The following is a 72,089-nucleotide window of genomic DNA, read 5'->3' as shown; positions in this document are numbered from 1 at the left end:
TGATGCAGTAAAAGAGAGCAGGAGCAAGAGAGTGGGTTTATATCAATATGCTCAAGGGGGTTTGCTTGCCTGACACGTGTGAAGATAGCAATGAGTCTTCATCAATGTCAACGATCACATCGTCGGAAACATCGTTTACCGAGAGGGAACAACACCGGCAAACAAGAAAGAACAACAATTACTTCACAGAAATGCAACACTATGATGCATGCTCAAGACATGAAATGAAAAGTGGCAGCGCTAATGTGGCTATCATTTCTTAAGGTGAAGCTGGGTTTGAATTAGGATTCAAACATCACTTCAAGCCGGGTATTTTCCGGATACCCTTTTAATTGATTTGACCTGATGCTCATAACAAATTGTTCCAACATGTATGGAGTTAGTAATTTGAGGTACTAATTTGCATTGACCAATGTTTGAGCATAGTAATTGAAGTGGAATTCAAATAGGAATCAAATTCCATCTCCAAACTATTTATTAAATTTACCCTATTCATCATTTTGCCTATTTGGTGTTGTTAACTTTCTCAAACCAGCATGAAAATGCCAAAATCAGATTCTTTGGATTTTTCTGATCCTTTTTCATATATAAATTATTTCCATCCGAGTTATATTTTAATTTCTATGATTTTTACAAGTTTTGCTATTATTCTGGAATTTCTTTCATATTAGAAAATCTTTTATTGCGTCACAGTGACGTCTCTGGTCAACACGGGCTGGGCCAGGTCAAACCTGACCAGTGGGGTCCACTGGTGAGTGACTAGGGGCTAATCCCCTAGTTGACCAGCCCCTAACTGGGGTTTGACCCACCCTAGGGCCCACGGTCAGCGGCTATGGGGGGTGTTAGTGGGTTAATTAGCTGACCACGTCGGCCCCCACCGGAATGTGGCCGGCGGCGACCACGGGCGCGGCGGAGGACTCGCCGGAGTTGAGCTAAACGACGCTACAGGGCACCAAATCGGACGCGGTTTGCGGCTACGCGAAGCTGGCGAAGCAGCCGATCTGGCAGGGGCATCAGGAGAGGCTAGGGTTGCCGGAGAGAGTGCCGGCGACGAGCCGAAGCGGCGGCCGAAGCTCGGCCTTGTGCAGGTGATGGTTGCAGGGCACGGGAAGGGCAGCGGACGGGCTCAACACGTTCCTGGCGGCTCCAGGAGCTCGATCCCCAGCTCGAGCGTGTGGGAGAGGCACCATAGCGACGGCAACGACATGGCCGGCGGCGAGGAGCTCTCGGCCTTGGTGGGGAATGGGGCTACGGTGAGGGAGAACGAGGGGAAAGAGAGGCGAAAGAAGCAGTGGCTCACGGGGGTTCCATTTTTGGCATCGGGGAGGTCGGAGAAGCCCGGTGGCAGCAGATCGACGGCGACGGATCTCGGTGACCGGAGATGAAGACGACGACGATGATAGCGCCAGTGGGGCTCCGGCTTGATTCTCTCGACGGGGAGGTGCAGCACGTGTTGGCGGAGGGAATGAGCTGCTCGGATAGGACTAGCAGGGGCCGGAGGCACGGTGGTGACCTCGAGCCCGAGCTCACCAATGGCGGCAGAAGAAAGAGAGAGCAGGGCAGAGGAGAGGGAGAGAAATGGAGAGGAGGGGGAGGAGATCGGGACGGCTCTCCCGAGCCTATCCTAGCCACCAGGTTGGCGGGGAGGCCAGGCAGGCAGGAGGCATGGCGCCCCTGGCCATGCACCGTGGCAAGCTTCTCCTCTGCCTTCTGGCAGGAGGAAGAAGACGCCTGAGCCCCTGGTGGGCTGGGCCACGCGACAGGTAAGCCTTTCTATTTTCTTCTCTTTATTCTTTTCTGTTTTCTATTTGCTAACATTTGTGTTGATTTGAAAATAAATCCAAATCATTTTGCAAAATCCTTATAATATATTTATGTGGCATAAATATAATTGTCCAATACCACATAATAGTTTCAGTATTTATAAAGCTATATTTTATATATAGAAAATATAATTCCATTTAAAATAGTTGTTTGATTAAATCAAAAATCCAATATAAAAAGTTTCTGTGATCGAAAATATTGGTTGACATTTTTATTTCATCCCAATATTTTATTGGAAAATCAGGGACATTTCCTTGAATCAATTTGAAGCAATATTTATGTTGCTTGTTTGACAAAAATTTAAATGATGAGGCTTGATCACTCCTCATTTCATTTTCAAAAGAAAAAAATAGGAATGCATGCATGAGATGCAATGACAAACAATTCTAGGTCTGGGGTTGTGACAACTCACCCCCACTAAACAAGAATCTCGTCCCGAGATTCAAGCGTAGTCGGGAGGAGGAAGAGGGGACACTAAACTATCACAATCTTCACGATCCATTTGCTCCTCCCGAGGACGTTGATTCATCGCACCATGTTGATCTTGACATCTTTGTCCTTGAGGTCTTCATCTAGCTTGACGACAAAAGAACAGGGAGACGACATAAGATTCGATCCCCTCGAAGATCGAGCAACTCAAGATCATCTCATAGAATGAGATGTAGGAACGTCCCTTGAGCTGAGACACAACACACATAACACGGACGAGGAAATGAGACATATGACAAAGGTTCAATTGGTAGGCAACAAATCCAGGCTTAAAACAGATGCTGGCAAGGTTTCAAAGTAGCGAGGATTAAGTTGCCCTTCATACCACAACGGGGCACCTTAGGAAGGTGACTCAAAGAGTTATTCCCTTAAGTGGCAAAAAGAATTACTTTTGATCCTAAGATCATTGAAACTCTCCATACCAGAGTAAGGCAATTCACAATTAATTGTTGGAGGGATTTGAAAGAATGGCATACTCAGTTGGAAAGAAACTAGAGTTATAGAACAACTCGGTGAACGGAAGGCACATTCCAAGTATTACCGAGGATATAACCTAGTGTCTGAGCGTCCTCTCAAGAACTTGAGCATTTCCATATTCATTAAGGTTTACCAACATCCGTGCCAAGAATCCTGGTGACACAACATACTACCATGATGAACAGTGATGGAGGATGCACATGCAAAGGAAGACAACACTTCCTCAGATTTCACCTTAGCTGTGCCAAGGGAACGAAATCTGGTTGATCGACCGAGAGACATTTAGCACTCCGCTTCTAATGTTCTCCTTGATGTACTAGCACAACCCAATTATAGATCATGCTTGATATTTAGCATATCAAGTATAGGTCGGACTTCGGGACTCAAAAGGTCCATGAGGAACAACTTCTGAAATAAGTCATACATAGTCCTCATGGGGAGATGTAAGGATGGCAATTTTATCCATGGACATGTATATCCGCGGATATCCGACCCGAATGGACAGGGTTTGGATACAATTTTGTATCCATGGATAGCGTCCGAACCCGGCCTGGCTAATCATGGATAGGGCAAGGGTGTCATTTTATATCCGTGGATATACCCGAACCCGATCCATAGGTATATATATCCTATCCCCTTTTATTTATAATAATGATAAAAAAATTCAAAGGAAATCCCCTAGTAATCCCCACCGAGTAACTACTCCACCCCCACTTCCCATACTCATCTCCTCGGTAAACAACTCGTCAATCGTGATTAAGGACTCATCTCCTCGACTCTTACTCCTGCCGCAGACTTAGATATAGCACTAACAGCAACCCTACAGATGAGGTGCCACACGGTAGCAGCTAGCTACACAGGCAGGTGACTGGCCAACTCCATAGATCTCCTCGACACCTCCATCTCAGCTTCGCCAAGCACGAATCCTACCACCAGTTCACACATGCGACCCAAGACTCTAACTTGTGAGGGGTAGCACGACGATGCAGCGTGCGGCAGGGCGCGCGACCAGGAGCAAGGCGGCACAGAGGTGCAGCGAGATGGGTGTAGACGATGACAAGTAGTAGGATCACGTCATGTAGGCGACGGCCCTGCCAAACAATCTACCTAGGTAATATTTAAGTTCTTATCCGGGTACGTCGACGTGTGTTCTTGTGCATGGATGTACATCACGTGCTTGCTCATGACTTTGTATATTATTAATTAGAGTACAGAACAAGAGATTTGTAGTTGTCAATTTTTGTTGTTAGTTGGTGGCAGTAAAAAATTGTCTTTTCTTCCGATTCACCAAATGAGTCAGATTTCACTTTTCTGAATATGACTTTTAATTAGTAATTCTGTTTTACCAAATTAGACACTTCATTTTGGAATTTCAGTGAAGTGGACTCTGAATGATTAGTTTAAAGTTAGAATCTGACTGATTAGTATCCATTTTAACTAAGTTCTCCTAATTAAAGCATGTGCACTTATTCCATGTCATGTTCATTCATGCTGAAGAATAGATCTCACTGTCCGCTACTTTAGTTATTATTCACTTCGGTTGTAAAATTTCAATTTAGGTATCAAATTTGCTCATACATTATGTGTCTTGTTTCACTTTAGTTGAAACTAAAGATGTTTAGACTTTGCTCAAGCTACTACTGATTATTCCTTCATCACATAATCTTGCATCACGGGATAGCTACTCCACTCTCTTTCCGGCATTTCAACGTGTTCTTGATGATGAAGAATCTATGGTAATATATTCCACTCGTTATAGTTAATTTTTACATGACGCGATATTTGGTTGTTTATTTCCATGATTTTAAGTATTCTTTTTTATCTACTCGCATGAAGGATGGGTCCAAGTCTATAGTAACTCAAGCCTAGTATTCCATGCGGTGATGAAAGAAGATGGCGCCTAGAAGAATACCTCCTTCATTTATAATGTGAACTTTGACGTACTTATATCTCGGCAATACTTGTGGTTATTTACTATTGTGTTATGCCATTTTGTGAGGAATTGATGCTGAGAAATTATGTTGGTATATTGCTATGTCATTTTGTGAGTAATTGGGTTGAGAATTTCGTACTTTTGCTTGTTTGATATTTTGTTATGTCATTCTCTGAGAATCTGCGATCTTATTTGGTGCACTTCCCTATGTCATTTGAGCATTTAAGAATTTATTTCATGTTGTGTAGCTATGCAAATGTCTTTTTTTGCAAGAATCACAATCTTTATGTGCATGTTGTGCTACTTCATGTGATTATTCAAGGTATTATGTATACGTGATGTGATCGGACCCGATGGATGTCCATTGGTTATCGATATCCATCGGGTTTGGACATGGACACATTTTTTTTGCCCGTGGGTTTTTTCATGGATGGGCAAATAATATCCTTGTGGATTTGGATATGGATATGATATCGTTCAACCCGGGCCGAACCCGATCCATTGCCATCCTTAGGGAGATGGCTAAGGTTGCTGATACAAGATATTATCATATTATGTCTTCCGGCTAGGTGTGTTAGCCATTACATCACTTTACCGGGTTACATAGAGACCAATATAATAATTCTTGGGGAAAGTTCCAACCATTATAACTGCCTGAGATTCAGCTCCGGTTGGTGACACGATGCTTCAGACTCAGCATGTCCGAAAAGAAAGTTTGCAACACAAATCGACGAGATAACGTTGCGTGATTCTCAGGAAATGAACTACGAAAGCCAACTCCAAAACATGAGCTGGATTGCAAGACACATGTGAACACGCTACCCAAGACAATGATGACCACATGAAAAGTCTTACAACAAAACACTACCGCGTTCTAGTTTGGGAACCATCATTGCGGATGACGAAGCCATGTGCAAGTCCGTCTGGTACCTTCAGGAATGGCACTTACCTTCTTTTCCTTGAACAAATCAATCAGTGGCTTGGTGTGCTAGGAGATACATGTGGAGTGAAGATGATCAGTCTATCAAACCATAGAATACTTCGCACGTGCATGATTTACTTGGGATGATTCCGAAGAAACAAATTAACTTTTCTCGAATTCACGGCGGCAACTTGCATCAGATGCACATGAATTAGAGGAATTCACTTCTTACACCTAACATATACCTCGTGCACGAGACATGAAGACAATGTCTACAAAGTTTCTAGCACTAGCTTAATGTCCAACATAGATCATGGAACAAATTAGAAAGTTGCCGATGGGCTCAACAACAATTCATCAAGATACCCATATAAATGGATATCCATAAATATGTGAGCAAGATAATAGCATTGGTCAGATCAAAGAATATAATGGTGTATGCTCAGAGAAATCCATGAGTAAAACACCGCTACGAAAATCTTTGGTTATGAGTTTGATTTGATGATAGCCCATGCTCAAATCAAAATTGAACAAGATAATATATGCAACAATTGATGACACGAATCAACCGATGAAAATATCATCTTTCTTCAGACTCACACAACAGAAAGATATCCCTTTTAAATGAGCTGAGTTTAGGCGAAGCTTTTATCTTCCAACTCTCCAAGTTGTTGTTTAGCTTAACCAACTAGCTCGGGGTATCCAATACGGATTCTTGGAGAAGGGGTTGGTTTATAGAAAAACCAACTTGATCACGAGCTCTATCATAACAGTCAGGAAACAACCTGGTAATACTTCCGAGAAGATATTCGGAAAATCACGAACCACCGATACATTATTAAGCTCGGGAACAATCTCGCTTTTCAGGGCAAGATGATGTGATCAATAGAACGAGGTATTGACACAATCCTAACCCATCGATCGAAAAGTGCACCATGCAACATGGACTAGGTAGCACGCTCAATCTTAGGATGACGATTCAATCATCATCACCATAAGAGTGAATTTATTGTCCATTAACTACCAAGCAATAACATTGTTAGGAGTATTCATTTCACACATCATGGTTCACTTGTCGATATTCCGGTTACAACCAACACGAAAACCGAGGAATGAACAATGATAGAAAAAAGTATCACTACATCAAGAGCTCATAAGAGATGGTGCAATTCTCACGACATTCTTGACAACAAGAGGGTAATACTCCAAGATAGAACAGAACAAAAGCTGGGTTAGCATTTCGATCTGCGGAATACAACTACTTTGTCCCAATCCAAGAAATGGATGTGGTACTGGAGTTTGCTTCTCCCAGTCATTCGAGAATAGAACAACTTGACAGACCACAGGAATAAAAGACATTGATAACAAGAATGCACAATTACTCTTGACTACACTTTCAATGATGAAGGTCAAAATACAACTAGATAGGGACAACTCAAGAGCACATGATTTCTTGAGTTATGGATGCATGGATTAGAATGTCGAACGGGTTCAACATAATTCTTCCAGATAACCCATGTAGAAGGGGGAAGTAGGCAGAATCACAATATGGAGTAGAGAACTCATCACGACCACTCTTGTTATGATCTTTAGTTCACGGACAACTTCTGCCAAGGATGATTCATGGTGTTGGAAGAATGATATACCATGAACCTTGGGAGGTACAACAAGGTTACTAATCATTCTAAAGGAACTAGCAACACTATCAACACAGATTAGCAGAATGATCCTTGGATTCAGGAACCCAGAAATAGAATACCTACTAGCTAAATAACATCACGGGATGTTTTCGAAACTGATGGCGAGAGTTATCACACTAAAAAACAAAACACATCTAGACTATTGGGTAGCTTTCGAGGTGACATGTTTTCCTAGCACTTCAACAAAATGTCGAGGTAATAGAATACCTCAACACAATGCTTAGTGTGTTTTGTCTGGCCAAAAGACATTAACTCAAGAGGAGGGAATTTGCAATTGCATCAGATTAATTAAGAACTTTGGAAAACTCGGACAGCATAACGGCTGTATGGCATGAAATATGAGGCAACCTGCAAGAAACTGACAACATAACAATTGAATTTCTTATGGAGATCCTTGAAGATATCAACTTTCCTATAAGTCTCCAACATAGTAACTCGACATCCTAATGAATAGATGAGAAAGCCTAATTCTTAAACTCCGTAGAATAAAGAAGAGGGTGACTCAGAATAAGAATGACACAAGGAAAGGAGTAAAAGAGCCTTACGTTCCCTTCCACAAACAATTCCCTTATATAACTGAAGAGTTGCTAGACTCAACATCAACCAGTTTGGCTTGGTTATCCTACAGGCAGTCAGGCTCAAATACCAAAGCTATCGGGACCCCGATCCTAGGTCATAAGAACCCAGCCTGTAACACATCACATCACTTTGCGGCCTCACGCACGGTAAACTCCACGGCCGCCACCTTACCTTGGCCGGGACCGTTTGCGTCTTTTGGCTCACGTATATGAATGTGTCGCTAGCGTTCAAACGACAAGAACCCGAGTCGACATGACTAGTTATAAACCCAAGCGATACATCCGTACAGGGACAGGCATACATAACCCAGCAAAGCAGGTGTCGGTCATCAGCGTGAGTAGACGAGTCGTAGCAAGCTAAAAGGACTCCATTACACCGCGTGACATTTCCCCGAGGGGGCAGACACAACAACAAAGAAGGATACATGCCGGTCAATCAATGTGTTCCGAGCAGTAGCAAGCTACCAAGGCCCGATGGAAACACAGAGAGGCATTTCCCTGTAAAGAGTACTACTAAAGGCAAACAACTAGGTGTCGAATCCCACACATATAATGCATTTCAAATATACACACATTATGCATGATATGTGTAGATACAACATGGCATGACAACATAACTCTATGACTCAAGCATTTATTAAAGACTCATAAGAGTCAACATAGTATGATATTACAAACAGGGGTCTCGTGACCTGAGACTCAAGTCATACAAACAACAAGCGGAAGCAAATCATGTCTGGGTACAGACATCTACTAAAAGTGGCTGGAAGAGCCTGAAAAGCTACTACGACCCTACCAAAGGAGCCAGACCTCTGTCTGGGATTCCCAAGCTATTTCGGTCAACATCGAACACATCGCATAGAAACCTTTAATCAAACTAAATCTTCTCTGCAAAACATAAATAAAGCAACCGTGAGTACAAGGGTACTCAGCAAGTCTTACATCAGAACTATCTACATATGCATCATGTTTCAATGAAAGGATTGTGGGGTTTGATTGCAGCAAGCCAGCTTTGACTCTTGGCTAACCTGTACTACGACTACAGTTCCTTTCTTTGAGGTGGGATAGCGCACACGAGTCCACATATTCACCAATTCAATACACCACTATGGATCCACTCTCGTCTCCCTACGAGAAGGCCTTCCATAGCACTCACACTTATCTTGCATGTTTTAGAGTATCCATTTAAATTGTCTATGTACCACGTAATGTTTCCAAGTAGTCCATATCCGAGGACGCGGCTATTCAAACAGATTGAATCACCCTGCAGGGGTATAGTTCTTCACACAAGCTCCCACCACTTAGCACCATATGCACGTCATGCATCTCGGCAACCTTCAAGCGGAAGCACTGGCGTGGGTGTCGGCCACGACCGTTAACCACACAAGACCCTAGTCCAGGTTTATCGCCTATTTGAGACTGAACCCGCAAGGAAGTCCGGCCGAGGTTTCCTCTACAGCCCCAAACGATGTGTGCAGGGTTCCCAAGCCCACCATCCGGGTGCCACTTGTTACACCGTGCCACTGTGTATCTACCACAGAGAAGCCTACCCCGTCGGGCAGAGCTAAACACGGCCGCCAACACTTTTCCTACGAACACCAGAAACTAATTGCAACTCCTGGACAAGGATCTAGGCAATTAATAAGCCAAGCGGGGTCATATTTCAGGGCCCAATACATGGTAGTATCTTGTCTTCGATAACATACACAGAACTCAGTTCTTAAGGACGGTCCCAATGAGACAACCCGCCATGTACTCCTACATGGACTCTCATCGCTACCTTTACCAAATAAGATTCACACCTTTACTCTCACACTACAGGACATGAACACAACCATTCCGATACATCATTCAGATGGATCAGACCCGACACAACTCTAAGCATAGCAGGCATTGTAAACAAGCATGGATGAGTAAGCACAACAAGGCTCAAGCAGTTGCTACTCATGCTAAGTGGTTTCAACTATTTACTGTGACAAAATCAGGTCATGCAGAGGAATGGGTTCAACTACCAATAACATGTACAGTTGAATTGTGTTTGTCCTGATGCAGTAAAAGAGAGCAGGAGCGAGAGAGTGGGTTTATATCAATATGCTCAAGGGGGTTTGCTTGCCTGACACGTCTGAAGATAGCAATGAGTCTTCATCAATGTCAACGATCACATCGTCGGAAACATCGTTTACCGAGAGGGAACAACGCCGGCAAACAAGAAAGAACAACAATTACTTCACGGAAATGCAACACTATGATGCATGGTCAAGACATGAAATGAAAAGTGGCAGGGCTAATGTGGCTATCATTTCTTAAGGTGAAGCTGGGTTTGAATTAGGGATTCAAACATCACTTCAAGCCGGGTATTTTCCGGATACCCTTTTAATTGATTTGACCTGATGCTCATAACAAATTGTTCCAACATGTATGGAGTTTGTAATTTGAGGTACTAATTTGCATTGACCAATGTTTGAGCATAGTAATTGAAGTGGAATTCAAATAGGAATCAAATTCCATCTCCAAACTATTTATTAAATTTACCCTATTCATCATTTTGCCTATTTGGTGTTGTTAACTTTCTCAAACGAGCATGAAAATGCCATAATCAGATTCTTTGGATTTTTCTGATCCTTTTTCATATATAAATTATTTCCATCCGAGTTATATTTTAATTTCTATGATTTTTACAAGTTTTGCTATTATTCTAGAATTTCTTTTGTATTAGAAAATCTTTTATTGCGTCACAGTGACGTCTCTGGTCAACAGGGGTTGGGCCAGGTCAAACCTGACCAGTGGGGTCCACTGGTCAGTGACCAGGGGCTAATCCCCGAGTTGACCAGCCCCTAACTGGGGTTTGACCCACCCTGAGGCCCAGTGTCAGCGGCTAGGGGGGTGTTAGTGGGTTAATTATCTGACCACGTCGGCCTCCACCGGAATGTGGCTGGCGGCGACCACGGGCGCGGCGGAGGACTCGCCGGAGTTGAGGTAAACGACGCTACAGGGCACCAAATCGGACGCGGTTTGCGGCTACGCGAAGCTGGCGAAGCAGCCGATCTGGCAGGGGCATTAGGAGAGGCTAGGGTCGCCGGAGAGAATGCCGGCGACGAGCCGAAGCGGCGGCCGAAGCTCGGCCTTGTGCGGGTGATGGCTGCAGGGCACGAGAAGGGCAGCTGACGGGCTCAACACGTTCCTGGCGGCTCCAGGAGCTCAATCCCCAGCTCGAGCGCGTGGGAGAGGCACCATAGCGACGGCGACGACATGGCCGGCGGCAAGGAGCTCTCGGCCTTGGTGGGGAATGGGGCTACGGTGCGGGAGAACGAGGGGAAAGAGAGGGGAAAGAAGAAGTGGCTCACGGGGGTTCCATTTTTGGCATCGGGGAGGTCGGAGAAGCCCGGTGGCAGCAGATCGACGGCAGCGGATCTCGGTGACCGGAGATGAAGACGACGACGATGGCAGCGCCAGGGGGGCTCCGGCTTGATTATCTCGACGGGGATGTGCAGCATGTCTTGGTGGAGGGAATGAGCTGCTCGGATAGGACTAGCAGGGGCCGGAGGCACGGTGGTGAGCTCGAGCCCGAGCTCACCAATGGCGGCAGAAGAAAGAGAGAGCAGGGCAGAGGAGAGGGAGAGAAATGGAGAGGAGGGGGAGGAGATCGGGACGGCTCTCCCGAGCCTATCCTAGCCACTAGGTCGGCGGGGAGGCCAGGCAGGCAGGAGGCGTGGCGCCCCTGGCCATGCGCCGTGGCAAGCTTCTCCTCTGCCTTCTGGCAGGAGGAAGAAGACGCCTGAGCCCCTGGTGGGCTGGGCCACGCGACATGTAAGCCTTTCTATTTTCTTCTCTTTATTCTTTTCTGTTTTCTATTTGCTAACATTTGTGTTGATTTGAAAATAAATCCAAATCATTTTGCAAAATCCTTATAATATTTTTATGTGGCATAAATACAATTGTCCAATACCACATAATAGTTTCAGTATTTATAAAGCTATATTTTATATATAGAAAATATAATTCCATTTAAAATAGTTCTTTGATTAAATCAAAAATCCAATATAAAAAGTTTCTGTGATCCAAAATATTGGTTGACATTTTTATTTCAGCCCAATATTTTATTGGAAAATCAGGGACATTTCCTTGAATCAATTTGAAGCAATATTTATGTTGCTTGTTTGCCAAAATTTTAAATGATGAGGCTTGATCACTCCTCATTTCATTTTCAAAAGAAAAAAAAATAGGAATGCATGCATGAGATGCAATGACAAACAATTCTAGGTCTGGGGCTGTGACATGAGAAAGGGTTGAAAATTTATGAGGTGGCTTTGAATGATGCGTATTAAGGGCACAAAAAGTGTGGAGTTGAAATAAGATTCAAAAATGAAATGTCTTTGTAAGAGATGAGTATTCGTCTGGAACCCTCATACTTCGAAAGAGATAGTCCAGTTTGTACACGAAGTGCGTCCTGTTTTTGCCGTAACCCTTCCAACTTTTTAGCACATGCCACGTGGGTGAAATGATGATACCATGCCAAGTTTCAGCCTTTTCAGAGTTCATTTGTAGTGCTTTTCAATTTCAGGATCATTTAGCTCAAGAAAAATCATTAAATGCATGGGAAATAGCAAATGAGGTGAGGAAGGGCAGAAAATTTATGAGGTGGCTTGGAATGATGCATATTGAGGGCAGAAAAAGTCTGGAGCTGAAATAAGATTAAAAATGAAATGGCTTTGTAAGAGATGAGTATGCGTCTCGAACCGTGATACTTCGAAAGAGATAGTCCAGTTTGTACACCAAGTGCACCCTGTTTTCACCTTAACCCTTCCAACTTTATAACACGTGCCATGTGAGTGAAATGATGGTACCATGCCAAGTTTCAGCCTTTTCAGAGCTCATTTTTAGCGCTTTTCAATTTCAGGGTCATTTAGCTCAAGAGAAATCATTAAATGCATGGAAAATAGCAAATGAGGTGAGAAAGGGTTGTAAATTTATGAGGTGGATTTGAATGATGCATATTGAGGGCACAAAAAGTCTGGAGTTGAAATAAGATTAAAAAAATGAAATGGCTTTGTAAGAGATGAGTATTCGTCAGGAACCGTGATACTTCGAAAGAGATAGTCCAGTTTGTACACGAAGTGAAGCCGGTTACATCCGAGATTGGGATGGTGGTGTATAAAACTTTTTCTCTGCGTGTCTCTCTTTGCGTCGTAACCATGGACAATCTTCATTATTTAACAGGATGTTTGGGCCAGTCTTCACTCTGAAGGGAGGAATTTCGTGAAACTTTTGATAATCTTGTGACATGTCTGTCTTGTCCTCCACACCCACGAAGTTTCGTTTCCCTGACAGAACTATGTGGCACTTTGTCTCATCATATGATGTATTCGCTTCCTTACCTTTTTTTTCTCGGCTTGGTAGACATGTCCTTCACATAGAAAACCTGCGCCACGTCATTGGCTAGGACGAATGATTCATCTGTGTACCCAAGATTGTTGAGATCTACTGTTGTCATTCCGTACCGCGGGTCTTCCTTTACCCTGCCTTCTTTTAGATTGACCCATTTGCACTGAAACAAAGGGACCTTCAAATTGTTTCCATAGTCAAGATCACATATCTCCTCTATGTAACCATAGTATGTGTCCTTTGGTCTATTGTTGGTGTTTGCTGCATCAAAGCGGACACCACTGTTTTAGTTGGTGCTCTTTTTATATTGGGCGATCGTGTAAAATGTATTCGCATTTATCTCGTACCCTTTGAAAGTCGATATAGCCTAAGATGGTGACTTGGCCAGCAAGTACAACTCATCTCCAACTTCAGGGTCATGCATGAGACGTGTTTGCAACCAACCGCCGAATGACGCCATGTGTGTATGTTTGATCCAGGGATTAGACTGCTCCGGGTTCTTAGAGCATACAATATCCATATGTTCCTCGATATATGGAGCCACCAGGGTGGAATTTTGTAGAATTGTGTAGTGTGCTTGCGCCCAAGAATGCTCGTCCGTACATATTACTGATCCTTTCCTAGTGTGCCTTTTCCACCCAGTCCGCTCTCATGCCACGATTCAAGAAGACCAATAGACTTAATATCAGGAATAAAGTCAACACAAAACTCAATAACCTCATGTGTTTCATGGCCCTTGTAGATACTTCCTTCTGGCCTAGCGCGGTTGTGAACATATTTCTTTAAGCTTCACAATGGATGATCGAACATTTTCCGGTAGAAGCCCCCTCAATGCAACCGGAAGCAATAGTATCATAATCACGTGGCAGTCATGAGACTTGAGGTTCTGAAATTTTTTATCTGCCATATTTGTTATTCCCTTTATATTCGATGAGTAGCCAGACGGGATCTTCATACTGAGCAGGCATTCAAAGAAGATTTCCTTCTCTTTTTTGGTAAGAGTGTAGCTTGCAGGACCTTCGTACTGCCTTTGATGCATGTCGTCTTTTTCGTGCATACGTTGTTGGTCCTCCCGTGCCTCCGGTTTATCTTTTGTTTTCCTATACAAGCCCGAGAAGCCTAGCAGGTTCACACAAAGATTCTTCGTCATGTGCGTCACGTCTATTGCAGAGTGGACCTCTAGGAATTTCCAATAAGGTAGGTCGCAAAATATAGATTTCTTCTTCCACATGGGTGCGTGTCCGTCAATATCATTCGGAAGCGTTTGTCCGCCAGGACCTTTTTGAAAAATTACTTTTAAATCCTTGACCATATGAAGTATACGATCACCAGTATGGTGGTCAGGCTTCTTCCGGTGATCTGCCTCACCTTTGAAATGCTTGCCTTCTTTTATTAAGAGATGCTTGATTGTAAGAAATCGACGATGTCCTAGATACAAATTCTTCTTACGTTTATCCAAGTATATACTTACGGCATCATCTAAACAGTGTGTGCATGCGTGGTATCCCTTGTTTGTCTGTCCTGAAAGGTTACTAAGAGCAGGCCAATCATTGATGGCTACAAACAACAACGCTCGTAGGTCAAATTCCTCATCCCACACACGTACACCTTTGATATCCCACAGCTGTAAAAGTTCTTCAACTAATGGCCTCGGGTACACATCAATGTGGTTGCCGGGTTGCTTGGGGCCTTGGATCAGCACTGGCATTATAATGAACTTCCGCTTCATGCACAACCAAGGAGGAAGGTTATAGATACATAGAGTCACGTGTCAGGTGCTATGATTGCTGCTCTGCTCCCCAAAAGGATTAATGTCATCTGCACTTAAACAAAACCAACAGTTCCTTGGGTCATCTGCAAAGTCCGGCCACTCTCTCTCGATTTTCCTCCACTACGACCCATCTACGGGTACTCTCAACTTCCCGTCTTTCTTATGCTCATCTTTGTGGCATCGCATCAACTTGGCACGCTCTTTGTTTTGGAACAAACGTTTCAACCGTGGTATTATAGGAGCATACCACATCACCTTGGCAGGAATTCTCTTCCTGGGGCGATGGACCTCAACATCGTCACTAGGGTCATCGCGCCCGATCTTATAGCGCTCGGCACTGCATACCGTACATGCATTCAAATTCTCGTACTCCTCACCGCGGTACAAGATGCAGTCATTAGGGCATGCATGTATCTTATGCACCTCTAATCCTAGCGGGCAGATAGTCTTCTTTGCTTCGTACGTACTGTCAGGCAATTCATTGTCCTTTGGAAGCATCTTCTTTAACAATTTCAACAACTTTTGAAAACCCTTGTCATATACGCCATTCTCTGCCTTCCATTACAGCAATTTCAGCGTGGTACCTGATAACCCACAAGTCTAGGGGATCGCAACAGTTTTCGAGGGTAGAGTATTCAACCCAAATTTGTTGATTCGACACAAGGGGAAGCCAAAGAATATTCTCGAGTATTAGCAGTTGAGTTGTCAATTCAACCACACCTGAAAGACTTAGTATCTGCAGCAAAGTATCAGTAGCAAGGTGGTGTGTTAGCAACAGTAGCAACAGTAACAGTAGCAGCAGTGACAGCAGTAGTGACAGAGTAGCAGTAGCAGTAGTGACAACAGTAGCAGCAAAGTAACGTAGCAAGGACCAGAAGGAAAAACTCGTAGGCATTGGATTGGTGATGGATAATTATTCTGGATGATATTCATCATGCAACAGTTATAACACGGAGAGATAAGTAACTAGCTCGAGTTCGTCAATGTAATGTAGGCATGTATTCTGTATGTAGTCATACGTGCATAGGGAAAAGAACTTGCATGACATCTATTGTCCATCCCTCTCGTGGCAGCGGGGTCCTAATGGAAACTGCGGGATATTAAGTTTCTCCTTTTAATAGAGAACCGGAACAAAGCATTAGCACTTAGTTAATACATGAACTCCTCATACTATGGTCATCTCCGGGAGTGGTTCCGGCTATTGTCACTCCGAGGTTGCCGGGTCATAACACATAGTAGGTGACTACAACTTGCAAGATAGGATCAAGAACACACATATATTGGCGAGAACATAATAGGTTCAGATCTGAAATCATGACACTCGGGCCCTAGTGACAAGCATTAAGCATGGCAAAGTAGTAGCAACATCAATCTCAGAACATAGTGGATACTAGGGATCAATTCCCGTCAAAACTAACTCGATTATATGATAGATCTCATCCAACCCATCACCGTCCAGCAAGCCTACGATGAGATTACTCATGAACGATGAAGAGCATCATGGAATTGGCGATGAAGGAAGGTTGGTGATGACGATGGCGACGATCTCCCCTCTCCGGAGCCTAGAACGGACTCCAGATCTGCCCTCCAGAGAAAGAACAGGTGGTGGCGGCACCTCCGTATCATAAAACACGATGAACTCTCCTCCTTGGTTTTTTTCCGGGTGAAAGGGACTAAATAGAGATGGAGTTGGAGGCGGTGGAGCTCCGGGGGGGGCACGCCTGGTGGGCTTGTGGGCTCCTCGCTCCACTCCTCCGGTTGATTCTTGTGCCGGTATTTTTTATATATTCCACAAAAAATCCTCGTAAATTTCTAGGTCATTCCGAGAACTTTTATTTATGCGCAAAAACAACACCATGGCAATTCTGCTGAAAACAGCGTTAATCCGGGTTAGTTCCATTCAAATCATGCAAATTAGAGTCCAAAACAAGGGCAAAAGAGTTTGGAAAAGTAGATACGATGGAGACATATCAGTACCCAGCTTCTTCTTGTCATCTTCGCAATTTGGGTACAACAATTTCTTGTGATCCTCTAACATGCGCTGCAACTTCAGCTTCTCATTTTCACTTGCGCGGTTTCTCTTTGCATCAGCAATGACCCAACCAAGATCATCAGTGGACTCATCTGGTGCCTCTACTTTAGTTTCTTCCCCCATTGTAGTACTATCGTATTTAGGGAACGAAGGATAGCCATCATCATTCTCTTCTTCTTCATTCTCTTCCATTAGAACCCCTCTTTATCCGTGCTTGGTCCAATAGTTATAGCCGGACATGAAACCGGACGTAAACAGGTGACGTGAATGACTTTTGACTTAGAGTAAGTTCTATCATTCTTACAGGCAGCACATGGACAACACATAAAACCATTCTGCTGGTTTGCTTCAGTCGTACGCAGAAAACTCTACAAGCCATTAATGAACTAGGGAGAGCGTCGATCTTCGTACGTCCATTGTTGGTTCATCTTCATTATGTTGGGTAACGTAGCAAAAATTCATAATTTTCCTACGCCATACATGGTTCTTCCCATGGAGAAACCAGCAAAGAGAGAGGGGTTAGAGAATCTTCCTACCTTTGAAGATCGCTAAGCGGAAGCGTGGCTAGAACGCGGTTGATGGAGTCGTACTCGCTGCGATTCAGATCGCGGTGTGATTCCGATCTAGTGCCGAACCATGGCACCTCCGCGTTCAACACACGTGCAGCCCGGTGACGTCTCCCGCACCTCGAACTAGCAAAGAGGAGGGAGTGGTTGGGGAAGAGCTCCGGCAGCACGACAGCATGGTGGCGGTGGAGCTACGAGGTCTCCCGGCAGGGCTTCGCCAAACACCATGGGAGAGGAGGGAGAGGAGAAGCGGGGCTGCGCCGAGAGAGAAAGAATTGCGTGTCTCCAAAGGCCAAAACCTCCACTATATATAAGGGGAAGGGGAGGGAAGCGCAGCCCTTAGGTTTCCCACCGCAAAGGGGTGCGGCAGCCCCCAGATGGAGGCTAGGGCGGCGGCTAGGGCAAGGGAGGGGGTGCCGCACCCCTAGGTGGGCCTTAGGCCTACCAGCGCCTAGGGTTTCCCCTCCTTCCCCTCTTGTGCGCCTCGGGCTAGGTGTGGGGGGCGCACCAGCCACCTAAGGGTTGGTTCGCTCTCACACTTGGCCCATGTAGCCTCCCGGGGCTGGTGGCCTCTCCCGGTGGGCCCCCAGAACCCTTCCGGTGGTCCCGGCACGTTGTCGGTGGTGCTCGAAACATTTTCGGCGTCCAAACCCATCCATCATATATATCAATCTTTACCTCTGGACCATTCTGGAGCTCCTAGTGATGTCCGGGATCTCATCCGGGACTCCAAACAACCTTAGGTAACCTCGTACAACAATTCCCTATAACCCTATCATCATCGAACCTTAAGTGTGTAGACCCTACGGGTTCGAGAGGCATGCAGACATGAACAAGACACCTCTCCGGCCAATAACCATCAGCGGGGTCTGGATACCCATGGTGGTTCCCACATGTTCCACAATGATCTCATCGGATGAACCACGATGTCAAGGATTCAATCAATCCCGTATACAATTCCCTTTGTCTATCGGTATAGAACTTGCCCGAGATTCGATCGTCGCTATCCCTATACCTTGTTCAATCTCGTTACCGGCAAGTCTCTTTACTCGTTCCGTAGCACATCATCCCGTGACTGACTCCTTAGTCACATTGAGCTCATTATGATGATGTTCTACCGAGTGGGCCCAGAGATACCTCTCCCTCACATGGAGTGACAAATCCCAATCTCGATTCGTACTAACCCAACAGATACTTTGAGAGATACCCTTAGTGCACCTTTATAGTCACCCAGTTACATTATGATGTTTGATACACCCAAAGCACTCTTACAGTATCTGGGAGTTGCACAATCTCACGGTCGAAGGAAAAGATACTTGACATTAGAAAAGCTTTAGCATACGAACAACACGATCTAGTGTTATGCTTAGGATTGGGTCTTGTCCATCACATCATTCTCCCAATGATGTGATCCCGTTATCAATGACATCCAATGTCCATGATCAGGAAACCATGATCATCAATTGATCAACGAGCTAGCCAACTAGAGGCTTGTTAGGGACACATTGTGATCTATTTATTCACACATGTATTACGGTTTCCTGTTAATACAATTATAGCATGAACAATAGACGATTATCGTGAACAAGGAAATATGATAATAACCATTTTATTATTGCCTCTAGGGCATATTTCCAACAGTCTCCCACTTGCACTAGAGTCAATAATCTAGTTACATTTTGATGAATCGAACACCCATAGCATTGTGGTGTTGAACATGTTTTGCTCGTGGAAGAGGTTTAGTCAACGGGTCTACAATATTCAGATCCGTGTGTACTTTACAAATATCTATGACTCCTCTCTGGACCTGGTCCTGGATGGAGTTGTAGCGGCGTTAGATGTGCTTGGTCTTCCTGTGAAATTTGGGCTCCTTGGCTATGGCAATGGCTCCAGTGTTATCATAGAAGAGTGTCATCGGACCTGACGCGCTTGGAACCACTCCAAGGTCGGTGATGAACTCCTTCATCCAGATCCCTTCATGAGCTGCTTCCGAAGTAGCTATGTACTCCTCTTCACATGTAGATGTTGCCACGACGTCTTGCTTGCTGCTGCACCAGCTAACTGTCCCACCATTCAAAACATACACGTATCCGATCTGCGTCTTAGAGTCATCCGGATCTGTGTCGAAGCTAGCATCGGTGTAACGCTTTATGACGAGCTCTTCGTCACCTCCATAAATGAGAAACATCTCCTTAGTCCTTTTCAGGTACTTAAGGATATTCTTGACCGCTGTCCAGTGTTCCATACCGAGATCACTTTGGTACCTTCCTACCAAACTTATGGCAAGGTTTATATCAGGTCTGGTACACAACATGGCATACATTAGAGAGCCCGCGGCTGAAGCGTAGGGGACAGTACTCATCTTCTCTCTATCTGCTGTCGTGGTCGGTGACTGAGTCTTACTCAATCTCATACCTTGCAAAACTGGCAAGAACCCTTCTTCGAGTTTTCCATATTGAACTTCTTCAGTATCTTGTCAAGGTATGTACTTTGTGAAAGACCTATGAGGCGTCTCGATCTATCTCTATAGATCTTGGTGCCTAATATGTATGCAGCTTCTCCAAGGTCCTTCATTGAAAAACTCTTATTCAAGTAGGCCTTTATGCTCTCCAATAACTCTATATCATTCCCCATCAATAATATGTCATCCACATATAGTATGAGAAAAGCTACAGAGCTCCCACTCACTTTCTTGTACAGACAGGCTTCTCCATAAACTTGTATGAACCCAAACGCTTTAATCACCTCATTAAAGCGAATGTTTCCAACTCCGAGATGCTTGCACCAGCCCATAGATGGAGCGCTGGAGCTTGCATACCTTGTTAGCACTCTTAGGATCGACAAAACCTTCTGGTTGCATCATATACAACTGTTCCTTAAGATACCCGTTAAGGAACGATGTTTTGACGTCCATTTGCCAAATTTCATAATTATGAAAAGTGGCAATTGCTAACATGATTCTGACTGACTTCAGCTTTGCTACGGGAGAGAAAGTCTCATCGTAGTCAACTCCTTAAATTTGTCGAAAACCCTTTGCGACAAGTCGAGCTTTATAAACGGCCACATTACCGTTTGTGTCAGTCTTCTTCTTGATGATCCATTTATTTTCTATGGCTCACCGATCATCGGGCAAGTCCACCAAAGTCCATACTTTGTTCTCATACATGGATCCTATCTCGGATTTCATGGCCTCAAACCATTTGTTGGAATCCGGGCCCGCCATTGCTTCTTCATAGTTCGAAGGTTCACCTTTGTCTAATAACATGATCTCCATCACAGGGTTGTCGTACCACTCTGGTGCGGAACGTACCCTTGTGGACCTTCGTGGTTCAGTAGCAACTTGATCCGAAGCTTCGTGATCTTCATCATTAACTTCCTCTTCAGTTGGCGTAGGGGCCACATGAACATTTTCCCGTGCTGCGCTACTCTCTAGTTCTAGAGGAGGTACAATTACCTCATCAAGTTCTACATTCCTCCCACTTACTTCTTTCGAGAGAAACTCTTTCTCTAGAAAGGATCCGTTCTTGGCAACAAAGATTTTACCTTCGGATCTAAGATAGAAGGTATACCCAATAGTTTCCTTAGGGTATCCTATGAATACGCATTTCTCCGCTTTGGGTTCGAGCTTTTCTGGTTGAAGTTTCTTCATATAAGCATTGCAGCCCCAGACTTTTAGAAACGACAGCTTAGGTTTCTTGCCAAACCATAATTCAAATGGTGTCGTCTCAACGGATTTAGACGGTGCCCTATTTAAAGTGAATGCTGCAGTTTCCAATGCGTATCCCCAGAATGATAGCGGTAAGTTGGTAAGAGACATCATAGATCGCACCATATCTAATAAAGTGCGATTACGACGTTAAGACACTCCGTTACGTTGCGGTGTGCTAGGCGGAGTCAGTTGTGAAACAATTCCACATTTCCTTAGGTGTGTGCCAAACTCATGACTCAAATATTCTCCTCCACGATCAGATCGTAGACACTTTATTTTCTTGTCACGTTGATTCTCAACCTCACTCTGAAATTCCTTGAACTTTTCAAACGTTTCAGACTCTTGCTTCATCAAGTAGATATATCCATACCTACTCAAATCGTCAGTGAGAGTGAGAACATAACGATAGCCACCACGAGCTTCAACGTTCATTGGACCGCATACATTAGTATGCATTATTTCCAATAAGTCGGTTGCTCGCTCCATTACTCCTGAGAACGGAGTCTTAGTCATCTTGCCCATGAGGCACGGTTCGCATGTGTCAAATGATTCAAAATCAAGAGACTCTAATAGTCCATCAGCATGGAGTTTCTTCATGCGCTTGACACTGATATGACCAAGGCGGCAGTGCCACAAGTATGTGGGACTATCATTATCAACCTTACATCTTTTGGTATTCACACTATGAATATGTGTAACATCACGATCGAGATTCATCAAGAATAAACCATTCACCAGCGGAGCATGACCATAGAACATATCACTTATATAAATAGAACAACCATTATTCTCTGACTTAAATGAGTAGCCGTCTCGCATTAAGCAAGACCCTGATACAATGTTCATGCTCAAAGTTGGCACTAAATAACAATTATTAATGTTTAAAGCTAATCCCGAAGGTAGATGTAGAGGTAGCGTGCCGACAGCGATCACATCGACCTTGGAACCATTCCCGACGCGCATCGTCACCTCGTCCTTAGCCAGCCTCCGTTTATTCCGCAGTTCCTGCTTTGAGTTGCAAATGTGAGCAACAGCACCGATATCAAATACACAGGAGCTACTACGAGCGCTGGTAAGGTACACATCAATAACATGTACATCATATATACCTTTGACATTGCCGGCCTTCTTATCCGCTAAGTACTTGGGGCAGTTCCGCTTCCAGTGACTGGTTCCCTTGCAATAGTAGCACTCAGTCTCACGCTTGGGTCCATTCTTTTTGTTCTTCCCGGCAACTGGCTTACCGGGTGCGGCAACAACTTTGTTGTCTTTGTTGAAGTTCTTCTTACCCTTGCCCTTTTTGAAACTGGTGGTCTTATTGACCATCAACACTTGATGCTCTTTCTTGATTTCTACTTATGCAGATTTCAGCATCGAGTACAACTCGGGAATGGTCTTCTCCATCCCTTGCATGTTGTAGTTCAGCACAAACACCTTGTAGCTTCGTGGGAGAGACTGGAGGATTCTGTCAATTACAACATCATCTGGAAGTTCAACTCCAAGCTGAGTCAGATGATCGTGCAACCCAGACATTCTGAGTATATGCTCAGAACTGTTCTCCTCCATCTTACAGCTAAAGAACTTGTCGGCGACTTCATATCTCTCGACCCGAGCATGAGCTTGAAAAACTATTTTCAGCTCCTGGAACATCTCATATGCTCCGTGTTGCTCAAAACGCCTTTGGAGCCCCAGTTCTAAACTGTATAGCATGCCACACCTAACCAGAGAGTAGTCATCACTCCGTGTTTGCCACACGTTCTGAACGTCTTGGGCTGCCATGGGAACAGGAGGGTCACCTAGCGGCGCATCAAGTACATAGGCCTTCTTGGATGCAATGAGGATGAGCTTCAAGTTACGGACCCAGTCCGCATAGTTGCTACCATCATCTTTCAGCTTATTTTTCTCTAGGAACGCGTTGAAATTGAGGTTGACAGGTGCGTTGGCCATTGGATCTATAATATTTGTAAAGACAACTTTAAACTAAGTTCATGATAATTAAGTTCATCTAATCAAATTATGTATGAACTCCCACTTAAATCGACATCCCTCTAGTCATCTAAGTGTTACATGATCCATGTCGACTAACCCGTGTCCGATCATCACGTGAGACGGACTAGTCGTCGATGGTGAGAATCTCCATGTTGATCGCATCAACCATACGACTCATGTTCGACCTTTCAGTCTCTCGTATTCGAGGCCATGTTTGTACATGCTAGGCTCGTCGAGTCAACCTAAGTGTTTTGCGTGTGTAAATCTGGCTTAGACCCGTTGTATGCGAACGTTAAAATCTATCACACCCGATCATCACGTGGTGCTTTGAGACAACGATCCTTCGCAACGGTGCACACTTAGGGGAATTCATTCTCGAAATTTTATGAGGGATCATCTTATTATGCTATCGTCGTTCTAAGCAATAAGATGAAAAACATGATAAACATCACATGCAATCATATAGTGACATGATATGGCCATCATCATCTTTGCTCCGATTTCCATCTTCGGGCATCGCATGATCATCATCGTCACCGGCGTCACACCATGATCTCCATCATTGTGTCTCCGTGAAGTTGTCACGCCAACTATTACTACTACTACTACAGCTAACCGTTAGCAATGAAGTAAAGGTAGTAAACACATGGCGTTGCATCTCATACAATAAATTAAGACAACTCCTATGGCTCTTGCCGGTTGTCATACTCATCGACATGCAAGTCATGAATCCTATTACAAGAACATGATCATCTCATACATCACACATGTAACATCACATCCTTTGGCCATATCACATCACATGTCATACACTGCAAAAACAAGTTAGACGTCCTCTAATTGTTGTTGCAAGTTTTACATGGCTGATTTGGGTTTCTAGCAAGAACGACTTCTTACCTACATGACATCCACAACGTTGATATGCCAAAGCTATTTACCCTCCATAAGGACACTTTTCATCAAATCCAATCCGATTAGAGTAGAAGAGACAGACACCCGCTAGCCACCTTATGCACCATGTGCATGTCACGCGGTGGAACCTGTCTCACGTAAGCATCCGTGTAATGTTGGTCCGGGCCACTTCATCCCACAATACCGCCGGAAAGGAATAAGACTAGTAGTGGTAAGCAATTGACAAAAATCAGCGCCCACAACCTTTGTGTTCTACTCGTGCAAAGAATCCACGCATAGAAAACCTGGCTTGGATGCCACTGTCGGGTAATGTTGGGGATATTATCCGTTGGGTGACCCGCCCTAGTTGGGCCGGGTCACCAAAGCTAGCGACTCATCTCCAAGTGGTTCTGGCCTTGGCCCACTAAGGCCGGAAGTCGTATGGCGGTTCAGGACCTTCGGGAGGAGTCCCTAGTAGAGAAGGTCTCCAAGTCTTGGAAAGATGGCAACTTAGAGATCTGAAGAGTCACGATTTGTAAAAAGGAAAGGACCCTTGTAAACCCTAAGGACTAGACCTGTATATAAAGGCGAGTCCCAGGGAAGGAGAGGGCAGGTTAAAAATCATCGAGTGCAAGGTCAGGCGAGTTATGCCCTCCTTGTAATCGAAACACCATCAATACAACACAAAAGCAGGACGTAGGCCTTTACCTCCTCACGAGGGGTCGAGCCTGGGTAAATCTCTGTCTCGCTCCCACATAACCCCTTTGAGTCGCCACCAAGGTGCGATGGCTCCAACACTAAGTCCTTTCACGAGGACATCTGCCGTGACAAAACCATGACAGTTGGCGCCCACCGTGGGGCCTGCGCACGGTGGAGTTGAGTTCTCAAAGGGAGCCCTACCAGGGTTTGGGAGCTACGCGGCGGGGCTCATGACTCGGAGCCGCCGTGGGAAGTAGTACATCAACAACTTGCTATGGGGGCCCGAGGCGGATTCGATCGAATCTGGTTACAGGGTCCCCTTCGGCAAGATTAGCGTCTTCGTCGGCATGATTGGGTCGCCCATGCGTGAGCCGGACACCTCCTCCGACATCGTCGAGCCGGCCAGGTACGTCCGCCCTGTTGTGATGCCAAACCTAACTTGTCCGGTCTTTGTTGGGTTCACGCGGGGATCTGAGGAACCAGAACACTCAGCGACCCAGGAAACCAAGCCGGTCAACACTGATGACGAATCATCCATGGGCGATTCAGATTCAATCCAGTCTCTACACGGGGGCTGCCTTGGGGGCTTGTCACTGGCCATGGACCCCGAAGTTCTTGACCGGACTCGCCGTCAGATCGCCGTTTACATGGCAGGGGCGACTCAACCCTCGCCAAACCCGGCAGGCGGAGATGGAACTAGCGAGACGTCTAGAAGCCCGGCCGCGATCTTGGTGGAGTTAGCAGCGGAAATAACAAGGCTCATGGCGACCCCCGTCACACCGGAAAACCAGGAGGCGGTAAACACGGAACTGATGAAGCTAAGAGAAGGGGTGGCAAAGGCTCAGCGGGACGCCGAGGTGGAGGCCGCCAGGATCAAGACCCAGCAGGCTCAAATTACCGCTGAGATAGCTCGCTTGAATACCGACAATTGGCGGCTCGAAAGGCACCAGCACGCATCTGACGCCGTCCATCAGCGGAGGCACCAGGTCGCTTGCCCCCTGATATCAACCCGACCCGCCTGTTCGACACTCCACGAACTCCCGGGGCAGGAGTCGCCCCGGGGGGAGGGTCAGGCCAGCCACTGAACCCGCCGTTTCAGCCAGCTGTGGATCGCGTTCCCCGATTCCAAACACCTCAAGGTCACTTCTCCAACCCGGTGTACAACGTCCTTGCCGCAACTCGCCATTTAGAATCCCTTCTGATTCACGGCAACACCCCAGCCGAGATAGAGGCGAGGAACGCCATTGAGATGTTGAAGACGGCGGTGGTTCAAAACGCCCAGTTCTCACACAGTCTAGATCGGTTGCACTCCACTCCCCAGGCAAGCCGCACCAGGAGTCGGCCAGAGGACCAGCCCGCTATAACCAGTGGACCGCGGCCCCTTCCCCGGGTCAACTCGCCTGACCATCGAGACCTGCCAGGTCGGGATCACCCGGACACCCAAGTCGCCCCAGCGCCTCTTGTTGGAAGCGGCAGACAATTGGGGGTGTCGTGCTTGGCCCCCGCCCTTCGCAACGAGCGAATGCCCAAGGATTTTAAAGGGCCAAGAAAGGTGCCTAACTACACTTCGGACCTTGAGCCGGCGTCGTGGGTCGAGAGTTATGAAATCGCCATGGACATGCTCGATGTAAGCGAAGCAGTTTGCACCAGATACTTCATAATGATGCTCGAAGGGACGGCACGTACTTGGTTAAAGAACTTGCCCCCCAACTCCATCCAGACTTGGGCTGAATTAAAAGAGTGTTTCGTAAAAAACTTCTGAGGAACCTGCAAACGCCCGATGACAATAGTCGATTTACAGCACTGCGTTCAACACCCGGATGAGTCGGCCCACCACTGGTCGCGGCGGGTCGCGGAAATTATTTACTCGTCGGACAGTATTACGGCGGCTCAGGCTGTGCTGATCCTAGAGCAGAATTGCCACTACGAGCCCTTGGTGCAGAAGTTGGGACGACTCAAGCGAGAGCTAATGGACACCCTCACTAGGTACGCTGAGGCGGACGACACCAAAAGATCCCGGAGAGGATGGTGGTAAAGCCAATTCGCCAAGGAAAGGCAAGTCATCCAAAAATCACACCCGGTTCCAGGGACGCGCCCGCCATAATCATGGAGCGAATGGCAAGAGAAGGCAGCAGGAAGAGTCTTCGGACTTAGTCGCCAACACCAACACCAATAATGGCAACCAGCGTCAGAAAAAGAATAGGGGTTACAGTGGCAAAAAACCATGCAACTATAATGAGTTACTCAAGGGCCCTTGCCCGCACCACGCCATGGCAGACGGACCGGCGACTCATTCCTGGGAGGACTGTTACGTGATGCGGGAGTTTCGGGCGGAGGCGATCAAAAAAGGGCAAAGCGGTAACCCGGACCAACGGCAGGAATAGTTCGGCGCACCTAATCAACGCCAGAACCCCTTCGGCGGTTTCCCCGAACCCGGGGCTCAGGGTGGCTCGCAGCCAAGCAGTGGCCACTATCCGGTGCATCACCAGCGACGGTATAACCCGCCTGGAGTTTTTCAGCAACCACCCCCACATGGGGCTTCACAGAGGCAGGACGACAATGGCGGCTTCCGCAATAATCCCAAGCAGTTAAGCAATGGACAGTACCACGTTTTCACCACCAATGCCTGCAGGCGTGATAATGTCATAGCCCCAGACCTAGAATTGTTTATCATTGCATCTCATGCATGCATTCCTATTTTTTTTTCTTTTGAAAATGAAATGAGGAGTGATCAAGCCTCATCATTTAATTTTTTGTCAAACAAGCAACATAAATATTGCTTCAAATTGATTCAAGGAAATGTCCCTTATTTTCCAATAAAATATTGGGCTGAAATAAAAATGTCAACCAATATTTTGGATCACAGAAACTTTTTATATTGGATTTTTGATTTAATCAAACAACTATTTTAAATGGAATTATATTTTCTATATATAAAATATAGCTTTATAAATACTGAAACTATTATGTGGTATTGGACAATTATATTTATGCCACATAAAAATATTATAAGGATTTTGCAAAATGATTTGGATATATTTTCAAATCAACACAAATGTTAGCAAATAGAAAACAGAAAAGAATAAAGAGAAGAAAATAGAAAGGCTTACCTGTCGCCTGGCCCAGCCCACCAGGGGCTTAGGCGTCTTCTTCCTCCTGCCAGAAGGCACACGAGAAGCTTGCCACGGCGCATGGCCAGGGGCGCCATGCCTCCTGCCTGCCTGGTCTCCCCGCCGACCTGGTGGCTAGGATAGGCTCGGGAGAGCCGTCCCGATCTCCTCCCCCTCCTCTCCATTTCTCTCCCTATCATCTGCCCTGCTCTCTCTTTCTTCTGCCGCCATTGGTGAGCTCAGGCTCGAGCTCACCACCGTGCCTCCGGCCCCTGCTAGTCCTATCCAAGCAGCTCATTCCCTCCGCCAAGACGTGCTGCACCTCCCCGTCGAGAGAATCGAGCCAGAGCCCCCCTGGCGCTGCCATCGTCGTCGTCTTCATCTCCGGTCACCGAGATCCGCCGTCGTCGATCTGCTGCCACCGGGCTTCTCCGACCTCCCCGATGCCAAAAATGGAACCCCCGTGAGCCACTGCTTCTTTCCCCTCTCTTTCCCCTCGTTCTCCCGCACCGTAGCCCCATTCCCCACCAAGGCCGAGAGCTCCTCACCGCCGGCCATGTCGTCGCCAGGCACGCAAACCCCCTTGAGCATAGTGATATAAACCCACTCTCTCACTCCTGCTCTCTTTTACTGCATCAGGACAAACACGATTCAACTGTACATGTTATCGGTAGTTGAACCCATTCCTCTGCATGACCTGATTTTGTCACAGTAAATAGTTGAAACCACTTAGCATGAGTAGCAACTGCTTGAGCCTTGTTGTGCTTACTCATCCATGCTTGTTTACAATGCCTGCTATGCTTAGAGTTGTGTCGGGTCTGATCCATCTGAATGATGTATCGGAATGGTTGTGTTCATGTCCTGTAGTGTGAGAGTAAAGGTGTGAATCTAATTTGGTAAAGGTAGCGATGCGAGTCCATGTAGGAGTACATGGCGGGTTGTCTCATTGGGACCGTCCTTAAGAACTGAGTTCTGTGTATGTTATCCAAGACAAGATACTACCATGCATTGGGCCCTAAAATATGACCCCGCTTGGCTTATTAATTGCCTAGATCCTTGTCCAGGAGTTGCAATTAGTTTCTGGTGTTCGTAGGAAAAGTGTTGGCGGCCGTGTTTAGCTCTGCCCGACGGGGTAGGCTTCTCTATGGTAGATACACAGTGGCACGGTGTAACAAGTGGCACCCGGATGGTGGGCTTGGGAACCCTGCACACATCGTTTGGGACTGTAGAGGAAACCTCGGCCGGACTTCCTTGCGGGTTCAGTCTCAAATAGGCGATAAACCTGGACTAGGGTCTTGTGTGGTTAACGGTCGTGGCCGACACCCACGCCAGTGCTTCCGCTTGAAGGTTGCTGAGATGCATGACGTGCATATGGTGCTAAGTGGTGGGAGCTTGTGTGAAGAAGTATACCCCTGCAGGGTGATTCAATCTGTTTGAATAGCCGCGTCCTCGGATATGGACTACTTGGAAACATTACGTGGTACATAGACACTTTAAATGGATACTCTAAAACATGCAAGATAAGTGTGACTGCTATGGAAGGCCTTCTCGTAGGGAGACGAGAGTGGATCCATAGTGGTGTATTGAATTGGTGAATATGTGGACTCGTGTGCGCTATCCCACCTCAAAGAAAGGAACTGCAGTCGTAGTACAGGTTAGCCAAGAGTCAAAGCTGGCTTGCTGCAATCAAACCCCACAATCCTTTCATCGAAACATGATGCATATGTAGATAGTTCTGATGTAAGACTTGCTGAGTACCCTTGTACTCACGGTTGCTTTATTTATGTTTTGCAGAGAAGATTTATTCTGATTAAAGGTTTCTATGCGATGTGTTCGATGTTGACCGAAATAGCTTGGGAATCCCAGACAGAGGTCTGGCTCCTTTGGTAGGGTTGTAGTAGCTTTTCAGGCTCTTCCAGCCACTTTTAGTAGATGTATGTACCCAGACATGATTTGCTTCTGCTTGTTGTTTGTATGACTTGAGTGTCGGGTCACGAGACCCCTGTTTGTAATATCATACTATGTTGACTCTTATGAGTCTTTAATAAATGCTTGAGTCATAGAGTTATGTTGTCATGCCATGTTGTATCTACACATATCGTGCATAATGTATGTATGTTTGAAATGCATTATATGTGTGGGATTCGACACCTAGTTGTTTGCCTTTAGTAGTACTCTTTACACGGAAATGCCTCTTTGTGTTTCCATCGGGCCCTGGTAGCTTGCTACTGCTCGGAACACATTGATTGACCGGCATGTATCCTTCTTTGTTGTTGTGTCTGTCCCCTCGGGGAAATGTCACGCGGTGTAATGGAGTCCTTTTAGCTTGCTACGACTCGTCTACTCACGCTGATGACCGACACCTGCTTTGCTGGGTTATGTATGCCTGTCCCTGTACGGATGTATCGCTTGGGTTTATAACTAGTCATGTTGACCCGGGTTCTTGTCGTTTGAACGCTAGCGACACATTCATATACGTGAGCCAAAAGACGCAAACGGTCCCGGCCAAGGTAAGGTGGCGGCCGTGGAGTTTACCGTGCGTGAGGACGCAAAGTGATGTGATGTGTTACAGGCTGGGTTCTTATGACCTAGGATCGGGGTCCCGACAGATAAAAAGGTGAGTCACCGACCGTACAGTGTATCTGAGCTGGCACTCCCTAGATACTTCCACTGGTCCGAGCAGACTATATCATGGAGTAGGGAGGATCACCCGCCAAGAGTTGACAATCCCGGCGACTTAGCGTTGGTCGTGTCTCCCCAAGTTGGAGGATATACTTTGTCGAAGGTACTGATGGATGTTGGCAACAGCATCAACATATTATACTTCGACACCTTCCAAAGGATGAACCTGTTGGAGAAAGATTTGATGCCCTCAACCACGGTATTCCACGGTATTGTCCCTGGTAAATCGGCGTATCCCATAGGCCGAGTTAGGCTCATGGTTGCGTTTGGAACAGCGTCTAATTACAGGAATGAGTCGCTTATGTTTGAGGTGGTCAAGTTAAAGAGCCCCTATCATGCGTTGTTTGGGCGACCGGCTTACGCCCGGTTCATGGCTCCCCCCTTCTATGCATACCTTAAACTCAAGATGCCTGGTCCAAAAGGACCCATCATGGTTGATGGCGATAGGAGGATTGCAAGGGAGTGTGAAGAAGGGGATGCGGCTTACGCAGAAGTCGCCTGTGCTGCGGAAGAGCTTAAATATCACCAGGCCAATGTTGATCCGGCTGATATGTCACCTTTAAAGAAGCCAACGACAGACGCTGAGCCGCCCCTCAAGTTCAAACCAACAGATGACACTAAGACCGTGGATTTCGTCCCTGGCGACTCAACCAAGCAGTTCGCTATTGGGACGGGTCTGGATCCCAAATAGGAAAGCGCGCTCATCGAATTCATCCGTGAGAATCGGGACATCTTCGCATTGAAACCTTCTGACATGCCTGGTGTGCCGAGAGAATTCTCTGAGCACCATCTTAATGTTGACCCAAAAGCAAAACCTATTCAGCAATATCTTCGTAGGTTCAATCAGGAACGACGCAAGGCAATCGGGGAGGAAGTTGCCCGCCTCTTGGCCGCCGGATTCATCGTGGAGGTCTTCCACCCCAAATGGTTGGCTAACCCGGTCCTGGTGCTCAAAAAGAATGGTACCTTCCGTATGTGCATTGATTACACGGATCTTAACACAGCTTGTCCAAAGGATCCTTTCGCCCTTCCCCGCATCGATCAAATTATTGATTCAGTGGCGGGATGCGAACGTTTGTGCTTCCTGGACGCTTATTCCGGATATCACCAAATCAAGATGGCCGTGGAAGATCAAGAGAAGACGGCTTTTATAACCCCCTTCGGGGCTTTTTGCTATGTGTCCATGCCATTCGGACTCAAGAGTGCAGGGGCGACTTATCAGCGCTGCATCCAAAATTGTCTCCGTGGCCAAATCGGACGCAACTTCCATGCCTATGTTGATGACATTGTGGTTAAAACTCACAGGAAGGAAATGCTGCTGGGAGATCTCAAGGAAACTTCTGATAATCTGCGGGTATACCAGATGAAGCTTAATCCCACCAAGTGTGTCTTTGGTGTTCCTGCAGGGAAATTGTTGGGTTTTGTGGTGTCTGAGCGCGGCATTGAAGCTAACCCAGACAAGATCGAGGCGGTTACTTCCCTTGGGAAACCAGCGAATATTAATCAAGTCCAACGGATGGCGGGTCGTATTGCGGCTTTAAGTCGCTTCATAAGCCGTCTGGGAGAAAAAGCTATTCCCCTTTATCAATTGCTTAGGAAATCTAACCATTTTGTTTGGACACATGAAGCCAATGAAGCCTTTGAAGCCTTAAAATGGCAGCTGGTCAACCCGCCGGTCTTGGCCGCCCCGACTGAGAAAGATCCCATGCTTTTATATATTGCGGCAAACTCCAAAGCGGTGAGTGTGGCGGTGGTCGTCGAAAGGAAGGAGGAAGGGAAGGAATATCCTGTGCAGCGCCCGGTGTATTTTATCAGCGAGGTGCTAACTCTTTCCAAGCAGCGATACCCGCACTGGCAGAAATTAGTTTATGGGGTCTTTATGGCAAGCCGGAAGCTCAACCATTATTTCCAAGAGCATCCCATCACGGTGGTTAGCTCCTCTCCCCTCGGGGACATCATCCAGAATCGGGAGGCGACAGGGCGAATCGCCAAGTGGGTGATCGAACTTGGGCCGCACCACGTGCGTTACACCCCTCGCACGGCTATCAAGTCTCAGGCCTTGGTTGATTTCGTCAATGATTGGACCGAGTTACAGATCCCGGAAGACAGGCCTGACCTTACATACTGGACTATTTATTTTGACGGATCTAGACAGTTGGAAGGCTCGGGGGTTGGCGTGGTGCTGATATCGCCTCAAGGAGACAAATTCTTCTATGTCCTCGGACTCATGTTTCCATGTACCAACAACGCCGCGGAATACGAAGCTTTGCTTCATGGCTTGCGATTCGCCAAAGAGATGAACCTTACGCGGGTCAGATGTTTTGGTGATTCTAATTTGGTGGCTCAGCAAGTTTCAGGTACTTGGGATTCTCGGGACCCCTTGATGGCGGCTTACAGGAGGGCTGTGTCCAATGTGGCGGGTCATTTCCATGGCTATCAGGTCGATCACATTGACCGGCGCCTTAACGAAGCAACTGATGCCCTTTCACGTCTCGGTTCCCAGCGAAAGCCGGTTCCCCCAATGTTTTTCTGGATACTCTGCATAATCCTTCCATAAGGTTGCCCTCGGAGGAAGAGTTGGCAATACCGGATCCTGAGTCCCAGTTCGTGGCGGCTCTCCATGTTACGTCGGATTGGGTTCTTCCGTATCTAGCCTATCTCGCCCGAGGAGAGTTACCTACCGATGAAGTGTTGGCTCGCCAAATCGTTCGGCGAAGCAAATCCATGGTGATCATCAATGGCGAATTATATAAATGAAGCACTTCCGGGGTTTTCCAAAGATGTGTTTCCTCCAAAGAAGGGTGCATAATTCTAAATGACATCCATTCCGGAGATTGTGGGCATCACGCCGGGTCACGCTCCTTGGTTTCAAAAGCGTTCCGTCATGGTTTCTTCTGGTTGACGGCCCATGCAGATGCAGAGGAGATAGTTCGTCGATGTGATGGATGCCAGCGTTACGGGCGACAGGCCCATGTGCCGGCTCAAGAACTAAGGATGTTACCCATCACTTGGCCTTTCGCGGTCTGGGGGTTAGACATGGTTGGCCCCTTTAAGATGTCGTCCAACAAGAAAACTCATTTGCTGGTGGCGGTTGATAAGTTCACCAAGTGGGTTGAAGCAGAGCCTGTTGGAGCTTGCGATGCGGAGACATCGGTCAAATTCTTGAAAAAATTGATCTTCCGGTTCGGATATCCACACAGCATCATTACTGATAATGGCACTAATCTGTCTCAAGGAGCGATGCAGGAGTTTTGCCATCGTGAGCACATCCGGCTTGATGTTTCTGCGGTTGCTCACCCACAATCTAATGGACAGGCGGAGCGGGCGAATCAGGAAGTTTTGCAAGGAATCAAACCCCGACTCATGGTTCCCTTGGAACGTACCCCGGGGTGTTGGGTTGAGGAGTTGCCTTCAATACTATGAAGCATCCGGACCACCCCGAACCGTTCTACGGGTTTTACTCCCTTCTTTCTGGTCTATGGAGCAGAAGCTGTTCTTCCCACTGACATTAGGCATGACTCGCCCAGAGTCGCCGCTTATGTGGAACAGGACAATGATTCTGTGGATAGTTTGTTCTCAAGTCGTTTTGTGGTAATAGCGTATACGCTTCTACAATCCTATGACGGTCTTTCCCTTAATCATAGGTCACTTGGGGGCTTCCTCTCACTCAGATCATCCTTACTACCCATTTGGCCTGCGAAAAAATACAGCATTACAAATGGTTATACTGGACTGTGTGTTGGCCGAATCGCCATATGGACCCGTGAACTCTTGGCGAGTTATTCCGCTCATGGACCCTGAACTCGCCTTGGTTAAACATGTCTGGTACCGGCTAGCGCCTCACATGGAAAATAGAGAAACCATTGGTTCATTGAACCCGCTTCACTGAAGCTTGACTCGTGCCTGATCAGCCGGTCTAAATACTTGAGCTTTTGATACAAAAGTCTCCCTTGGGTAGCACTTGAGTTTATTTAACTCGTCCTATCCTGTCGCGACCTGATGAGCCGACGAAATTGCTATTTTTTACCTTCCTGGCACTGCCACAAGGTTTTTCAGACTTTTTTGTGACTCGCCTCAAATATCTTGGGCCGACTGTTTTTATTATCATCCATTACTCACTGAGATGGTTTGATATATGTTTTCAAGCTTAACGGGTTGATGATCAAAATCATTCTAGCCATGGCGAGTCAAGCATCATAAAAATGCCTCAACGGCGGATCAAGCATTTTAAAACGCCTTAAGCGCGACATAAGGATTTTTCAAGATATCACAGAAGCAGTTTGAACTCTAAAAAGACTTATTACATGGCTCTCATGACCAAATCTATGAAGTTTTATTCCGCTGATGTCCTTGGATCAGCCTGCTGTGAGCTTTGGCCGACTTCAATTTGCAAGTCGCCCAGTACCCAGTTACACTTGGATAACCGGCGAACTCATCTTCATTGTTCAGCACTGATGAAAGATCCACCTCCAAGTCAAAAGGATTCTTGGGTCGACGCGGAGTTAAGCTGGTTGTTACAAAGGTTGGCGGGTTAACTTTCTTGTTCTTGTTGTCATAGGCGGCTTGGTATTTTGATAAATCCAAGCTTGCAGCAAGCTCAGTCGCCGCCAAACGGGATTCTTTGACAACACGTTGATAATCTTCTTCAGCAAATTCTGACCCGTCATCCTTGAGCTGGGGAAAGCCCGCCGCTACTTCTTCCGGGTTTATTTCTGGAGCGTACGCCAAACACCAACTTAGCGTAGTCAGTGCTCCTTTTCGGGCGGCTGACCGAGTTAGCTCACCAATTTGAGGAGGAAGAGTAGATAAGCAGCCTAGCATCTTCTTTATTGATGTTATGGGTTCCTTGGCACCCATCACTGGTTTCACGGTCAGCACACTTCCGGTATACAGTTGCTCCGTCAGCGTATAAATCGCCTTCAGCATCAGGACACAATCATCCTGAAGATTGGCGGCTCTCGGACCTGTGTAAGAGGTAATCATAGTCAGCGGTTTCTACAAGCTAATTATTTACAAAGCGCAAGGTCAAGGGTTAGTTTTTACCAAAGACGCCTTGCGCCATGTTGGAGATATGTCGCTTTAAGCCGACCAGCTCTTGTTGCACCGTATCCAATTTAGCTTCAGCTTTTTCTGCTCGCTTTATTAAGACATCTTGATCAGCTTGAGCCTTTTTTAAGTCGGCTTTTAGCTTCTCCATCTCAGACAAGATCAGTTGACACTTTTCTTCTGATTTCGCCCGGGCATCCTGCTGATCGGTTAAATTTTTCTTCAAATCGCCAAATGTTGATTCAGTTTGGGCAAGTGATTCCTGTTGAAATAAATATTCAAGGGGCAAGTCTCAGAATTATTGCAAGCAACATCCCTGACACTTGGGGGCTAATGTATAATTTTTTAAGACAAATTATACAGTATCAAGACCCGGCTCATCTTTTTACAGATGACCCGGCCCTTGGGGGTTACAGGTCGAAAGTTTTCTTCTATTATCAAGACTCGGCTCATCTTTTTACAGATGACCCGGCCCTTGGGGGTTACAGGTTGAAAGTTTTCTTCTATTATCAAGACCCGGCTCATCTTTTTACAGATGACCTGGCCCTTGGGGGTTACAGGTTGAAAGTTTTCTTCTATTATCAAGACCTGGCTCATCTTTTTACTGATGACCCGGCCCTTGGGGGTTAATGAGGATAATATAGTGTGCAATAAGACGTACCTCATGTTTGTTCTTCAGCAATCAAAGCAGACTTTTTTCCATCTCATAACTCGCCTCCAGGCGACTTGCAAAGCCAGAGCAAAGTTCTTTGAATTCGAGATTCTCATACTGGGAGAGCTTAGCCTTGGAAAGTTCATGCTCAAAAACAGGTTGAGCTGATGATGATACATGCTTCAATAAAACTGTTGTCGTCGGCTTAGAGAAGCGAGTACCGGTGATAACTACAGCATCTGGGTCTTCTGCTGTTTTCAATGGACTTGGCGGGTTAGGCGTTTCCATGGTTTCCTTGGGCGAGCTGGGGAGATCCACTTGATCTTCAGGTTTGTCTTGGTCCGGGTTATCCTGGATCGGCGCCGATTTTTCAATAGGCTCCGAAGCTGTAATGGGAATAGACCCGCCAATTTTCCTTTTCTTCGCCTGCGCCCTAAGAGGAGAAGGGGGTGCGTTTAAAAGAACAGATATTACCACCATCAGAACAAAGGTAAATGTTGTCAAAGGCTTACCCAGGGACACGGATCATCGGCGGAAGTGCCGACATCACTGAGTCGCCGGATGTGGGAGGAGATATCTGTAAAGATAAGTATTTCAAAGATGTGAGCGAGTTACAAACGCGATCCAAAAGGACATGAAGAAGTGTTATTAAAAAGATATCTCATTTTGCCTTTTCTTGGTTCTGGTTGGTAACCCGGACACCAAGTCTCCAGAATGACTCCGGGTTTTCCGATTTGAGGCATGTTGCGCCTTCTTGAGAAGGTAATTTGGATCCAAACAAGCATTTGGGTGTAAGAAGGGAACTTTCCCACAAATTCGCCTGGCCGGCTTAGGTGGAGGAGAAGATGAGTCGGAGGAAACAGAAATTACCTCTATGAAGTCTTCCTAGCTTTCATTTTCTTCATTCTACACAAGAGTTACAGAGGCGTAAATACAAAACTGTCAACAATGAATGGCGAGTTAAAACAGGATGGATTTTTACCTCTGAAAGTACGTCGCCGACTTGGGATTCATCAACGTCGGATGGCTTAGTGATGGCGGTTTTGCCTTTGCCCTTGGACTTCTTCTTCGGGGGCGGCCTGGCTTGCTTCATGGCCGACTTTTTTGGCCTCTTGGACCATAATTTATCACCTTTCTGAAATGGCATATTTTATAAGAGGTCATAGTTCAAGTAAGACGGAAGGAATAAAGCAAAAACGGGTTAAGTTATTTACCTTTGGTGTCGGGTCGATCTTGCAGAACGGCTTAAGACCTATTTGGTCGCATTTTGCCGCGGGTTCGCCGGTCAACTTTTTGATGATGGTTACAATATCACTTTCTGTCAGAGCCGTGTGGAAGTAGCACTGGGGGTGATCTAGGGTGTCGTCAAAATCACACATTAATCCGTCCCGGCGACTTAAGGGGAGGATACGCCATTCCACCCAGCAGCGGATCAAGTCAACCCCAGTAAGGCCGTTGTTTATCAGAGATCTTAACTCGGACAATACTGGGATAAAGTCTGACTCCTCTTCTTTGGTGAGCTTGTCTGGGAGTTTGAAGTTTGTTGGAAGGCGATCTTCCCTATAACCGAGAAGCTTGTTCTCGCCCTCAGGCGAAGTCTCCCGGCAGTAAAACCAAGACTCGCCCCAGCCTTTGGGATGGCTTGGCATGGCGAGTGAAGGGAATGAACTATCCTTACGGCGTTGAACATTGACACCTCCAAGCTCCAAGCTAGGGCCATTGTGGAATTCTGTTTGGCGATTCAAATGGAAGAAGTACCAGAATAAAGGAACTGAGGGTTCCATCCGCAAGTAGGCCTCACAGAACACTTGGAACTGGCATAAATTGCTTATCGAATTGGGCCCTAAATCTTGGAGGCGGACATTCATAAAGGTCATGGCATCTCTGAGGAATTTCGATCCAGGCGGCTTAAAGCCCCGTTCAAGGTGTTCAACGAAAACAACTATCTCCCCTTCCTCCGGGTTGGGGATTTCCTCTCCTAACCCGGTACGCAAACCGATGACCTCTTGAGGGTCCAGATTCCCCGTTTTTACATAGTTGCTAAGGAGAGCACCGTCAACCTTGGTTGGGAGCCAATTACTTTTGAAAACGGTGCCCATGCTACAAAGGGATAAAATTACGGGTAAATTAACACGTCAAGCATCTACTAAAAATGGTGAAATAAATTCATTTGACTCGCCAAACAATTTGCCTGATGGCTGAGGGAGTTTTTTGACCCGCCGGTAAAGGACCGGGTCAGAGTGCCAGGGCGACTTATGAAACTTTTACTACTTAAAGGAAAGGTGTTTCAGAGCTTCAGTAGTATTTGCCAAGATGGTGAAGTACGAGATTATAAACAGGTTTCACTCGACAAAGCGATAAATTATGGATCTACTAGACAGACATAAATGAATCTGAAAAGGTCTGGAAAAAATGGCCTGTGACTAAGGTGGGAACAGTACTGTTGATCTGGTGAAATCTTTCCTAAGTATGCAAATCAAGGCCGAACAACTAAAGGTATGGAAAACATTATTGTATTTGCTACCATCCTCGCCAACTAATTGGGGATTACGAAGTTGTTCGAGATGTTCTAAGAACACAGTGGGCATGAACCTCGAGAAACTTGGATCTGCTTTCAATGGTGGGATGCTGACCTGGTAAATACGGCTGGAGGTGTCCGAAGAGGGATTCGTCGCGAGCGTTGCGCGGACGGCGGCGAAGATCTCGCGCGGTCGCGAAGATCTCGGGCGGCGACGAGGTGCTCGACGATGACAAGGTGCTCGACGGTGGCAAGGCGTTCGACGGCGACGAAATGCTCGGCCACGACGAAGTGTTCGGTGGCGACGAAGTGGTCAGACGATGTCGAAGTCTTCGGGTGGCGGCGGAGCTTTCGGGTGGCGGTGAGGTTCTCGGTGCGACAGCGAGGAAGAGAGGGGCGACAAGATGGGTAGGTGAAATGTGCCCTGTCCCTTCCTCCCGCCTATTTATCAGGTCGGGCGCTAGGATCAAGGCGCCACGAGCGGGAACTGCCAAAAGATAAAGATTCGCCATGATGGCGCCCCGAAATTTTTGGGATAACGATACCGAAGGATCCGTTGGAGATTATGTCATCATCTCTTCCGAGATTCAAGGGATAAGAAGACGCCAACAAGAAGTGGTTTGGCGACTTGAGTTTTTCCGCAGCAGATGGCGGGTTAAGTGTATGGTGCATAAGAAGAGTGAAGATGAATCTCCCCTAACTGAGTAAGGATATTGGCGTGAAAGAAATTCAAGTCAATTTGGGGCCTAATGTTGGGGATATTATCCGTTGGGTAACCCGCCCTAGTTGGGCCGGGTCACCAAAGCTGGTGACTCATCTCCAAGTGGTTCTGGCCTTGGCCCAGTAAGGCTGGAAGTCGTATGGCGGTTCAGGACCTTCGGGAGGAGTCCCTAGTAGAGAAGGTCTCCAAGTCTTGGAAAGATGGCGACTTAGAGATCTGAAGAGTCACGATTTGTAAAAAGGAAAGGACCCTTGTAAACCCTAAGGACTCGACCTGTATATAAAGGCGAGTCCCAGGGAAGGAGAGGGCAGGTTAAAAATCATCGAGTGCTAGGTCAGGCGAGTTATGCCCTCCTTGTAGTCGAAACACCATCAATACAACACAAAAGCAGGACGTAGGCCTTTACCTCCTCACGAGGGGCCAAACCTGGGTAAATCTCTGTCTCGCTCCCACATAACCCCTTTGAGTCGCCACCAAGGTGCGATGGCTCCAACACTAAGTCCTTTCACGAGGACATCTGCCGTGACAAAACCACGACAGGTAACGTAGCAAAAATTCAAAATTTTCCTACGCCATACATGGATCTTCCTATGGAGAAACCCGCAATGAGAGAGGGGTGAGAGCATCTTCGTACCTTTGAAGATCGCTAAGCGGAAGCGTTGTTAGAACGCGGTTGATGGATTCGTACTCGATGCGATTCAGATCGCGGTGTGATTCCGATCTAGTGCCGAACCACGGCACCTCCGCGTTCAACACACGTGCAGCCCGGTGACATTTCCCGCACCTTGAACCAGCAAGGAGGAGGAAGAGGTTGGGGAAGAGCTCCGGCAGCACGACGGCGTGGTGGTGGTGGAGCTAAGAGGTCTCTCGGCACGGCTTCGCCAAGCACCGTGGGAGAGGAGGGAGAGGAGAAGCAGGGCTGCGCCGAGAGAGAAAGAATTGCGTGTCTCCAAAGGCCAAAACCTCCACTATAGATAGGGAGAAGGGGAGGCAGGCGCAAACCTTAGGGTTCCCACCCCTAAAGGGTGCGGCAGCCCCCACATGGGAGGCTAGGGCGGCGGCCAGGGCAAGGGAGGGGTGGTGCACCCCTAGGTGGGCCTTAGGCCCACCAGCGCCTAGGGTTTCCCCTCATTCCCCTCTTGTGCGCCTTGGGCTGGGTGTGGGGGGCGCACCAGCCCACCTAGGGGCTGGTTCCCTCTCACACTTAGCCCATGTAGCCTCCCAGGGCTGGTGGCCTCTCCCGGTGGGCCCCCGGAACCCTTTGGTGGTCCCGGCACGTTGCCGGTGGTGCCCGAAACATTTCCGGCGTCCAAACCCATCCATCCTATATATCAATCTTTACGTCTGGACCATTCCGGAGCTCCTCGTGACGTCCGGGATCTCATCCGGAACTCCGAACAACCTTCGGTAACCTCGTACAACAATTCCCTATAACCCTAGCGTCATCAAACCTTAAGTTTGTAGACCCTACGGGTTCGGGAGGCATGCAGACATGACCGAGACACCTCTCTGGCCAATAACCATCAGCGGGGTCTGGATACCCATGGTGGTTCCCACATGTTCCACGATGATCTCATCGGATGAACCACGATGTCAAGGATTCAATCAACTCGTATATAATTCCATTTGTATATCGGTATAGAACTTGCGAGAGATTCGATCGCCGGTATCCCTATACCATGTTCAATCTCGTTACCGGCAAGTCTCTTTACTCGTTCCATAGCACATCATCCCGTGACTAACTCCTTAGTCACATTGAGCTCATTATGATGATGTTCTACCGAGTGGGCCCAGAGATACCTCTCCGTCACACGGAGTGACAAATCCCGATCTCGACTCGTACCAACCCAACAGATACTTTCGGAGATACCTGTAGTGCACCTTTATAGTCACCCAGTTACGTTGTGACGTTTGATACACCCAAAGCACTCCTACGGTATCCGGGAGTTGCACAATCTCACGGTCGAAGGAAAAGATACTTGACATTAGAAAAGCTTTAGCATACAACAACACGATCTAGTGCTATGCTTAGGATTGGGTCTTGTCCATCACATCATTCTTCCAATGATGTGATCCCATTATCAATGGCATCCAATGTCCATGATCAGGAAACCATGATCATCTATTGATCAACGAGCTAGCCAAGTATAGGCTTGCTAGGGACACATTGTGGTCTATTTATTCACACATGTATTACTGTTTCCTGTTAATACAATTGTAGCATGAACAATAGATGGTTATAGCATGAACAAGGAAATATGATAATAACCATTTTATTATTGCCTCTAGGGCATATTTCCAACACATTACACAAGACCGAAAAGACCAAATTAAGACAAGTTCACACATAAGATTCATACACACTTATTCTCATAAAACAGCATACAACAGTTTCTAGCTAAAGCATTTAAATGCAACAGCAAATGCGATCAAGATCGCAACTAAGGTAACAATTGATCCAACAACATAGTGATACCAAGCCTCTTTATTAAGAGCATAATTTCTAATCCTTCTAATCTTCAAGCGCATTGCATCCGTCTTGATCTTGTGATCATCAACGACTTCGGCAACATACAACTCCAATTTCATCTTCTCTTCTTCACTTCTTTTCAATTTTTATTTCAAATACTCATTTTCTTTTTCAACTAAATTTAACTTCTCGACAAGAGGGTCAGATGCAATTTCCTCTTCACACACCTCCTAGATAAAAATATCTATGTCAACTTGATGGGCATAATTGTCATATAAATAAGAAATGCAACAAATAGTTATAGAAGAGAATAAACCACATCTGAATCATAAATCGGACGAGGGCCGACGGGGACGGATATCAAGACCATGACACTGTGTATAACAAAATCATACAGGTAAGAAAACTATCTAAATCATACAAAAATAAGATTTTTTGGAATAAAAAGGAGAAGAACAAGAGGATCACCAAGGTGGAGCCGGCGACGAGACGGTGCGGGCGATCGACCGTGGTTAGGACGGAGACGGGAAGGCACTAAGTAAACCACACCTACACATATGCAAACTAAGAAGTTAATTTGAGCTCAAATTGCATATAAATTAAATAAACTTCCACATAATTACTCCCAAACTAAAACCCACAAATCACTATAGTTATAGAGCATTGCACGAGCCGATCTAGCAATGAGAGATGATAGGACAAAGTTGCTAACCTTTGTGAACATTTGGAGAGATGGGGTGCCTCAAATCTTGACAAATATTGGTAAAAATTGGAGGGTGAGCTCGAGCAAGGGGAAGAATAGAGGAGAGAGTGGAGAAAACAAAGCAATGAGCTCGGGCTGGACGAAGGGGTTTATATAGGAAAATCTTTAGTCCCGGTTTGTATCATGAACCGGGACTAAAGGTCCACATATAGTTCCGATTTGTGATACAAACCAGGACTAAAGGTGCTAGTGGGGGCCCCAGCCTGACACCACACTGCCAGCACCCCTTAGTCCCGGTTTGTATCACAAACCGGGACTATAGGTCCAAACTGAACCAGGACTAATGATGCCCGTGCCCACCGATAGATCCTAGCCATTGGAACCGGGACTAATGGTCACATTAGACCCGGTTCAAAACCAAACTGGGACTAAATGGTCAAACGAAAGACCTGTTTTCTACTAGTGGTCGCCACACTTTCCATCCGAAGGCCTCCCGTGTGGCGAGGTACACCCCAAACGCAAGGGCGAGAACCATGGCTACGGTGAGGACCACGATAGTGAGGCGCTAAAGCAGGTGGTTAGGAGCAGAGGTGTGGTTTAGGGTAAATGAAGACATGTGACACCTAGGATCGCGTGAGGGGTGGAGGTGCTTAGGTTTCAATAATCGTTTTGTTTGGTTTTTCTTCTCTGCCAGTTTTCTTCTATTGCATGTGAGGATACAAGTTGGTGGGCGAAAAAACCGATATGGGAGGAGGTGAGACGAAGCTACCAACTCTCCTTTAATAGTAGGGAGATTTACAATGGGAGATTTATTGGTAGCCATTCAGGATGGACGGCACGAGCGTTCTTGACCCGCTCGGTCCGAGCCGGCTCGTGGCCCGCTCGATAAAAAGTCGAGCCGGTCGGGGCCAAAATTTCGTCGGTTCGGTTCGCTCTTTACTCGGGAGCGCTCGCAGGATCGAGCAAACATCGAATCATCGCCTCTGCTAGTGTCGTCGTCGTCTTCTCTGCTCGCGCCATCGTCGTCTCCAAGGCCCTCATGTCGCCTGCTCCTTCATGGGCATCTCCTCTCAAGCACAACTGATGCACGCATGGAGAAGCACATGCAAAAGTAGTGCCCAGCACCAACGCACGCACCCACGCCCACCACTGCACAACATCCACGGCCACCGGCCTCCCTAACGTCGGCAAGCATGTCTAATGAATGCTCCATGCTTGGATCTATCATTTGGCGGGCTGGAATCAAAGCGGGACACCCTACACCACCGCATCCGTCATTGTTCCTGTCATCTCTGTACACCGGCCGTCGTGCCAAACTCTTCGTCGCCGTCATGCCCCAGCCTCCCTCCTCGATCCCTAAGCTCCCTCTGGTGCTCTCGAAGCCGCCAGACACCTCCGCGGCGAGCCGCGCTTCCTCCAACGCCCTCCATGCGTCGCCATGGTCCGGCGGCATGCTCTGCAGTGGCCACCGGCCCGTCCGCTCAGTCTGGCTCGGGCTTCGTCACTGCCGGTCCGGTTCCTGAAAACATGACCGTGACGCTGCTCGGTCCGGACCGCCGATGACCGGTCCAAACGACGGCTCGGACTGAGGCCGGACCGACTCAGATTGTATCCACCCTGAGTAGTCATTGAGATGCTCTAATCATCATTAATTTATAATGTCCATGCGTATCAAAAATTGACTTCCATGATTCAGACGTTTGCCTTGAGAGGAAACATGCAAATTGCATGACAGGCAAATGGGACCCACCCAAGAACCACAGCTCACTCCAAGCTCGCCACTTCGTACGAAGACGAAGGCTGGTGTTCTGCTCATGCTCTTGTTCGAAATTTTCTGGACAAGTTTGCCCCTGCTTTTGCGGAGATTAGAGTATTAGTCTCCTCGTATCCCTCCCTGCATGTCCCAGGTAATCTCTCTCTCCTCCACTTATGTCTTTGCATACAAACTACTCCCTCCGTTCCTAAATATAAGTTTTTTTAGAGATTTCATTAAATGACTACATACGAAGCAAAATGAATGAATTTATATTCTAAAGTATGTCTATATACATCCGTATGTAGTCTTCTAATGAAACGTTTTAAAAGACTTAGGAGGCTGCGGCAATTAAGAGGATTAATTGCTAGCGAAGCGGAAGGCATGGGCATGCTGGGAAAGTGGCTCTACTCAAAGGGGGTCGCGCAGAGCATTCGGAAAAAACATAAAAAGTTATACGCAGAGTATATAGGATCGGAGAGAGTATATCTTTACCTAATACTCCCTCCGTTCTAAAATAAGTGTCTCAACTTTGTACTAGCTCTAATACAAATTTGTATTAAGCTTGAGACAGTTATTTTGGGACGGAGGGGGTAATAAAGAGGCTATCGCTTCCGTCGAAAAACCCATTGAGGTGATTTTACAAAAAAGCCCTTGCTGTTTATGATATTAAACTCGTAGCATATATTAAATGTTTTTAAAATACTCATATCTTTTAAACCGTAACTCCAAATTTAACATATTATATATGGAATTTGATTAGAAAAATATGTAGAATTTAAATATGATATTATTTTATCTGTTAAACGTTTAATAAAAATACTATCTAGGGTGCAATCTTAATAAATAAGTCATTATTCATCTTTCTTTCATACCGGTACTCATTCGGGTTGGGGATGAACACGTCAACGAAATCATGATTGAAGATGAAATTGAAGGTCACTTAACTGAATTTTTTGTACGTATTAAATCTACATGCAAGCCGTGTTAAAATAGAAGACCTGTGAAATTTTGAACTGCATTTTTTAGGATAAGGCCATCTTTGTTTGTGTCGTAACTATAAATTCTCAGATTATGGATCATTTTTTATAAATTAAGAGCGTGTGATATTTCTTTCTTCCGTTGCAACGCATGGATCCTTTTGCTAGTGATACTACATTAGTTACTTTCACTATCTCATTGACTCGGAAAAAAAAACGACACGCCCGTTGGCTTGGCGATGACCTCCACGCCGATGTGCCGCATCGGCCTCGGCCTGCGCCGCCGCTCCTCCACCTCCCCGACGTCCTTCGTCTGCCGCCGCTCCTCCTCCACCTCCACCTCCACCCTCACCTCGCCGCCCTCACGCTCCTGGTCTCCCCAGGCCGCCTTTGCCGCTGCCACAGAGCGGGTACGTGCCGGGACTCTCAGCCGGCAAGACGCACACCACCTGTTCGACGAATTGCTAGGGCAGGCAACTCCGGTGCCTGAGCGCTACCTGGACGGCTTCCTTGCCGCCCTCGCCCGTGCGCCTGATTCCTCTGCCTGCGGAGACGGCCCAGCCCTCGCGCTCTGCCTCTTCAACCGTATCTGCCGAGAAGAAGCCGGCATGCGGGTGGCGCCGCCCACCGTCGTCACCTACAGCATCCTCATGAACTGCTGCTGCCTCGCGCGTCGTCCGGAACTTGGCCTCGCTTTCTTTGGCCGCATCCTCAGGACTGGCCTCAAGACAAACCAGAACTTCGCCAGCACCTTCCTCAAGTGCCTCTGCGGCGCAAAACAGGTGGACGAGGCTGTCAGCGTGCTGCTTCATCGGATGTCTGACCTCTGCTATGTCCCTAATGAATTCTCATACAACATAGTTCTAAGGAGCTTGTGCCAAGATAGCAGGAGCCAGCGAGCGCTCGACCTGCTCCGGATGATGGCAAAAGGAGGTGTCTGCTCCCCTAATGTGGTCACATATACCATGGTCATCCACGGCTTCCTTAAGGAAGGCAAAGTAAGCAAGGCCTGCAATCTATTCCATGAAATGATGCCGCAAGGTGTTGTGCCTGATGTGGTGACATATAGCTTGATTCTTGATGCGCTGTGCAAGGCCAGAGCTATGGACAAGGCAAAGGTGTTCCTTCGGCAGATGGTTGATAACGGTGTTCAACCGAATAATGTGACATATACTGCAATGATCCATGGATATTCCACTTTGGGCCAGTGGAAAAAGGCGACTCAAATGTTCAGAGAAATGACAAGCCAGGGTCTTACACCAGATACTGTCACTTTGAACTCGTTCATGGCCTCCCTTTGCAAGCACGGAAGAACCAAAGAGGCTGCAGAAATTTTTTATTCCATGGCTGCAAAGGGCCAAAAGCCAAATATCATTACGTATCGTATTCTGCTTCACGGGTTTGGTAGCAAAGGATGTTTTGCTGACATGGTTAATCTCTATCATTCAATGGCAGACAATGGCATTCTAGCCGACTGCCAGGTTTTCACCATATTAATTGCCGCATATGCTAAACGTGGAATGGTGGACGAAGCTATGCTCATATTTACTGAAATGCAAGAACAGGGAGTGAGTCCGGATGTATTCACCTATGGAAATGTAATAGCTGCATTTTGTAGAACAGGTAGGATGGCTGATGCCATGGATAAATTCTGTCAGATGATTGGTAAAGGAGTACAACCGAACACAGTTGTTTATCACTCCCTAATTCAGGGTTTCTGTACACATGGTGATTTGGGGAAAGCGAAGGAGTTGGTTTCTGAAATGACAAACAAAGGTATTCCTCGTCCTAACATGGTGTTCTTCAGTTCAATAATAAATAATCTATGCAAAGAAGGAAGGGTTACAGATGCACAAGATGTCTTCGATTTGGTTATACACTTTGGTGAGAGGCCTAACGTCATTATGTTTAATTCGCTGATTGACGGATATTGCTTAGTTGGCGAGATGGAGAAAGCTTTGAGAGTACTTGATGCCATGGTATCAGCTGGCATTGAGCCTAATGTTGTTACATATGGTACACTTGTTAATGGCTATTGTAAAAGTGGAAGGATTGATGATGGGTTGATTCTATTCAGAGAAATGTCGCATAAGAGAGTTGAACCTACAGCTATTATCTATAGCACCATACTGAATGGATTATTTCATGCTGGGAGAACAGTTGCTGCAAAGGAGATGTTCCATGAAATGATCAAAACTGGAATAACAGTGAGCATTTCCACATACAGGATAATCCTTGGAGGACTTTGCAGGAATAGTTGTGATGACGAAGCGATCACCCTGTTCCAGAAATTAGGAGCAATGAATGTCAAGTTGGATGTTACAATACTCAATACCATGATCAGTGCAATGTTCAGGGTTCGGAGAAGAGAAGAAGCTAATGATTTGTTTGCTGCAATATCGGCCAGTGGATTGGTACCTAATGCTTCTACCTATCACGTAATGATAAAAAATCTAATAAAAGAAGGATCAGTGGAAGAAGCTGAAAGTATGTTCTCATCAATGGAGAAGACTGGTTGTGCTCCGGACTCTCGTCTTATAAATGATATCATCAGAATATTATTGGAAAAAGGTGAGATTGTCAAAGCTGGAAATTATATGTCTAAAGTTGATGGCAAGAGCATCTCACTTGAAGCTTCAACTACTTCGTTGTTGATAAGTCTCTTTTCAAGTAAAGGGAAATATCAGGAACAAATAAATTTACTCCCTGTAAAGTACCGATTTTTCGAAGGAGTCAGTTGATGCACCAGACTCGGCAGATACACATTGGCATGGTTTAGAGCTCACTCTCAACGATGTAGACATGAGTTCGTGCGCTCATCAATATTGAGCTGGGTTTTGGGTGTCACCAGGGTGTTTTGGCCCGATGTGTGTGACTGCTGGGTGTGCATCCTATGGACATCTTCACTGATTTGCGCGTCATTCCCAAGCTTAAGGTTTGAATCCTCTGTTCCCCGTATGAATGTGCAAGGGTTGTTAGTACCCCAGGGGCTTTTCTCTTTTATTCTTCGGTTGCTGTTTTGAGATCTTCATGTTTATAGCTAGTTGCATGTGTCATTATACACCAGAATACTGTAAGAGTTCCTGAACAAGATGCTGCCATATCACCCTAAAGGACTTCAGGAACCTCAATTAAAAATTTAGTTCCTGAGCAAGATACCAATATTAAATATTCTCGATACGTTTTCTTGGTACAGATGTTTATGTTATGAGGTACGATCTTAATCTGGAAAGACATGTGTTAGCAGCGGGCCCATTGTCCTCATGCAGACATGCTTTGATGTTGCTCTTTCTTATGTTTGCTAGAGGGAGCAATGTAGCCATCCAATCGGTGAATTTTGTATTTCTCTTCTCTGCTATGTGCATCTCGAGTTTGCACTTGACGTAGAATCCAACTCATTGCATACAAATTTGTATCGCATGTGTTCTTTTTTGTGTTGAACCGGTATGGGCTGTCTGGCCCATCTCACTTAAGCCCACAAGGCCCAGCCCTTGTGACGACCTAAAAGGAGGAGCTCCCAGTCCTCCCTGTAGTGTAAGCCGCCAGAGACACAAGGTGTTCTCACATAGTGAACTAGAGGAAGCAGAGGAGTCTGTAGGTACCCTACTCTCTCTCTCTCTCCCTGATTCAACATGGTATCAGAGGCCTGGGACGGCGGGGCCTGAGATGGCGACGGCGACGGCGACGCGGCCAGCGGGGTCCGGCAAGGCGGCGGCGCGGATCTGGAAGAGTCTCTCGCGCGGAGAGGCTGCGCGGGCGGCGGGGCGGCGGCTGGGGCTGGTTCTTGCTGCCCGGACCTCTTCTCCCCCTCTATTCTGCTTCGTTTCGGGAGGAGGAAGAAAGGTAGCTGCATCTGGAGCGGCTGCTGCCTCTCAAGGATGAAAGGAGGAGAGAGTAGGAAGAGCAAGGAAGGTAGCTGCAGGAAGAGGAGGTGCTGCGTGCTCTGCTGACTACTGCTGCTTGCTGTTATGGGCTGCTGCATTGCTGTGGCAGAGGAGAAGGGGAGAAGAGAAGACTGTAGCTGCTGATTGAAAGGGAAGTGGAGACTGCTGTTTTGCTGGAGGAGTGTGGCTGGTGCTTGCTGTTGATCTGCTTCTGTTGTGTGCTGCGTGGAGCTGCTGCTAGCCAGAGGATGGGGCATGTATCTTTTGATAAGATGAGTAGAATATTTTCGAATGTTATGTGTGGCATTGGCAAGGGCAAGTTAACATGCCAGACACACAAGGTGTTCTTGCTGGAATTTTGTGTATATATGGGCCAGCCCAATATGTAATTTCAGAAATTACTAATAAATCCTAGAGGCCCACGCAACCCATTTGTGCAAGGCAAGAGGTGGAAATGTTTAGTCCCACGTCGCTAGTTTAGTGGGAGTTGGACCTCCTTATAAGGGAGGATGTTTTCACACATGTGTGAGCTTGAGAACAAGAGAGACATACACGCGCGCTCCTCCTCCTCCGAGCCGAGCCGAACTAAATTTTTGCCACGCACGACTGGTATATGATATTGAAAGCTCACGATGCAGTTTTGAGGCTGCGTCTGTTCGCTTCACATCCCGTCGCTGGCCTCTCGTCTCCTTCTCCTGCGCCTATAAAAGAGAGGCCGCTCCTTTCCAGAGATACGACGCATCAGAAGTTCCCACTCGCCACCGGTTCTTCTCTCTGTGCTGCTGCTACGTTCTTCCTCATCCCGTCCTGCGGCGTGCACCGTTCGTCGGGACAGTAGGCCTTCGAAACTCCGTCTCTTCGAGTCCTGTACGGGAGAAGGGCGATAAGGTTTTTGGGGAGCGCTCAGCGCGACTACTGGCTTCCATCACGGACTCCGACGATCTCTTCCCGAACGACGACTTCTTCCCCGACGTCGACCACCTCTTCGGTACTATGGTCAACGACAACACCAACACCAATGCTCCTGCTGCTGCAACTCAGTACGTTCTTTTGTGTTTCTTCTTTGAATTCCTATCACACCTTTTTGCTATAGTTTCTCTGCTAGATATGTTCCGTTTCTACTCATTACTCCATATGATACCTTATCTTTGTAGAACGGTTTTACATATGCTCTTTTCTGGATCCTACGTGCGCATGTCTTGTGTCTTCTCATCTCTATATAGCTTGCCTTCTTTCGTTGTTGTTATATTGGTTATGTTTTTCCTAGTTTTTCCTATAATAAAATCCTATGGTAAATTGCTCATATTTCCAACAATCCAAAAACCTTATTATAGGCAATTTACCCCGAGTGGTTTTGCTGCCTCCATGAGGCCTCCTATGTTTGAGGGTGTTCACTACAAGAGGTGGCGCGTGAGAGCTGTTCTATGGTTTCAAACCATGAGCTGCTATGACGCCACTCTTGGCAAACCTGAAGGAGATCATGATGCTCAACATGAGCTAGCTTTTCAGAAAATGGATACCTTGTTTAAGGCTGCTCTCTTGAGCGTTCTTGGTGAGAACATAGTTGATGCTTATGCGTCAATTGATAATGGAAAAGATATGTGGGATGCACTCGAGACCAAGTTTGGGGTCTCGGATGCTGGCACTGAGCTGTACATCATGGAACAATTCTATGATTACAGGATGACTGAAGAGCGCTCCGTGGTTGAGCAAGCTCACGAAATACAGTCATTTGCAAGAGAACTTGAGCACTTCAATTGGATGCTACCGGACAAATTTGTTGCCGGAGGCATCATAACTAAACTTCCTCCTTCATGGAGGAACTTTGCTACCTTACTAAAGCATAAGAGACAGGAGTTTTCCGTTCCGGATCTCATAGGTACTCTTGATGTGGAAGAAAAGGCGAGAGCAAAAGACACACGTGCTCGAGCTATTGAGGGAGGTTCTAGTGCCAATCTGGTACAGAAGAAAAACTTCCAGCCCCACAATTTCAAGAACAAGGGCAAGTTCGATGGTAAAGAAAAGTTCGATGGGAAAAACAAGGTTGTGCAGCACACCAACTTCAAGAAGAAGAATGACAAGAAGAAAGGTGTTTGTCATGTGTGCGGAGATCCTGATCATTGGGCACCTAACTGCCCTAATCGTTATGACAAGCGTCAACATGGGAAAGGCGGCAAGTCTGCTAATGTCGTTATTGCTGACACTGACGTGGAGGATGTTGGGTATGGTATATTACCCACTATTCTTTCAGTATGTCATTTTCCTGATTGGTTAATTGACACGGGTGCTAATGTGCATATATGCGGTGATATTTTCATGTTTTCATCTTATCAGTCCGCAGGGACTTCCACCGTCCCGATGGGCAACGGTTCACGTGCTTCTGTTCGTGGTGTTGGCACGGTCGATCTGAAGTTTACTTCGGGAAAAGTCGTGCGGTGAAGAACGTGCATTATGTCCCCTCCGTCAATAAAAATCTTGTTAGCGAATCTCTTTTGTGTAGAGATGGCTACAAGCTTGTCTTTGAGTCTAATAAATTTGTAATATCCAAGTATGGAACTTTTGTTGGTAAGGGCTACGAGTCAGGAGGCCTGTTCCGTTTATCCTTGGCAGACGTTTGCAATAAAGTTGTTAATCATGTTTACAACAATAGTGAATCAAATGTGTGGCATTCACGTCTTTGTCATGTTAACTTTGGTTGCTGTCGCGACTAGTCAAATTGAACTTAATCCCTAGCTTTAACACCGTCAAGGGATCTAAGTGTCAAGTTTGTGTGCAAGCCAAACAACCTCGTAAGTCTCACACGACTGCCGAAACGAGGAATCTTGCACCACTAGAACTCATACATTCAGATCTATGTGAAATGAATGGTATTTTGACAAAAGGTGGAAAGAAATATTTCATGACACTAATTGATGACTCCACTAGATACTGCCGAGTGTATCTTTTGAAATCTAAGGATGAGGCTTTGAACTTTTTCAAGATCTATAAAGCTGAAGTAGAAAACCAACTTGATCGAAAGATCAAGAGGCTTAGGTCCGATCGTGGTGGAGAGTATTTCTCAAATGAGTTTGATTCCTTTTGTGCGGAACATGGTATAGTCCATGAGAGGACGCCTCCCTATTCACCTCAATCAAATGGGATAGCCGAAAGAAAGAACCTTAACGCCATGTTAGAAACATCGGGTCTCTCCAAGGCATGGTGGGGGGAGGCGATATTGACTGCATGTCATGTCCTAAATCGAGTTCCCACAAAGAACAAAGAGATAACTCCATTCGAGGAATGGGAAAAGAAAAGGTTAAAACTCTCTTATCTACGAACCTGGGGTTGTTTGGCAAAAGTCAATGTGCCAATCCCAAAGAAGCGCAAGCTAGGACCAAAAACTGTGGATTGTGTTTTTCTGGGATATGCTTTTCATAGCATTGGATATAGATTCTTGGTTGTAAAATCTGAGGTATCTGACATGCGTGTCGGTACAATCATGGAGTCGAATGATGCGAATTTCTTTGAAGATATCTTTCCCATGAAGGATATATCTACCTCATCTAATCAGAAGATGCCTAATTCATCAAACCATGAATTAGTTACATTTACTGAACCTATCATTTCGATGGAACACTTTGAAAATATTGTGAAGGAGAACAATGAAGTTCCTACCAGGAGCAAGAGACAGAGGACTGCAAAGTCCTTTGGTGATGATTTTCTTGTGTATCTCATAGATGACACTCCCAGTTCTATTTTAGAGGCCTATGCGTCTGAAGATGCTGACTACTGGAAGGAGGCAGTCCGTAGTGAGATGGATTCCATCTTGGCAAATGAAACTTGGGAGATCACTGATCGTCCTTATGGGTGCAAACCTATAGGATGCAAATGGGTATTCAAGAAGAAGCTTAGGCCTGATGGTACTATCGAAAAGTACAAGGCACGGCTCGTGGCGAAGGGTTATACCCAGAAGGAAGGTGAAGACTTCTTTGATACTTACTCACCCGTGGCTCGACTGACCACTATTCGAGTACTACTTTCACTAGCCGCCTCACATGGTCTTCTCGTTCATCAAATGGATGTTAAGACTGCTTTCCTAAATGGAGAGTTGGATGAGGAAATTTACATGGAACAACCAGATGGGTTTGTAGTACATGGTCAGGAAGGGAAAGTATGCAAGTTGCTGAAATCTCTATATGGACTTAAGCAAGCACCAAAGCAGTGGCATGAGAAATTTGAAAGAACTCTAACTACTACAGGCTTTGTAGTAAACGAAGCTGATAAATGTGTGTACTATCGCCATGGTGGGGGCGAGGGAGTTATCCTTTGCTTGTATGTTGATGACATACTGATTTTTGGAACAAATCTGAATGTTATTAAAGAGGTCAAGGATTTCCTATCTCAATGTTTTGAGATGAAGGATTTAGGAGTGGCTGATGTCATTCTGAACATCAAGTTGTTGAGAGACGAAGATGGTGGGATTACATTGCGTCAATCTCATTATGTGGAAAAGATCTTGAGTCGCTTTGGGTATAGTGACTGCAAGTCCTCTCCCACATCATATGATGCGAGTGTGCTGCTTCGAAAGAATCGAAGACTTGCTAGAGATCAATTGAAATATTCTCAGATTATTGGCTCGCTTATGTACTTAGCTAGTGCTACAAGACCTGACATCTCTTTTGTTGTTAGCAAACTGAGTCGGTTTGTCTCAAAACCAGGAGATGTGCATTGGAAAGCTCTAGAGAGAGTTTTGCGTTATTTGAAAGGCACTGCAAATTATGGAATTCACGATACTGGAAACCCAAAGGTGCTCGAAGGGTATAGTGATTCAAACTGGATCTCTGATGCTGATGAGATAAAAGCCACTAGCGGATATGTATTCACTCTTGGAGGTGGCGCTGTTTCTTGGAAGTCTTGCAAGCAAACGATCTTAACAAGGTCAACAATGGAAGCAGAACTCACAGCACTGGATACAGCTTCGGTCGAAGCAGATTGGCTTCGTCGGCTCTTGAGTGACTTGCCGGTCGTTGAGAAACCAGTACCTGGAATCCTTATGAACTGCGACAATCAAACTGTGATCACGAAAGTGAGCAGCTCTAAGGATAACATGAAGTCATCAAGACACATACAGAGAAGGTTAAAATCTGTCAGGAAAATGAGAAACTCTGGAGTTATTGCATTGGACTATATCCAAACATCTAAAAATCTGGCAGATCCTTTTACTAAGGGTCTATCACGTAATGTGATAGATAATGCATCGAGGCAGATGGGTATGAGACCCACAATTTGAGTTGTTCACAGTAGTAACCTATTCTTTGTGATCGGAGATCCCGTGAATTAGATGTGGAAGACAAGCTGTTGGTCAACTGAGAGGAAAGTATCCTTATCATTAATGATACCACTCCATGAAGATGCAATACTTTCCTGAACTGCATGGCAGGTTGATATACATCTTAATATGTTCTAAGTTGTTTACTGAAGCAGAGATGTTGTCCTGCAGAACATCTTTTGAAGAACATACCTATATGAGTCAGATTGTTAAACGTCGCAATCTATGAGAGTAGGGTGCTCTCTAGTATACTCACGAAAGGTCTCGGAGTATGACGCATAAGCTCCATCCGCGGGGAAGTCCCACGGCAGCCTAGTATCGGTCAAGGATCTGTGTGAAGCTAGATTCGCAGAAAACTTGCAGTTCAAGGCCTAGTCCACTGTTCAAGTTGCTTACTAGTGTAGCATATATTTCTAGGTGGAAGTTCAACTTAACAGTCTCCACTGTAGTATCGGTATATAAAACAGTGTTTTGGAACCAAAGGCAAATTTTGTGTGCCTCTGGGATCTGGTGGGGGATTGCTGGAATTTTGTGTATATATGGGCCAACCCAATATGTAATTTCAGAAATTCCTAATAAATCCTAGAGGCCCACGCAGCCCATTTGTGCAAGGCAAGAGGTGGAAATGTTTAGTCCCACATCGCTAGTTTAGTGGGAGTTGCACCTCCTTATAAGGGAGGATGTTTTCACACATGTATGAGCTTGAGAATAAGAGAGACATACACGCGCGCTCCTCCTCCGCCGCCCGCCTCGTCACGACGCGCCGCGGGTTGCGGGAATGAGCCGAGCCGAACTAAATTTTTGCCACGCACGACTAGTATATGATATTGAAAGCTCACGCTGCAGTTTCGAGGCTGCGTCTGTTCGCTTCACATCCCGTCGTTGGCCTCTCGTCTCCTTCTCCTGCGCCTATAAAAGAGAGGCCGCTCCTCTCCAGAGATACGATGCATCAGAAGTTCCCACTCGCCACCGGTTCTTCTCTCTGTGCTGCTGCTACGTTCTTCCTCATCCCGTCCTGCGGCGTGCACCGTTCGTCGGGACAGTAGGCCTCCGAAACTCCGTCTCTTCGAGTCCTGTACGGGAGAAGGGCGATAAGGTTTTTGGGGAGCGCTCAGCGCGACTACTGGCTTCCATCACGGACTCCGACGATCTCTTCCCGAACGACGACTTATTCCCCGACGTCGACCACCTCTTCGGTACTATGGCCAACGACAACGCCAACACCAATGCTCCTGCTGCTGCAACTCAGTACGTTCTTTTGTGTTTCTTCTTTGAATTCCTATCACACATTTTTGATATAGTTTCTCTGCTAGATATGTTCCGTTTCTACTCATTACTCCATATGATACCTTATCTTTGTAGAACGGTTTTACATATGCTCTTTTCTGGATCCTACGTGTGCATGTCTTGTGTCTTCTCATCTCTATATAGCTTGCCTTCTTTCGTTGTTGTTATATTGGTTATGTTTTTCCTAGTTTTTCCTGTAATAAAATCCTATGGTAAATTGCTCATATTTCCAACAGTTCTCACATAGTGAACTAGAGGAAGCAGAGGAGTCTGTAAGTACCCTACTCTCTCTCTCTCTCTCCCTGATTCAACATGGTATCAGAGGCCTGGGACGGCGGGGCCTGAGATGGCGACGGCGACGCGGCCAGCGGGGTTCGGCAAGGCGGCGGCGCGGATATGTGAGAATGTTGTTGATCTGCTTCTGTTGTGTGCTGCGTGGAGCTGCTGCTAGCCAGAGGATGGGGCACGTATCTTTTGATAAGATGAGTAGAATATTTTCAGATGTTATGTGTGGCATTGGCAAGGGCAAGTTAACATGTAACATGCTAATCAGCCTCGATTAAATCAAAAGTGTTCGTGATTTATTTCGAATATTCATGTATTTTTTAATTAAATTGAACAAAATTTCCCCAATTCAAAAAATGTTCGTGAATGGATAGATATCCTAAAAATTCAAAAACTGTCTGTAACATATAAAATAGCTTATTCATTCATAAAATGTTCGAGGATGCAGGAACTTATGATGCATTTCAAACAATGTTTGTTAAATAAAACAATGTTCTTGAAATAAAAAATGTTTATGAATTTAAAAAATTGTTCCACAAATTTCCACAAAGCTGTCAGCATTCTAGAAATGTTCGTCGATTCACGAAAATTGTTCATGATTTCACGAAATTGAGAGTGGTAGTGTATTTTGGTGATGCACAAAATATAGGCATGATGGTTGGAGATTATGAATTTGTTTCCCAAATTACCCGTGTTAAACGGAATGCTCAACTAGCACCTCGGGGCTTCCTAAAGAAGTTATTTAATATATTTGTTATACTTGTTCATATATACATCTTGAAATAAAAACATCGTTTCTTGACACTTTATGCATCAATTGGACTTAAGGTTTTAGCAATGCTGGGTTGCCTCGTTCCTATGCTTACTCTCTACGTTCCCGATGTATTCGGCTAGAGGGTAAAGGGAGCACCGTTGTGATTGTTACGACCAGTTCACCTGGACACGTACCTCGGTCAGGTAAAGCCAAAGCTAGCGCTTCTTGACAAACAACTTGATCGGCTAGGACGATACCTACCTATTCGGCAAATTTTGGCATCATCAAACCGCTGACAGTGTTGAGCAGCTAAACAGCCTCATCAACTACACCTATGTAGCCAGCCCCGGAAAAAGGAACCCATTAAGGAACTATTTTTTTCGGGAGATGTTTCTTACGCTTAGTCGTGATATAATATAATTCACCCGTATACTTTTGTCTGTTAGTACCAAATGATCGGATTGCCTAGTTATCAGAAATTTTCGGATTGCCTAGTCATCAGAAATTTGATTCCTACCTTTGCAGGATACAAAGTACGAAACAATCCCCAGTTTATAACAGGGGAGGTAGAAGCCGATGGCCGGTTAAAGATAGAATATTTAAAATATGAAGGGAAGTGCCTTAACACACAAATGTCATTAGAGGCGATTACACGCTTGGTGATTGGTCTAGTTGATCTGTTATAGCATCTAACATGCGGTCTTCCGATGACAATCGTGCGGCGGGCATCACTTGGTCGTACACGAGATATATAGGAATCTCCTTCCCATCTGGTCCCACTGGTCCAACCCGAGCCATGTGCTCGGGATCTAGGCAGGTAAAGCAGGTCTTCATTATAGCCCATGCCTCCCGAGCACCTTCTCAGCAGAGCGAGGTCTTTCACAATTCAAAGCGACTGCGGGTTGTGGTAAATTGCTCGGCAAGATCGGCCATCCCTTGTGGAGGGTTTTGGTTCGTCCATAAAGCTCAAACCATACTCCGCATAGCCTTTTGCGCATGCTCATGCACAATGGATAGCTCCTTCAAAAGATCACCCCCAAAGGAAGTGGCCTTCTCTTCAGGACACCCAGTCAAAAGACCTAATCCAAGGGAGGAACAAATTTTCATGACCAACACAATAAAGATTGAATCATTCCCAGGTCAGAGCTTTTCTTATAGAATATGCCGCTTTTGAATTAGTGGTTCCCTTCTCGAGATTGCGCCAATTGAGTTTTCAAACTCTCAACTTCTTCAGTTTGTTTTTTGTTCTCTTCCTTGAGTGTGTTGTTTTCTTCACGACATCGCCTCAGTACGCGCTGGCCAGCTTCAAGATGTGACTCGGCGTACCGTTGAGCTTCTCGAGAGGCATCCAAATCTTTCTGCATCTGGCCTATTGATTCACCTGCTATAGCAAAAAAATTGGCAATTAATATATATATATATATATATATATATATATATATATATATATATTTCAAAACAAATTGAGCATACTTCAAATCAACACCCTTACCATGTGCTTCCCTCATAAACTTCTTCACATCCTCTAGCTCAACCCTACTGAACTTTAAGTCAGTCTGGCTCTGATGGAGATCTTTTGATAAAGTACCGTTTTCCTTCTTCAAAGTGTGCAAATCGAAACATTACTTATTTCGACCATTAATTCGGCCGTCCCGACCAAATTAAAGCTCGGGGGCTACTGTGTTCGGCCTTTTTTGTTCGGATACTATAAAGTCAGTAAATAACTTGTAGGTGGGCAAACACTTGTCTAGTCACTTCTTTAAGGCCGGCTCGCGCGGCTCTGAGGTACGCATAGGCCGAATTAAGAGCATTAAATCTTGTTTGGAAAATACTGGATGGCGTAGAACCTCCTTCCGCTGCCGATGATTCATGGCACTCGTATTCGGAGTTCGTTACCGACATTCCGTACGAACACTCAGTGATTAGACCCGAGTTCGGTGCTCCAGCGCCCATCGACATGCCGGGATTTGGTTGACTACCTAATACCTCGACAGCATCCTCGAGAGGGGAAGATTGTGCACGTCTCCTACATTGGTCGGTCAAGGATCATGAAAGTATGGAAGGACAAACATCTTAGTAATGAATATGGGTCAGTATGTATACCTTTTTGCCGGTGGAGCAGCAGATTGGTTTTCTCCTGCCACCCTTTGTTCAGGGATTCTGTTTTCTTTCGACAGAACTGCAGCCGATCTTGTCCGGGGAGTAGTCCAGCGAGCACTCTCGCGACCCCTAGGCGCAACCCCTCATTGGGCCATCATTTTTCTTTTGCTCCCCAAAGAGGGAAGGGGACCAGGGTTGTCGGCTACAAGGGCCACCCTTTGTTCATCAACCCCATCCTGGTAAAACACCCCGTCCCCAAAAGAGATCGAAAGCTCTTGGTCTTCATGAAACCGAGGATCGTGGTCACGGGCATAATTCTCTGGCTGGGGTGCGGGACATTTCACCGTCTCAAGCCATTGCTTCCAAGGTTGCAGGGTAGGCGTAGAGGTTATAAATCAAACGATAAAGGGCGTGAACGCCCGAAAATTTGAACATTAGCATACTTACGTATTCGACGGGGTTGTATGCCGAATAACCTTCCTTGGGGAAGGGGCGGTTAAAACTTTCTTCTTCCCCTTCGAAGAGATCGGCTAGGATGGCTGCTAAGGCTTTCTGGTCTTTCGGTCCTAACCTTCTGGATCGAGTGGAATCGCTTGTCCCGCTGTAGCACCACAAGGGATGTGTGCGTTGTTGGAGCGGCTAGACGTACGGGGTAATCACCGCGGCTGATGGGGTTATAGTCCTAGGGTAGGGTCATAGGCCTGCCCCGTAGGTCCTACCCAAGGACTACCCCTCCCAAAGGACAAGGGCCTTAGTCAGTTCCGACTGAATTAAGGAATCTCCATCATTCAGTCGGTAACAGGTCCTCGATGATCCAGTCGGAGGCTAACATTCGGAGCGTATCTACCTGACCGACTGGTTACCACTCGGTACACCGTAACCCCCCTGGAGGGAAACGGTCGTACGTTTCCAGGTGCATTTATTAGCATTTAAGTCGTCCGTTACCTGTAACGTACACATTCAATCGCCACTACTCCACCCCTGAATCAGAACCGTTGTGGAGGGCAGCGCACTCTATATAAGCCACCCTCCCCCACTGGTAAAGGGGTTAGAAAATCATTGTATTCATATTCCACTCGACAACAAGCTCCGAGAGCATTGAGACGTAGGGCTGTTACCTCCACCGCAGAGGGGCCTGAACTCATACAACCTCGCCGTAGCTAGGACTCTGCCCATCTCATTCGTACCCTACACATCTACTGTCAGGCTTATACCCACGACAGTTGGCGCCCACCGTGGGGCAGGCGTCTAAGCGACTTCCGGCGAGTTTGCGACTACTTCCTTTCATCATGTCGTCCGGTGGAGATTCGAGCATGGGTCACCAGATCTTCTTCGGCGCTCTCTCCTTCATCGTCGACGATTCGGCGTGGCTTCGGGAGGCACCTCTCGACGTCGAGGCGCTTCCCCGTCGTGGGGCTACGCACTTCCGTGCCGGCGCCCGCGGCGTTCTTCTTCTCCAACAATCGGCTCCGTTGTCGAGCTGCGCCTCCGTCATGCGCAGCAACAAGCGGTCCCGCCGTCCGCGTCTCCAGCGTTGGGTGCAGCACGCCCAGGCGCGCCAGATCGCGTCTTCTCAAGTGGCAGTTCTGGAGTCTGTTGTGGTTGCCCCACGTTCCCCACGCTCGGGTTCAGTTCCGACTGAGCTTCCTTCCGAGTACGCGGATCGTGGGCCTGCAGCAGAAGTACACATGGCCAACTCCCATGAAGATCCCCGTCAAGATGGCCGAAGCGAGCGCGAGGTTGGTGAAGCATCCGGTGCGCGTCGTCCACCTCGCCGTTCTGCCAGTCGACACACTCGGCGGAGCAACGTGGAGTTGTTCCGCACGCCCCTCCTCAACTTGGCTGCGGCTACCAAGATAGCCGATTCCCTCCAGCCGACTGATTCAGAAGCAGGAAGGGGGATCGAGCAGATCCGAGCCCTGTTGCACACGGCGCAGCAGCAGAATTCGGCAGTCTCCGAGTCACACAACCGGATCTACAATAGTTCCGTCCACGCGAATACGCATCGGTCGGTTCACAGCCCTGGATCCCATCAGCGCCACAGGGGAGGCAGCCGTTCCATGATTCATGAAGATCGCCGCCGCTCACGCACCCCTCCGCGATGTGGGCCCTATGGGTCCCGACATCATGATGATCGGCGTTCAGTCGGCGACACTTACAACCCAAGACCCGACGCAAGAGGACGTATCGCCCAGCGAAGAGTCGACAGAGGTCGAGCCCACCGTGATGGTCACGATATGGACCGTCCAAGTGGAAGCAAGGCCATCGTGTCCGGTCCCGAGTGTTTTAGTCGAGCTATACGCTCGGCTGACATCCCGCCCAACTTCCGATTAGCAGCGGGAATCAGTAAGTTTACAGGAGAGTCCAAGCCGGAAACATGGCTGGATGACTACCGAGTGGCAGTCCAGATCGGAGGAGGGGACGACCATGTCGCTATGAAGCACCTCCCTCTGATGCTTGACGGTTCGGCGCGAGCGTGGCTGAACCAGTTGGCCCCCTCGAGCATTTACAGTTGGGCGGATCTGGCCCGAGTGTTCATCAGGACCTTCGAAGGGACTTGCAAACGCCCTGCAGGCCTTGTGGAGCTCCAGCACTGTGTCCAGAAGCCGAATGAGCCCCTGCGCGACTTCATCCAGCGTTGGACAACTCTACCACACGGTGGAGAACGTCACCGAGCATCAAGTAGTCTGCGCCTTCAAGGCGGGCGTGCGGTACAGAGAGTTGTACCTAAAGTTCGGTCGAACAGGCGACATCTCCATGAGCAAGATGATGGAGATAGCGGCTCGCTATGCAAATGGCGAGGAAGAGGACCGCATCCGGAGCGGCAGGCACAAGACAGTCGGCGATGGTGACGGAGGTAACACTCGGAAGCAGAAGCAGAAAGCTCCGTCCACACCGCAAGCAGAAGCTGCAGCCGTGACCAATGCCAAGTTCAAGGGCAAAGGGAAGGCGCAGTTTACTCCCAAGAAGAGGCAGTTCAATAATCCCATCCTGGACCAGCCTTGTCCGGTTCACACGAAGGTGGACGAAGAAGGCAACCCCATATACGCGAAGCATACCACTCGACAGTGTCGTCTCCTGATCCAGGGGTTCAGCGAGGGGCAACCGAGTGAGAAGGACCCTGAACAAGATGAGGAGGATAAGGAGGATCCGTTCCCCCAAGTCCATGCGACCCTCATGACTTTTGCTGACATCGAAAGCAAGAGTCGACTGAAATTGGTAAACAGGGAGGTTAATATGGCCACTCCAACCAGTCCCAAGTTCCTGAAATGGTCTCAGACTGCGATCACTTTCGACCAGTCGGATCATCCCGCACATGTACCCACTCCGGGGAGACAGGCTCTGGTCGTCGACCCGGTGGTGGAAGGAGTCCGACTGCGCAAAGTCCTCATGGATGGCGGCAGCGGCTTGAACATCATGTACGCTGACACACTCAAGGGAATGGGCATTCCGATGTCCAAACTCAGCAAGAGCAGCATGCAGTTTCACGGAGTCGTCCCTGGACGGAAGGCCAAGTCTCCCGGCCAGATCGCGTTGGACGTCGTTTTCGGCTCCGACAAGAACTTCTGCAAGGAGAAGCTGACATTCAAAGTGGTAGACTTCCAGAGTGCTTACCACGCAATCCTGGGCCGCCCGGCGTATGCGCGTTTCATGGCCCGTCCGTGTTACGTCTACTTGAAGCTGAAGATGCCAGGCCCGAAAGGTGTGATCACCATCACGGGCAATCGTCAGCGAGCCGAAGAGTGTCTGCAGCAGGGATCAAGAATCGCCGATCAGCAGATGGCTGTTCACGAGCTCGACGAGTACAAGAAGACAGTCGACCCCGCCGACCTGATGCGCTCAAAGAAACCAGCTTCTGAGTCCGCATTCGAGTCGGCGGGAGAGACGAAGAAGGTCAACATTCACCCGACGGACGACTCTGCTGCCCCGACGAACATCTCCACCACCCTCGATCCTAAATAGGAAGCCGAGCTCACCCAATTCCTCCGTGAGAACTGGGACATCTTCGCATGGAAACCCTCTGACATGCCAGGTGTACCCAGGGAGTTGGCTGAGCATCGACTGCACGTGGATCCCGCCGCTCGGCCCGTCCGAGAGCGCCTGCGCCGATCTGCCGCGCACAAGAGGAAGGCAATCGGGGAAGAGGTGGCCAAGCTGCTGGCCGCCAACTTCATTCGCGAGGTTCACCACTCCGAGTGGCTCGCCAATGTTGTCATGGTGCCCAAGAAGGACAAGTCGCTCCGAATGTGCATCGACTTCAAGCATCTCAATAAGGTCTGCCCGAAAGACCATTTTCCGCTCCCCCGCATAGATCAAATTGTTGATTCAACTGCGGGATGCAAGCGTTTGTCATTTCTTGATGCCTACTCGGGCTATCATCAGATCCGTCTGTATGGTCCCGATGAGTTAAAAACAGCCTTCATCACCCCATTCGGGTGCTTCTGCTACATCACTATGCCTTTCGGTCTGAAGAATGCAGGAGCTACCTTTATGCGCATGATCCAAAAATGTCTCCTCGACCAGATCGGTCGCAATGTGGAGGCATATATGGATGATATCGTAGTCAAGTCACGCAAAGGTTTCGACCTGCTGACTGACTTGGCAGAAACATTCGCCAACCTTCGTAGGTACGATATCAAGCTCAACCCAGCCAAATGTTCATTCGGTGTTCCCAGCGGAAAGTTACTCGGTTTCTTCGTTTCCGAACGAGGGATCGACGTCAACCCCGAAAAGATCGGGACCATCGTCCGAATGGAGAGGCCGATCAGAATACACGATGTTCAACGGCTCACAGGTTGCCTAGCGGCTTTGAGCAGGTTCATCAGTCGACTCGGCGAAAAAGCACTTCCTCTGTACCGACTCATGAAGAAATCAGATACCTTCGAGTGGACAGACGAAGCCCAAGTCGCATTCGACGACCTCAAAGTCCTACTTTACACCCAGCCGGTTCTTACTGCTCCGCTCAGTAAAGAGCCCCTTCTTCTATATATCGCGGCTACAAATCAAGTCGTCGGTACTGTTCTTACAGTCGAATGAGAAAAAGAAGGCAAAGCATACAAAGTTCAGCGGCCAGTGTACTACGTCTCTGAAGTCCTGACTCCTTCCAAGCAGAGGTATCCCCATTATCAAAAACTTATCTATGGGATCTATATGACTGCGAAGAAGGTGGCTCATTATTTCCAAGACCACTCGGTATCTGTCGTTTCTGATGCTCCGTTGTCGGAAATTCTCCACAATCGAGACGCGTCAGGCCGAGTGGCGAAGTGGGCAATGGAGATGTTGTACTGTGACATCAAGTTCGAGGCCAAGAAAGCTATTAAGTCTCAAGCCCTGGCCGACTTTATAGCAGAATGGGTAGAACAACAGCAACCGACCCACATCTGCTCGGCTCATTGGACAATGTTCTTCGATGGGTCTAAGATGTTGAATGGCTCCGGCGCTGGTGTTGTGATTATATCACCAAAGGGCGACAAGCTCAAGTACGTGTTGTAGATACACTTCGATTCCTCCAACAACGAGGCAGAGTATGAAGCCCTCCTCTACGGATTGCGCATGGCCATCTCACTCGGCGTCCGTCGCCTGATGGTCTACGGCGATTCGGATTTGGTGGTCAATCAAGTGATGAAAGAGTGGGACGTTAGGAACCCCACCATGACCACATACTGCAATGCAGTGAGGAAGCTGGAGAAGAAGTTTGAAGGCCTAGAGCTCCACCATGTTCCGAGATTGAAGAACCAAGCCGCTGATGAGTTGGCAAAACTCGGATCCACTCGGAGACCAGTCCCGAGTGACGTCTGCCTCGAGCACCTCCACCTTCCCTCAGTCAAAGAAGATCCTTTCACAGAGGAATCGGTACAACCCAAGAGCACAACAGATCCGACTGAAGTCGATGTACCTGCTGTGGTTGATCTGGTCATGGAGATTCTGGCTGTCATTCCCGATTGGACTGTGCCGATCATTGCATATATCTTGAGGCAAGAACTTCCAGAAGACGAAGACCAAGCCAGGCAAATAGTCCGTAGGTCGAAGTCATTCACTGTCATCGACGACCAATTGTACAAGGAGAGTGTTTCAGGCATTCTTCAACGTTGCGTTTCCCCAGAGGAAGGGCAGCTGATCCTGGAGGATATTCACTCGGGAACCTGCGGTCATCACGCTTCTTCGAGAGCAATCGTCGCCAAGGCGTTCAGAGCCGGTTTCTTTTGGCTGCAGGCAAACGAGATGGCTAAGGATATGGTCGACCGATGCGAAGGCTGTCAATTCTACTCCAACAAGTCCCACAAGCCAACCTCTGCGTTGAAAACAATCCCGCTTGTGTGGCCGTTTGCAGTTTGGGGATTAGATACAGTCGGACCATTCAAGACAGGCCAAGGAGGCTACACACATCTGTTGGTGGCAATCGACAAGTTCAAAAAATGGATAGAAGCCAAGCCCATCAAGAAACTCGACGCCTCAACAGCTGTCAAGTTTGTCAGGGACATCATTTCCAGATTCGGTGTACCTCACAGCATAATCACGGACAACGGGACAAACTTCGACTCGGACAAATTCAAAGGTTTCTGTGCGAGTCAGGGTATCCGAGTGGATTTTGCTTTCGTAGCACATCCTCAATCCAACGGACAAGCTGAGCGGGCGAATGGGCTTATTCTTCAAGGTTTGAAGCCCCGACTCCTGCGATAGGTGGGACACGCTGCTGGCGCATGGGTCACCGAGTTACCTTCAGTGCTTTGGGGCCTCCGCACCACTCCGAACAGATCAACGGGGCGATCACCGTTCTTCCTCGTTTATGGAGCAGAAGCAGTCCTTCCGATTGACCTGCTTCATAATGCTCCATGAGTCGAACTCTTCTCCGAAGCTGAAGCAGAACAAGCAAGGCAAGATGGAGTAGATCTTCTAGAGGAGGAACGCGAGATGACACTAACTCGCTCATCAATTTATCAGCAAGATCTGCGGCGCTTTCATGCGCGTCACGTCAGGAGTCGCACATTCCAAGCAGGCGACTTAGTGCTCCGAGTGGATCAGCAAAGACCCCACAAGTTGGCTTCGGCCTGGCAAGGACCTTTCATCATCTCCAAGGTGCTGAACAACAGAGCATACAGACTCTACAACATCCAGAGGGAGACAGACGAGCTGCGTGCATGGAACGGAGACCTCCTCAAGCGCTTCTATACGTGATCCTCGACTGAAGCAGTGTAACGAACAAGTATTGATGAAATAATATACAACAGATTCAGTTTTTGCAGATTCAGAGTTTTTCCACGGTCGCAGACTCCGGTCACACACAAAAAAAACTTAGTTGCGATCCTGAATCGCCTAAGTACTAACTTTCTCCGAGTGTGCACTAAACGTCGCACTCGGGGACTTAGTTGCGATCCCGAATCGCCTAAGTTCTAACTTCCTCCGAATGTGCACTAAACGTCGCACTCGGGGACTTAGCTGCGATCCTGAATCGCCTAAGTACTAATTTCCTCCGAGTGTGCACTAAACGTCGCACTCGGGGACTTAGCTGCAATCCTGAATCGCCTAAGTACTAACTTTCTCCTAGTGTGCACTAAACGTCGCACTCGGAGACTTAGATGTGATCAAGAATCACCTAAGTTCTAACTTCCTCTGAGTGTGCACTAAACGTCGCACTCGGGGACTTAGCTGCGATCCTGAATCGCCTAAGTACTAACTTTCTCCGAGTGTGCACTAAACGTCGCACTCGGAGACTTAGCTGTGATCAAGAATCACCTAAGTACTAACTTTCTCCGAGTGTGCATTAAACGTCGCACTCGGAGATTTAGCTGTGATCAAGAATCACCTAAGTTCTAACTTCCTCCGAGTGTGCACTAAACGTCGCACTCGGGGACTTAGCTGCGATCCTGAATCGCCTAAGTCCTAACTTTCTCCGAGTGTGCACTAAACGTCGCACTCGGAGACTTAGCTGTGATCAAGAATCACCTAAGTACTAACTTTCTCCGAGTGTGCACTAAACGTCGCACTCGGAGACTTAGCTGTGATCAAGAATCACCTAAGTACTAACTTCCTCCGAGTGTGCACTAAACGTCGCACTCGAGGACTTAGCTGCGATCCTGAATCGCCTAAGTACTAATTTTCTCCGAGTGTGCACTAAACGTCGCACTCGGAGACTTAGCTGTGATCAAGAATCACCTAAGTACTAACTTTCTCCGAGTGTGCACTAAACGTCGCACTCGGAGACTTAGCTGTGATCAAGAATCACCTAAGTACTAATTTCCTCCGAGTGTGCACTAAACGTCGCACTCGGGGACTTAGCTGCGATCCTGAATCGCCTAAGTACTAATTTTCTCCGAGTGTGCACTAAACGTCGCACTCGGAGACTTAGCTGTGATCAAGAATCACCTAAGTACTAACTTTCTCCCACTGTGCACTAAACGTCGCACTCGGGGACTTAGCTGCGATCTTGAATCGCCTAAGTACTAACTTCCTCCGAGTGTGCACTAAACGTCGCACTCGGGGACTTAGCTGCGATCCTGAATCGCCTAAGTTCTAACTTTCTTCGAGTGTGCACTAAGTGTCACACTCAGGGGGCTTAGCTGCGATCCAGACTCGCCTAAGTATTAACTTCCTCCGAGTGTGCACTAATCGTCGCACTCGGGGACTTGGCTGTGATCAAGAATCACCTAAGTACTAATCTTCTCCGAGTATGCACTAAACGTCGCACTCGAAACAACATTCAAACACAAGAGTAAACGCTTTCATTCGGATTCCAAAATTCTCGCAAAGATAGCTAACTGGTGCGGATCAAGCTTACCCGCACCGATTTAAAAGTGTTTCGGCCAACAGAAGTGGCCAAAGTACCTTGTAGATAAACACTCGGCATACCGAGGATAAAGTTTTCTTACGCGTCAGCTTGGCCGGCGCCAGGACTGGAGGGCTCCACGAAAGTGTCCAAGTCGATTCCGTCGGCGATGCGGGTAGCACTCTCAAGGAACGTCTCCATGAAGTCTTCGAATCGAAGCTTCTTCGTGTTGGTGACCTTCAGCATCTTCAGTTTTTCCTCACGCACCTCCTTGCAATGGACTCGGACTAAGGACAGAGCAACATCTGCACCGCAACGCGCTGCCGATTTCTTCCACGATTGCACTCGGCTCGGAATCTCCTCCAGTCGCGCCATCAGGCTCTCCATCTCCTGCCGCGACTCGTCTTCTGGCCAAAGTTCCTTCTCAATTCGGCCGATGACCTCTCTCAGTCGACCGATGAAAGGACCAACTTTGCCTACGCGGATATGCGCCCGGAGCAAGTCCCGATTGGCGTCCTCGCCGAGTGGCACGTTGTCGTGAATGGACCGCTCCACGGCCGCTGCTTCAGCTTCAGCATCAACACAAAAATCTGCAACAAAAGGACAAGCATACAATAAACGCCGAGTGTCACGCACACAGTACAAGCACTCGGCAAAACATAAGACTTGCCAGCCAGACGCGTCATCATCTGCCCAGCCCAGTCGTTGACATACCTCTCCTGGGCTATGCATCGTCTATTCAGGACTGCCATCTGATTCGTGAGAGCAGTCCTCTGTTTCTTCATCCTTTCCACTTCCTCAGTCAACACCTTGTTCGCCTCACGAGCCTCCTCCAAGGACTTCTCTCGTCCCTCCAGAGCATCCTTCATGCCGGCCATGCGAGCATAGCCGCATCAAACTCACCAGCGAACTGGTTCCTCTCCGCTCTGAGAGCCTCATAAGTTGTCCCCATTTCACAAGTTTTCTGCCACCAAGCAACAAGGGACAATCAGAAAGTTCAACAGTTAACAGTCCAAGTTCTTCAGACCCATACCGACGCAAGCAGTCGACAGCGGTCTCGGGGACTACACCCAGTGGGTTCACTAAGAGTGACCCCACTGGCATGCAGCTCAAGCAGGCCTGCCCTATTAAGATGCATGTTATCACCTACGCCTCCGAGGCCAATACTACCCGACCTGAGTACAACTTACTCTCGGGGACTCTTACCGTAAGTGCACTCCGACTGCAACAACTACTCGCACTCGGTAATCCTATCTACAGACACAACCAAAATCAAGGCAATATGTATAAAGACAACTATCGGTGCAAGTACTCGACCGAAGTCTCGGGGACTACACCCACTGGGTTCACTCAGAGTGAACCCATTGCAAACAACAGCTGCTATTCAAGAACACCCAGTGGGTTACAGGGGAAAAGTAAATACTTACTAGACCACTTACTCGGATATCATTGCGCAGCTCCAAGCTCCGTTGGTACAAGGCCGCAACGGAGTCGTAGGCCCTCTTGGCTTCTCCAGCCATCAGCTCCGCCTGCACCATAGCCCCCTTGGCCGCTCCCACCTGCTCCTCCGGAAGACGCTGGATGCTGAATTCAGCATTCGACGAGCGTGGAATCATCGGAGGTTCCTGAGGCATCCCAAAGTCCGCCCTAGTCGGCTCCTCATCCACCAGCACTGGTTCAGTCTGTGGCAGTGCCTTAGTCGGCAGCACGTCGGCGGCGAGAGCGGCAGCAGGAGGAGCAGCCTCAAGAACAGGCTCCACAGCTGGGTCGGCTCTCCCCTGGTCGCCCCCATCCAGGCAAATCGCCCCTGACAGGCCGAATGACACGAGGTCTCAGAAAAAGAAAGAAGCACCTGGCTGGGACACGGTAGTATAAAACACTTGACGTCCCTACGACGCACCTGGCTGGGAAGAGACGACGTTGTCCGTGTCCATGGGATCGTCTTCCTGACGCGCCGGAGAGGTGGCAGAAGTAGCGACCCTGTCGAGTGAGATCCATTCGGCCAGTAAACAGAAGTTCACTCGGATATTAGAAAGAATTGAAAGCTGAGTACACTTACGTGGAGGTGACGGGGACAGCAACCCTCATTCGCGGCAGAGCCTTCCGAGGCTTAGGTCCACTCGGCTTGGCCGCCTTAGAAGACTGACCCGCAGGCTCAGCGGCGGCATCCCTGGTCCTCTTAGTGCTTCGAACACTCGGGACCGCCGGAGCAGCAGGCGGAGCACTCGAAGACGCGGGAGGAGCCGAGGGGACGGCGGGCTCGTGTCAGCGCTTGGTCCGATGCTCTGGGTTCGGAGGTGGCGAGTCTTGCTCTTCGTCTTCTTCCTCTTCCTCGCTGGTCTCCTCCTCCGATTCCCCGTTGTCAGAGACGTATTCGGCGCTCTCCACGCTGCCCTCTTGGCTGCCTTCCTCCTCTTCCTCCGCCGGATTCCCGTTCGAGACGGGGGAGAACCAGTTGGTCCACTCCTGCATAAATTTCAGTCGGCAACATCAGACATCACACAGAGATATAGACAAACAACAGGAAGTAAGACAGTTCAGTGCACTCGGCAAATGTCGCTCACCTGATTCGGTGGAGGATGATCCGCGTTGTAAGGCCTCACTCGCCGAGATCCTTTGGGATTCTCGCAGGGGCCCGTGATTTGGAGCACCCACGAGGTCACCCTCTCCTCAGTCACGGCCACCACGTTGGTCCGAGTGGAGTCCCCGGGGCCTATGTAATGCCACATGGCATGGTCGCGAGCCTGCAGAGGCTGGATCCGTCGACCAAGAAAGACCTCCAGCAAGTCTATGCCGGTGACCCCCCTCCTGACGACGTCCACGAGTGCCTCAACCAAGGGCTGGATGTCGTTCTTCTCCACCTTCGAGAGCGCGAGTTGCTTCGGTGGGGCGGGCCGATCTAAACTAAAAGGAGGCAGCCCAGTCGACGCATTCGGACAGGCGATATCCTGGCAGTAGAACCATGTCGACTGCCAGTTCCTGACCGATTCGCTTAACTGAAGAGCAGGATAGCTACTCCGACTCTTTTTCTGGAACCCTAAGCCCCCGCAGAGCTGGAGGAGATGCGTCTTATCATCCGACTGGCTAAGTCGTTTGATGGTTTGGGATCTGGCGGAGAAGATGTGCTTGAACAAACCCCAATGGGGAGGGCAGCCGATGAAACACTCGCATAAAGCTATGAAGGCAGAGAGATGGGCGATGGCATTCCGAGGAAAATGGTGGAGTTGGGCCCCGAAGTGGTTCATGATGCCCTTAAAGAAAGGGTGCGGGGGCAAAGAAAAACCTCGGTAGACGTGGCTGAGCAGCACGATGCGCTCCCCCTTCCGAGGCGCTGGCTCGACCTCGTCCTCCACCGGCAGCCTCCAGGACTTGTGCACGATCATCCCGTGCTCCACCAGTTGCAGTAGATCCCCCTCCGTCACCGTGGAGGGGAGGAAGTCGCCATGGATCCATCCCGCCGGCAGCGGCCGCTGCCGCCTCTGAGCAGGCGCCGCCGTCTTCCCCTTCTTCTTCCTCGCCTCCATCTTGCTGGTCTGGCCCTTGGTCATGGCGACGGCTGCGAGCCCTCGGGAGGAAGGAGAAGGGAGGAGTATAGGAGCGCTGGAGGTGGCGAGAAGAGTGGAGCAGGCGAGAGCAAGGGATTCGGCGAGCGTAACGGAGAAGCCTCGCTGCCAAGATTTATATAGGGTTCCGACTGGGTCGCTGGCAGGTGGCCCCGAAACCTTATCCCCCCCCCGACCCACCGCGGCGATATTAGTGGAGAGGTTGAAGGCGCGAGAATCGAGGCGTCGGGCGCTACTCGAGCGCGCTAGCGTCATCCCCGCTGAGCGCGCGAAAACCGAAATTTGAGGATCCCGGAAAATCCGGCGTTGTCAGTTGACCGGTCGCGTCAGAAGATGCCGCCGAAGCACTCGGCTCCCGACAGTCTGTTTCACGAGTACTTCCACTCGGATCGTCAATCAGAAAAGTCGAAATGGACTGAGGCAAGCAACGCCCAAGCCGAGTCTGTTCCAGTCGGATCCAACTTCAAACGTCGCTTCGTCGTTCCAACCCGAATCCATTCGGGGACTAATGATGGGGTTATAGTCCTAGGGTAGGGTCATAGGCCTG

The 72,089-nt window shown here is 47.5% G+C and overlaps 1 protein-coding gene and 1 pseudogene across 1 annotated transcript; one reads left to right on the top strand and one right to left on the bottom strand.

Moving 5' to 3' along the window:
* Positions 1 to 45,793: 45,793 nt before the first annotated feature.
* On the top strand, positions 45,794 to 48,790 carry LOC123406182 (protein Rf1, mitochondrial-like). The gene has a single exon (XM_045099658.1). It carries the CDS (start codon positions 45,837 to 45,839, stop codon positions 48,336 to 48,338), a length of 2,502 nt encoding a protein of 833 aa, XP_044955593.1. The 5' UTR covers positions 45,794 to 45,836; the 3' UTR covers positions 48,339 to 48,790.
* A 10,076-nt stretch (positions 48,791 to 58,866) lies between these two features.
* Positions 58,867 to 59,528, bottom strand: LOC123396267 (annotated as a pseudogene).
* Positions 59,529 to 72,089: the final 12,561 nt, after the last annotated feature.

Source organism: Hordeum vulgare, chromosome 1H (assembly GCF_904849725.1).
Source record: "Hordeum vulgare subsp. vulgare chromosome 1H, MorexV3_pseudomolecules_assembly, whole genome shotgun sequence".
NCBI lineage: Eukaryota > Viridiplantae > Streptophyta > Magnoliopsida > Poales > Poaceae > Hordeum > Hordeum vulgare.
Note: the sequence above shows the minus strand (reverse complement) of the source record. Positions and strands in the feature narration are given on the sequence as shown.

Coding starts and splice junctions, on each gene's coding strand:
- LOC123406182 (XM_045099658.1), top strand. CDS start 45,837: ATGACCTCCACGCCGATGTGCCGCATCGGCCTCGGCCTGCGCCGCCGC.